Raw genomic sequence first — 72,089 nt, 5'->3', positions numbered from 1 at the left:
AATATTATAGATCTAATATTCTTTGCAAAAAGGCTCAGATGTTTTACGCTCACGTAGCACCACATGATGTGATTCGTGCCTTTCAGGTGCTAGTTTCGTAAAATTTTCTAAAATAATGTCTGATAGGTATTAATTTTGTTCGAGTGATATTTGTGTAAAAAGTCAACTTTTTTTATTTTTTTTGTGTAAAAACTTTCTACATTAAAATCTTTGAATATGCTTTTGTAAATCATTTTATAACTCAACAAATTTTGGTTTTTGCATGAAATAATACAATTATGTTTACTAATTACCACTTGACACTTTCTGCATTAATGAAATATATATATGAGATATAATTAAAATTAATCATTTATTCTTATATTATTCAAATTAATTAAGAAAAATTATTATAAAATGTGTTAGGATCGAGTCATTCATTTTCCGAACAACTTCCCAGTGGGTCACCCATCATTGGATTACTCTAGTTCAAGCACGCTTAATTACAAAGTTTCGAAGCGAATGATCACCATTCCTTTTTAAAACCAATTGGTGATAAGTAGGTGGACTATTTTAACCGCATATCTTTGTAGCGAGTGATCACTGGTTTTCCCCCAAGCCAAGGTAGATTCTTGTGGGGCACCCCCATAGTTCACCACGACATTGCAGAGCCTCACATCTATAGAGTGCTGCGGGCGAGCCTAGGGGCTTCGCAAGGCATACATGGGCCTCGGCAGGTTGGGTTGTCAAGCACCTGATATCGCGCCCATACACGATAGAATCCCTAAGGGTGATCGCTGGACCCCATAACCCAATAATCACCCCCTAGTGACACTTGAGGGATTTAAACCTACAACATGTTCTGATACCAGTTGTTAGGATCGAGTCATTCATTTTCTGAATAACTTCCTAGTGGGTCACCCATCATTGGATTACTCTAGTTCAAGCACGCTTAACTACAAAGTTCTGAAGCGAATGATCATCATTCCTTCTTAAAACTAATTGGTGATAAGTAGGTAGACTATTTTAACCTCATATCTTTATAGCAGGTGATCACTGATTTTCCCCCAAGTCAAGGTGGATTCTTGTGGGACACCCCCCACAATTCACCACAGCATTTCAGAGCCCCGCATTTATAGCGTGCTGCGGGCGGGCATAGGGGCTTCGCAAGGCACACGTGGGCCTCGGCAGGTTGGGCTGTCAAGCACCTGATATCGCGCCCATATACGATAGAATCCCTAAGGGTGATCGCTGGACCCCATAACCCAACAAAATGTTTGTAAAAGAAAATTATAAATACATATATGAAAATCTAAAGATTTTTCTTTGTTTTGTGTTACTCCCTAAACTTGTAACAAAATTTAATAAAAAAAAAAGAAGGTAAAGCTAAAAAATATCACTTATATATTTAAAATATTCTTTTTAATATTAATTTTAAAAAATATAAAATAAATGTTAAATTCTAATTTTATTAAAAATGAATACACATTATTAACTGTTGTTAAAAAACAATAATTAATGAATAATAATTCATTTGATCCCTCAATTGTAATTAAAATTTTATTTTTATATTTTTTTATATTTTTAAACAATTAATTTTAAAAGTTAATAATTTTTTCAAAAAAATATATGAAATTTATAATTTTTTTAAATTATAAAATATTTCTTATTATTATCATCATCATCATTTTGAAAAACAAATACTGTTATAAATTTTTTATAAAATCATTCATATTTTAAATTAATTAACCTTAAAGTTTTCCTAAACTAGACTATACGTATAGATTTTGAAAGGATCAAAAAAACATTAGAAAGTGACAAGTGATAATTGGTAGGCATAATTGTATTGTGTAATTTTATGCAAAAACCAAAATTTGTCGAGTTATAAAATAATTTATAAAAGCATATTTAAAGATTTTCCACACACACAAAATAAGAAAGAAAGTTGACATTTTTACATAAATACCACCCTAATAGAAATTAATTACCTATCAGGAACTGTTTTAAATTTTTTTACAGATCTAACACTCATCCTATCATCCACGCCTTACTGACGTGGCGCCATATCAGCATAAGAAAAGAATATTTCTTCAAAGGATACTAGATCCGTAATATTTTCTCTAACGATGTCTAACACGTAAATAAAACAAATTCTGTGATTTTTCAGTAAATACGCCATTATAATATTTATGAATTTTTTATAATATTATATTTAGGATTTTATTTGTAAGTAAAAAAATATGTTAAAATTCATTGTCAAATAGTTAAAAGTGTTTAAAACATATATTATTATTTGTAAGCACCCTAAATTAATAAAATAATAATATTACATATTGTATTCATAAATAAAAATATTTTAAATTCTTTTAAAGTAACATTCAATTTTTTTATTTATATATAAATTTGTTATGAATTATAGAAGATAATGAAAAATAAACTAACATAAATCAAAAGAAAAAAAATCAGATTTTACGTGAAAATAGTTCATCAAAAATATCACAGGATAGAGGAGACGTAATTCACTATATAAAAAAATAAGGTACGAAAGAGTTATGAAATCATAAAAAAACTAGAGAACCCTCCACTGGGAAGTTCTGTTGTGCGACGATTAAAAATGGTTAAAAAATGACGTGATCGGTTAAATAAGTGATCAGTTAAAATTTTGATCGATAATGTTATATCATTTAACCGGAAATATTATCAAGTACAATAACATATTAGGTAGCGTTTATATAATGTAATAGATAGCGCTTATATAATGTAATAGGCATTTAACCGGAAATATTATCAAGTACAATAACATATTAGGTAGCTCTTATATAATGTAATAGGTAGCGCCGCTTATATTGACCTATTTTCGAAGTAAACCGGTATATTTATAATGGTAACATTGCAAATTTACATATTACATTATTATTATCGGTTACGATGTTTTTTAGATCGAAACAATTTTAAATGTATCGACACTTTATGCTTGCACCTGGTTGGGCATTTATAATTCATTTTGGAAAAAAGTATCAACACAAACTAACAACGTGTCGATACATTATTTAGACCTATTCTCTCATAAAACCAGTATATTTATACATGTTACATTGAAAATTTACCTATTACATTATACTTATGGGTTTCGATGTTTCCGGGATCGATACTTTTTATAAATGTATCGATACTTTATGGTTACACCCTTTTTGGTATTCATTCTGGACCAAAAGTATCGACACAAATTTATCAAGTGTCGACACGTTATGCGTGCACCTCGTTTGTGCATTCATCCTGGACAATAAGTATCGACACAAATTACACAAGTGTCGATACATTATGTTGACCTGTTTTCTAATTAACCGGTATATTTTTACCGGTTACATTGTTAATTTACCTATTACATTATAATTATTTGTTTTGATGTTTTTTGGGTCGATACTTGTATAAAATGTATCGACACATATTTAGGTAGTTATTGTACATACCTAAATATGTACTGCGAATTTAATGTTGTACCCACCCTTTAACTACCACTACCAATACCACATCCTATTGAAAGCAACATGACTGAAACATGTTCAATGAACCTTTGCTTACATCTCCATCAACTCCGGGACCACTGAACTTGCACAACAAAATTTTTGCCATGGATCATACTGATGCAGACAATGTTAAGTCAACCGAGGAATGCCATGAAGTACATAATGTTGATGAATCTGACAGATTGGTTGGTCAGCTCTTCTGTTCACGTGATCAAGCTTGGTACTTTTACAAGGGATTCGCACGCGAACATGAGTTTAGTGCACGTAAGGGAACAACACGGCTTGACGTGGAAGGGAATGTGAAGACACAAGAATTTTGTTGTTCCAAAGAAGGGTTTCGAGCATCAAAAGTCAATACTGTTAATCGTCAATGTGCTCATACGCCAGTCAAAAGAACAGGATGTAAGGCTAGTGTCGTAGTTACAGCAACAAATACAAATGATCAATGGGTTATAAGTAAGTCTTATCAGGAACATAATCATGCATTGTGCACACCTGCTATGACACCATTTATGCGTTCTAATAGAGCTGTAAGTAAGGCTGATATCGATGAGGCAACAACATTGAAAGAGGTCGGTATTGGCACGTCACAAGTAATGAACTATTTAACGCAGCAGGCAGGGGGCTATCATAATGTTGGATTTACACATAAAGACCTCTACAATGCACTTCAAAGAGGTAAAGCAAAGGAAATCGTCGATGGGGATGTGAATGCGCTTATTACCTACTTTGATTATAAGAAACATGATGATCCCGAGTTTTTTATGACATACTCGGTAGACGAATCAGGGACATTGTATAATCTTATTTGGTCAGATTCTACATCGAGATCGGATTACATAAGCTTCGGTGATGTAATTGCATTCGACATAACGTACAAAGATAATTTGTATGGTCGACCAATTATGCATATTGTCGGTGTCAATCATCACCATAACACAATTGTGTTTGCCACTGCCATAATCGCTGACGAGACGTCTCAATCTTTCGAGTGGGTTCTACATAATTTTTTAAAAGCCATGATGAATAAATCACCTATTTCAGTTATCACCGATGGGGATAGGGTAATGCAGAGGGCTATCAAATCTGTTATCCCTTATACTAAGCACATATTATGTTCTTGGCATCTTTCTCGCAATGCACAAGCTAATATTGGTGACCCAAAATTTACAGCAGCATTCTCAAAATACATGGCTTCCTGGTGGACAACCGAGGAATTTGATAGTCAATGGCGTTCGGTTGTTTCAGAATTCAACGTTGAAAAGTATCCATGGGTGATTGAGAAGGGAAATACACGTCACTTATGGGCACAAGCATATCTAACCGGTCATTTCTTTGCCAATATTCGCTCAAAACAAAGATGCGAGTCTATGAATACTTCACTAGCGATTGCACTGAAACACAAGAAGATATATTTAGATGTTGCTCGTGCAATTGAAGATGGAATTAGTAGAATGCATATGAACGAGTTGAAAGTGGATTACTTAAGTTCCCATACGAAGCCCTTCCAGATCACAAAATTGTTCGACCTTGAAAGCCATGCTGCTGCGATTTTTACCTGCGATTATTTTCGTGCGTTCCAAGATGAACTTCTACGGGAGACATTGTACCAGATTGAGGCAAAGATTCAGTCCTTATCAGATGAATGTCAACATTATATTTTGTCAAAGTACAAAGAAAAAAATAGGAAATTTGAAATTAGTTTTGATTCTCGTACGAAAACCCTAATTTGCTCCTGCAAAAAATTCAAGACCGTTGGACTTCCGTGTCGCCATCAACTTCACATTTTGAAGCACTTGGATTACACATATTTTCCCGGGACTTTGATTCAAAGTAGGTGGACTAATGATGCGAAGGCTTCTGCACCCAGTTATATTGACTTGAATGTGTCTCCATAAGTGATGCAAATGGCACGGTTCGCTGCTCTACATTCAACGTCAAGTAGGTTATGCTACATTGCATCAAAGATAGACGAGGCTTTCAAAACCACAAGAGATGAGATGAAAAGACTAATAGAAGAATTAGAAAACTCATTTGGTTTGAATGATTCAGTCAACCAGAGCATTGTAGTAAACAACGTTCGTGACCTTCAATGAAAACAATGCAAGCGAAAAGAAGTATCGAAGAAAAAGGTCGAGAAGATAATTAAGCAATGTGGGTACTGCAACGGTGAGGGACATAACAAACTAACATGTCCTCAAGTCAAACTCAGTTTGAGTATAATATAAATTATACAAAATTAACCCTATATTTACAAAATTTACTCTCTTAATCTATTTTTATTGTGTATTACGAGACCGTTTAACATTTCATCCGCATCATCACATAAATGCCAAACTATCTGTAGAGTATAGTCTCTTGCAATCATGGTCGGAATCAGTTTTGTAACTGGGATTATCCAGGTTAATCATGTTGACAGCATAGCCAATAAAACCTGGGGTTTTTCAACAAAGTGTCGATACATGTTGTATACCTATTCTCTCATAAAACCGGTATAATTATATCAGTTACATTGTAAATTTACCTATTACATTATAATTATGAGTTTTGATGTTTTTGGGATCGACACTTTTTGAAAATGTATCGACACTTTATGCGTTCACCCTTTTTGGCATCCATTATGGACAAAAATTATCGACACAATATTAATAAGCGTCGATACATATTATAGACATATTCTCTCATAAAACCGGTATATGTATACCGGTTATATTACAAAAAGACCCATTACATTATAATTATGAGTTTCGATGTTTTTGGAATCGACACTTTTAATAAATGTATCGACACTTTATGCGTGTAACCCTTTTGGATCGACACTCTATGAAAATGTATCGACACTTTGTAGGTTCCCCCCTTTATGGCATCCGTTCTGGACAAAAAGTATCGACACAATACTAATAAGTGTCGATAAATGTTGTAGACATATTTTTCATAAATCCGGTATATTTATATCGGTTATATTGAAAAATTACCCATTACATTATAATTATGAGTTTCGATGTTTTTTGGGTCGTTACTTTTTATATATGGATCGGCATTTTATGGGAAACTTTAAGTTTGGATACATTATAGAAAATGATTATAAATATACCGATATTTCTAAGTATGAAAATTTTGTTGTAGAGATCATAGAAAACATTTCTTTAATAATGTGTTTCGATACATTTGCACGCAGATGTAAAATACATTAATAACTAGTATTGATATTTCAACAATCCTCAAATGTATCTGTATACAGAGAAGCAAATATGGAATAATTAATGAAAATATACACACAATATAATCAAACCAAAAGATACATACACAACAATGTTCAAATAATGTACCGAAAACGAAATTAATCAGATGAAAAAGGGTTATTTCTAACGAAGTCCGGAACATTTGGTGCCTTCAACAAATTTTCCAAATACTCTCGTATGTTTCCGCCTTTTTCTGAGGACATACATAAATAATTTCAATTATCAAACTAATGAGGTGCAATTTTACTAACAATAAACTAAATTCGCATAAACATGAATAAATTTGTGTCATACCTAGAGCACTGTCGTTTGAATGGGAAGCAGCGTCAAAGGTATGTGGACATATGTAATTGTATTTCTATATAAACACATAAATTGTTAAAATAATCAATGTATGAACACTTGTTTAACTGGAAAAACATATTGCATAAATGCAACTTACCGGATTATAAATCATTTTTCCGCTGAATCAAAACAAAAGTGTAGTTAGCTCGATAAAATCAGGACACGCCTTCCAAACATCATTGAGATCTTTACAGTAGGTAACATTATAGTATGTTTTGCATTTTGCTTGATCCTGTTCACAAACAGTCGAACATAAATATGTAGGAATCGTAGACAAAGAAAAGTCAGCAAACTGTAATGACATTCATCTTACCCAAACGAATAGAAAATGCTCAGAAAATAAAGGTAGTTTCTCATATACACGGTCGACGTTATGCCTGAGATTGTAATCAAGTTTGAATGTTAACATTCAATTGTATATTAACGATTTTGGCTACAATAATTCATTTTCTCAACAGTTCTAACCTCATCTTGGAAGACCAAATGGCAACAACAAAATTGTCTACACAAAATTGCATAAATTCAAATAATCCTGCTCTGAGGACAACATCTACAACATGAAGAAAATGAGATTAAAGTTCTACGCTTATATGTTAAAATAATGGATACAAAAGAACATAATTAAAACCTGCAGGCAGTCTTGGGATGTAGGCAAGGACACCATTGAGATCAAAAATTAAAAGTTTTCTTGAAGGCGGCGTTGCAGACACGATATACTTGTTTGGATCATCATCATCATCGTCATCTGCATCGTCATCTTCATCGTCATCTTCATTGACCGCTTGGTTGTCCACATCTATTAAAAGAAAATAAAATACATTTCAGAACGTGTAAATGTTTAGAATCATAAATAATGAATTACCTAACTCGTTTGATGTCATTGACGTAATTCGTCATGAAACATGGCGACTTCATCGCGCAATGATGAAATATCAGCTCGCATTCTACTCACAAGGGAATCAATATACTCCCAACAATTGACCATGTATTCCATCACGGTCTTAATTGTGACATCCTCTCCAACTGGAGCTTCTTCAATCATTGCGTCTCCAATTGGTTGCTCGTCTTCATGGCCAATGGGGTCCATTTCCTCCCTCTCTTCATCTAATCCGACCTCCTTGACACACTTCCAACCGAGTTTTTCAACAAAATCATATCCCATTTTTTTAATAAATAACATGTCAATCTTGCGGGTTAATCGAACAGAGGCGTCATGCGAAAAATCAACTTTTTTCTTCTTCAACAGATGGGTGATGATACATCCATATGGTAGTGAAGTTGAAATTGTTGCTTCCTTTGTGACCATATATACAATTGTATTAAATATCAGTTTAGCAATGTTTGGAGCCGTTTTGCATTTGGATTTATACTTTGCTATCCACCAATAATCGATGTCTTGAAGTGTTGAATGTTTTCCCCCACTAGGCCGGATATACCATGTGAGCATTTTGTGAAACACTCTCGACTCTACATCTAGGTGAATTGGGCTATTTCTAGCAACCCATTGTATTGTAGTATCTAAATTATTTTCATCTGAATCCCCTTTATTCTCGACACCTAGACCCTCCGCAATAGTTTCCGGAGATATATATATTTCCTTCCCCATGACATGGGTATTAATTCCTATTATATTAGTCTTATTAGGCTCGTGCTGTAAGGAAGCATTGTTGTAGAAGACTCTAACTAGGTTGGGGTAATATTTTGGTTCTACACCAAGGAATTCAAGCCAACCCCAAGATATAAATATGGATTTAAAACTAAATGCATATTTATCATCAAACAAGAAACCCATGTCAATGACATGTTCGAGACGAATCTTCCTTACTTTAAAACTCGTCTGCCATCTTTGTTTCTCCATATCGAATCTAAAGTTCAGAGTTTCGAAGGACTTGATTTCCTCAGAAGAATCGTTTGTTTGAGAAGGAGGTTGTGGTTGAGAAGAACAGGGTTGAGAAGAGCTTTGAAAAAGACCGCGCTTCTGACACTGACGTTTTGGAGCATTTTGGGTGTGGATGTTATTATAATGGAACACAAACACATTTAGGAAAAAAATCCAATATACAAATCAATCAAACCCATAAAATATCGATAAATTTACCTGAATATATGATCGTCACTATTATGATAATGTTAGTATTCGTCGGAGAGGAAGAGTTCAGAAGCCTTTAGGTTTAGGGTTTGTTTATCGATTTTAGAGTTTGTATCGAATAAATAATGAAGGTGGAAAACACGCGATATTTAAATTAGTATCGACACAAAATTAAAAACGTGTCAATACATGTTGTAGACCTATTCTCTCATAAAACTGGTATATTTATACCGGTTACATTGAAAATTTATCTATTACATTATAATTATGGTTTCGATGTTTTAGGGATCGACACTTTTTGAAAATATATCAACACTTTATGCGTTCACCCTTTTTGGAATCCATTCTAAACCAAAAGTATCGACACAAAATTAAAAAGTATCGATACATGTTGTAGACCTATTCTCTCATAAAACCAGTATATTTATACCGGTTACATTGTAAATTTACCTATTACATTATACTTATGGATGCATATGTTTCTGGGATCGACACTTTTTGAAAATGTATCGACACTTTATGCGTTCACCCTTTTTGGCATCTATTATGGACTAAAAGTATCGACACAAAATTAAAAAGTGTCGATACATGTTGTAGACCTATTCTCTCATAAAATCGGTATATTTATACCGGTTATATTGTAAATTTACCTATTACATTATACTTATGGATGCATATGTTTCTGGGATCGACCCTTTTTGAAAATGTATCGACACTTTATGTGTTCACCCTTTTTAGCATCCATTATGGACCAAAAGTATCGACACAAAATTAAAAAAGTGTCAATACATGTTGTAGACCTATTCTCTTATAAAACCGGTATATTTATACCAGTTACATTGTAAATTTACCTATTACATTATACTTAAGGATGCATATGTTTCTGGGATCGATAAATTTTACCTATTACTTTTGGAAACTTAATGTTTGGGAATCATACTGGACAAAATGTTGGAAACAAATCAATGTTTATTAATTTTTCAGTAAAAAGTCTATTTTTACCAACTACATTATCAATTTACCTTTTACAACAATCTCCATATATCGTACGTATGAACATGACTCTTAATGTGTATAAGAAAATATACAACAACCTACTGCTAACTTTTCTCATCTCATACATAATTACATTCACATACAAAATTATAAATCTTATAAAAAATTAACCATACAATTACATCATTGCATCCTTTTGTTATTGTAGTGTCTCATGACAGCTTTTGTTATCTACTATCTTCGTTGATTTTGATTGTGGCTTACGAGATCGTTTAATATTCGCGATCGATCCCACTCTCCAACAACCTATATTCAAATTGTCAGAATATTAAGTATTGTAAACCACAACATTCAATCTACGACTTTTAATAATTTTACCACAAACGAATTTTGAATTCCACTTACAAAATCACCAGTTGCCCCTGTAGAACCGATCGATTCCATCCACATCATCACATACATGCCGCAATCATATCTGTTGCAAAATTTGAAAACCACACATGTCAATTATGAATCCTTCATAAATTAAGCTTTCTATTTATGATAACATCTCATACCCATTCAATTGCTTATTCTTCTTATGCTCCATAAATTTGAAATTTTTCAAGGTGAACTTTCCTAGAGATCCACAGTATTCAACCCAAATTCGTTTCTTATTATAAAAATCTAATATTTTAATCTGCATTAAAAAAAAGAAGTTATGATCCAAAAAAATTATGCATTATAATTTACATAATGTCCTTTCATACATACATACATGCATACATACATACCAATCTCTTAGCATCCTTCACTCTCTGTTTAGCTGCTTCAAATGTAAACATACTATCATATATTTTTGCAACACGATTTACCATATCCAACACCAACAGATAGCAATGTGAATTATGGTAGTTTATTGTGATCATGATCTGCAACAAATTTCACACCCAATTTGACAAAATTCAATATTCTATATCTGAAAATATCATTTGCAATTGGTATGGTATCTTACCTTCTCACAGTCGGTGAATTTCACATAATTATCCAATATAAGACCCCAAAAGGTAGCAATACTCTCAACACTTTCTTTGTTGTTGGCATCCAACGCCTTTTGCGGCAATTACGCAACAAACATTATTAATTTACCTTCTATAACACTACTTTTCAACATTTATTAATTTAACTCACCGCTAAGAGGTATGGAAGGTAGTTAATCCTCCGGAGTGACTTTTGAGAATCGTAGCATACTGTCCAGGCGAGCAAATTAATAACCTAATAAAATTAATTACACAATCAGAACATATTCAATAAGTTTTAACATTTTCTACTTTCTACTTACCACACCGCCAACCCATTCCGTAGGCTTCAAAGTTACAACGTCGTATACACTAGCAAATTGATTTCCCATTGAGATTACAGAATATCTGTATGAATCATTAGGATTAATATGTTGTCATGAAATATTTAAATATCACTCACAAAGTAATATATTTCACATACCCCGATTCTAACTCACTATTCCATAAATAATCATAAATTGCAGCTTCGATGTCATCAATTCCGCTTGGAATATCCGCTTTTTCAACCTACAATTTTGCATACAAATTTTTGTCACAACAACATGGTAAAGATCAAATTAAGTTTTCTTTTTATTCAACTTACCTTCTGCTTCTTCTTCTGGGGTGCAGGACATTCCAAATCCAAATATGTTGCTATAGCACTCTCCGGTGTATAAATGACATCGACTTCCTTCCTCCTCATTTCTTCCATCTTTTCTTCTTCCTCCTCCCTCTTTTCTTCTTCATATTTTTTCAGTCCATCGTATTTTTGCTCTACATAGCTCTTCATCTCTTTTATTTCACCCTTCAATTGATCTCCTTCATCCAAGCATTGATCAACCACCCCCTTCACCCCCGTAAGTTCACTCCTCAATTCTACAACCTCCTTCACCACTCCATCAAATTTTTCACCTGTCACCATCTTAAGATCACCCCTTAACACCTCAACTTCTTTCACCACTTCACCCCTCAACACCTCTACTTCTTTCACCACTCCATATATTTTTCCTTCCACTTCCCCCTTATGCCTCTTAAGTGTATCTTTAACTCACTCAAGTTTCTCTTCGACTCTCTCAAGTTTCTCTTCGACTCTTGTTTGTCTTTGCATGATATCAAATTGGATTTTTTTGATATCAGCCAATTCAGACATCAAAATGTCGAAGTTACTCTATTTTTCCTCACTGCCATCCCCTAATACAACTATCTCTTCTTTCTTCTCCACTGCCTCCTCTACCTCCTTGCCAATAACCTTCAAAATTAAATTACAATATTAAGACATTGATTATATTCTTAATATTATTTAATTATTTAGTTACATTTATTACCCTTTCGTGCTTCCTCGGTCTATCCAACTTCAACTTCGCCATCACTCTAACCACCTTCTCCTTCCCCCATGCACGGATGCGTGCCACTCCGGTTCTTTCATAAGCCGGCACTGCCTCACAGCCTGACCAAAAATCGAACAGTGCAACCTGTATTTATAATAAAATTTATAATTTTATATAATAACTATACTATCATTTTATAAAAAAAAAACAAAAAAGTTCTTCAAGTCATTTACCTCTAAGATTGTTATACACCCTTTGAGGTATCTCTGACTGCCCTTTTTAAAGGTGATTATTGATTCAATCAATCTCGAATGGATATATTCATCCCAATTGAATTCACCCTTCAAGCCTTCATCGCAAATGAGCTTCATATAGTCCTTGTTCGTGGACGTATCACCCATTGGACAAAGAAAGATACCGACAAGGTACAATAGAACTCTGGCCTTCAGCTCATCCCCCCGTAAGATCCACTTTTTATTTCCTCTTCAAGTTCAACATATGTCACATTCTGCTTCAAACCATATTTGGAGGCAAGTGATTTCTAATTCTTACTCTTACAGACTTCTACAACATTTTTGCCTTCATTTTCTACCCCCAATCAAATATGTCACATTCTGCTTCAAACCATATTTGGAGGCAAGTGATTTCTAATTCTTACTCTTACAGACTTCTACAACATTTTTGCCTTCATTTTCTACCCCCAATACGGTTGCAGCATATGGGATCCCGAGAGGAAATGAAAAATCACCATACTTAGCAATACATTATTTGACATCAAATTGCGCCATCAAGGATCGACACAATTCCGTCCGAATAGGTTGATCCCTTACTCTTACCAATGATCCAAACCCTATTTCTCCCAGCACATTCAACTGACCCTTCTCCTTAAGGTGTTTAACTAATGAATTCACCCTTTTAATGCTGCACCTTGTCGACACTTCCTATATTTTTTTAACAATATATAATGTTATAGTTCTTATATATTTTGTATCAATGTATTTACAAGTTTAATGAATACCTTATTTGCATGTGCTTTCCTCCGTTCTTTGTATTCTTTACTATCATTCCTTGACTGTGTGATGTAAGGTTCCTTTTCAGCATCACTTATCGAATTCCATTTGGACCTTACATCTTTTGTTACCTAATATTAAGCATAAACGTTTCTTAATCAATACATTAACACTAAATAATATTCAATGTCAATTTCATTTTACATACCAAACCGCTCTGTGTGCCATCTTCCTTCATCCTTTTATATTTGGCCATACTGTCAACATTTAAAATTTGTCATCAATTTAAAGTTCTTAAATACTTTAATTCAATTACCATTTCAACAATAATAACAAAAAGACATTGATACTTACTAGAAGTACATATATCCACCCTTTGGTTGCTTTCGAGTCTCGGCCTCAATTTCAAAGTCATCTGCGCCACCAATAATTTTTCCACCCATTGACTCCATTTTTCTTTCATATATCAGTTTACACAAATCAAATCAAATACTTGTTACATAAACTTTATTCAATATACAAATATAGATAACTACTCTTGTGGTAAAACGGTTTTCTTCAAAAGAATTTGAATGGCCACTACAAAATGTGTCGGCACATTTATACAACCTATAATATCATTTTCTACCTATAATATTTAATAAAAGTATCGGCATTTATATTTTACCTTGAATATCACTTTCTACCTGTAATCGGTATCAAATGCTTCTTTACTCCAAAACCCCAAACAACACATAAAAATCCTATTTGTAATTATTGTAATAATAAAAAACTAGGGTTTCGACAACATATTTTTCGATTCGACTGCAGCAACGACAAACAAACTTCGCTTTAGAAACGCCTTCTGAAATGCAACAACAATTACGCTTTGATTTCAAAAACTCGTCCGTTCTATCTATTTTCAGAGGATATTTAGCTATGTCCTTTATATTTTCATCGGATATGTTATTTATATTTAATCGATACAATTACCAAAGTGTCGATACTTTTATGTCAGGTGTCAATACTTACGATAGGATAATTACCTATTTCTTTAAAATTATCGATAATTTATTACATATACTTATTAAAGTATCGATACTTTCAATATATCCGGTAGCGCTTTACCGGTTTTATCATTTTGATAACGGTTTTATCATATTTTTACCCGTTATATCGTTGTGGATCGATACATTTTTATAAAGTATCGACACTTTATAGGCGCTAAAACTGCTTCTCTTTTAAATTCACAAAGTGTCGATACTTATATTAAAGTATCGACACTTTAAATATATCCGGTAGGGCTTTACCGGTATTGTCTTTTCGTGACCGGTTTTGTCATATTTTTACCTGTTATATTGATATGGATCGATACATTTTTAATTTGGATCGACACAAACCGATAAGTTAAGTTTTTCGGTTGCCAAATTTTTTTAATATTCTTCATGATTTAGACCTACTACATTATTATTACTCAACATTTCCGGTAGTGCTAAATCGAATTTGTTAAATATCTTTTAATATATCCGATAACGCCATATATTAGCCGTATATTAACCCGTCTTTCCTGAGACAATCCCCCCTCGACTCGATCTAGTTAAAAATTAAGTCGGAGGTGTCATATTGATTGATTGAAACTTAGTCAGACTCGAATTAGAATTAAATTAAAGAATCAAACATCCAAATAGTTGCCAATCATCAAATTTAGGGATTAAATTATCAAACATATCAGCCAAGAGGGTTCAATTATAAATCAAATAATCAAAGGGGTCTAAATACAATCTCATACATTTTAAGTACTAAATTATGAATTAAACACATAGGGAAGAATTTAAACACAATCTCACATATTGGCCAAGATGTGTTAAACACATGTTATTTTAAAATTATGAATTTAAACAAATAAATATTGAATATTTCAAGCCCACCCAAAACGGAAAAGAAAATAAGAAAACCTTGAAATTATTACGTGTGTCATCAATAAAAATATTAATATCTTAAAAACAAACAAATAATGAATATTTAAACAAAGAATGTGATATCCTTTGGTTACTTATTCATATTATAATCCTAAAATTAGGTGTGCTTATCGAGCGAGTCGATCACAAGTTGGGTTGTGCTCGACTCGTGCTCGTTAAAAAATTTTGTTGCTCGACTTGACTCGTTGCTCGTTAAACTCGTTAAAATTTTGTTCGACTTGTGCTCATTAAAAACCTTGTTGCTCATTAAGCTCGATGCTCATTGCTCGCCTTCTTTTTTGTTAAGCTCATAAAACTTTTTACCTTATTTTCTTAACTATAACTAAAATCTACTAATACTATATAGAACTTAATATAAACATAAATTAATAAATAAAAATAAAAAATTATCAAAAGAATGTATGAAGTAATTTTAAAGTCTAAACTTCAAAATAACAATCCACAAATACATTAAAATAATAATAAGGTTCGATTTTTGTGTGTATGAAATAATTTTTTAAGATGACTACTAAAAAATTATATTAAAAAATTAATGAGCTACTCGCAAACTTATTAAGTCGAGTTGGATTTTGCTCGGCTCAACTCCACTCGTTAAGGTCTCGAGTCGAGTCAAATCAAATTTTTACCATACTTTGATCGAATCTATTCGAACTGCTCACGAGATCCCAAACTCATTACATCTCATTAATCAACCCTACCCAAAACCGATAAAGAAATAAAAAAATTTCTTTGACTCTTTATATAAAAATATAGAAATACAAATTAGAAAAGGATATGGTTAGTGACTACAATTACAAAGACTCCCTCTTTGTTACGGTATTCTTTAGCCATTAATTGGCCTTGTAAACGATCGCCCCCTCAACCCCCCCCCCCCCCCCGGCTGTCTATCTGGTTTTTCCAAGTCTGGTGCATTTTGGTTCTGCTTCTTCCACAAGGCCTACAATTCTGCAAACAAAACACAGACACAGGTAATCATTCTGGGTTTTATTCTCTCTGCTAAATGATAGCCTCAATCACTTCTCATTCGCCATGTTTCTTCTGTCAGCTAAGCTTTTTTACACCATTATCCATGCAAACACCAAAGCTTCTACCTTTTGTTGGAAGCTCCCTTTCCCCTCTTCCACAAGCTTTCAACTCTGCTTAATCTCTACATTATTTCTTATTTTTTTTATTTAACAACATAGTGAATTTGGGTTTTGTTCCTTCTATTTTTGTTTTACTTCGATCTATATTATTCTTTTTACTGTTCTCGATTCTGTTTTGTTCCCCATTTCACTGTTCCTTTCCCTTTTCTCTGTCAAAAATCTCATGTTTTTTTTTCTGGGAAACCTAAAACCAGATTCTTCTTCTTTTTCTCCCCAAAGTTTCCAACTTTTGTTCAAACTTCATTAAGCATAGTTCTTTTTGGTCTTGTTTGTGTAAACTTTCCATTGATGCAATATATTTGGATCTGATGTGCAAATTTTCCATTGATCTCTCTTTTGAGCTTTGTTTCTGAGCAAACAAGGTAAAGCTTTGTTCTTGTTTCCCGGTTTATTCTATTCTGATGTCACTTGGAAAGATAATTTATATGCATTTTTGCTCAATTTTCTACATTTTTTTTACATGAGACCCCTATATATAATTAAAACTATGTAATAAAAAAATCAATTAACAAATATATTGCTTTTTTTTTTCTTTCAGCTGGTTTTGTCAACCATCAATGGATTTCGTACGACCAAGTGTTAAAAGATTCCCAGTTTTATTACATTGATGTGTAAATGGCCTGTGTGGTCTGATTTTTGGAGGAATCTTTGGTGTTATAGTATTTGGTCCTTTTTAACTTCGTCGAATTATCATCTTTCGGAGTTGACGAAATGGGGGGTTGTGTCTCCACAAGTAGCCCGAGTAATTGCAGCACCAGGAGCCGGGGGGAAGTGGATTCTCCGACGTGTTTCGATGTCGGATGTTGCGGGTCGAAGAGTACTATGAGAACGTTCTCGGATCATGTCATCGGATTGCAGCATTTACCCTCGGTCCCCAACAGGATTTTCACAAATGGGAAGAGTAGCAGTTCCTGCATATTCACTCAGCAAGGTCGCAAGGGAATAAACCAGGATGCCATGATTGTATGGGAAGTAAGTTTTTCGATATCGCTTCAATTCTGGTAATCGTTTATGTTTTCAGGTGAACCGTGATAAACTCGAAATTTTCCTATAGGATTTCATGGCAGAAGATGCGATTTTTTGTGGTGTATTTGATGGCCACGGCCCGTACGGTCATCTTGTTGCTCGCAAAGTGAGAGACGCCCTTCCCCTTAAGTTGCTGTCCTCCTTGCATTCTTGTCAGTTAAGGCAGAATGGGACAGGGCAGACATGTTTCAAAGGGAGTTCGAAGAAGAAACTGGGAAGTGGGGATTCAGAGAAGGATGTCTCGGCCGAGGAGAGATTAACGTCTTTATGGAGGGAAGCATTCATGAAGTCATACAAGGCCATGGATAAAGAGCTAAGGTCCCATTCTAATTTGGACTGCTTCTGCAGTGGTAGCACTGCAGTTAGTATAGTGAAACAGGTTAATGAACACAAGCCCTGCTTGCATCTTTTCATCTTTGCTTTCATCCATAACTCATTTGGATTGATTTATACGACTTCAGGGCTCCAATCTTTTCATGGGATACATCGGGGATTCTCGAGCGATAATGGGATCAAAAGACAGCAGCGGTTCTATGGCGGCGGTCCAATTGACAATTGATCTCAAGCCTGATTTACCAAGTAGAACATCCCAGACCATTTTATTTTCTCTTGTTGGAATCTGCTTGAATGGGATGTAAATAACATTGAGATTATGCGACAGGGGAAGCTGAGAGGATTAAAAAGTGCAAAGGAAGGGTGTTTGCATTGCAAGACGAACCTGAAGTATGTCGAGTATGGTTGCCATTTGATGATGCACCAGGGCTAGCAATGGCTCGAGCTTTCGGAGATTTCTGTCTGAAGGAATATGGTGTCATATCCATGCCCGAATTTTCCCATATCTTACTCACGGAAAGAGATCAATTTATCGTCTTAGCCTCCGATGGGGTAATTTTTTTCATATCCGAATCGCTAAACACTTAGTCTACCTGCATTGTTTATGATTTTATGTGTCATTTAAATTGTTATCACAGGTATGGGATGTGTTGAGCAATGAAGAGGTAGTTGAGATTGTATCATCGGCTACGTCCCGGTCGTCTGCTGCCAGGATCTTGGTAGATTCGGCTGCACGTGAATGGAAACTTAAGTACCCTACTTCAAAGATGGATGATTGTGCAGTCGTTTGCTTATTTTTGGACGGAAAAATGGACTCGGAATCAGACTACGAGGAACAGGGCTTTTCTTCTGCAACCCTTCAGAGTTATCATTCCGGTAATGCAGGTGAATCCGATGATGGTGGAAACAAGTCGGAGCCTTCATTGCAGAGGAATTGTACTGTTAGATCATCGGAAGAAAGCGGGAGTTTCAGAAACGGAAGGCTACGTCCGGAGGAATCGGAAGGGAGTGGGAATATGGCTGAAGGTGAAGATCAAAACTGGTCAGGTTTGGAAGGTGTTACTCGAGTGAACTCGCTCATACAACTTCCTAGATTTTCCGAGGAAAGGCCAAACCAATAGATTTTGTATCTAGGTATAAAGCAACTTTTAGTCCTTGAATTTGTTAACCTTTTCAATTTAGTCATTGAGTTTTTTTTTCTATATTAATCTCAGAACATATTCAAAAAGTAATTGATTTAGGTATAAAGCAACTTTCGAATATTCAATAAATAATTTTATCCAAGTCAAAAAGTAATACTCATGCAATAAACATAATAAAATTCAAAAATAAATTTTAAATTTTGATTTATAAATTACAAAAATTATACAGATCTCATTTATTAATATTTATACAATAAACTAGATTTATATTTTTTCATCATTAATATCCATGGAAATAGGTTCATGAAGTCAAATAGCTTTGCCATATTTCATCCACAAATAAGAAATGGATAATAAAGAAGAAGGATCTAAAATGATTTTGGTCATTTGAAATGGCCACCATCACTGTGAATAGGTCTGTAAACAAATCGGACGAACATGAATGAGGGTATGTTCATGTTTGTTCGTTTAGTTTTAACCGAACAAACAAATGAACACAAACTAAATCAACGAACATAACTGTAACACCCCAACCCATATCCGACCCGAATACGAGTCTGAGTTATCACATTGACTTTTAAAAACGATATTCTTACAAAATATCAAAACATTTGAACTCTCTTTAAGAAAATACGATAATATATTGTTGAATCATGTTTGTTACAACCAATTTAAGAAAATGTACGTTTTATGAACAGTAAAATACGGTATGAACAGTGAACAGTATCGTATGAACAATACCATAGACAGTACCCTCCTACAGTGAACATTAATAAAACAATACCATGAACAGTACCCTGCTACAGTCCCAAAATGCAAAATTTTCCAGATTGCAAACAAGGAATCGATTCCCTGCTACAGTACTACTACAATACTTCCGTAAAACGTACATAAAACTCGTAAAAATTTAACCGTTCATTACTATACATTTATATTTACATAAATACGTTAAAAACATTAGAAAAGTCGATCAGAGCGTTCATACTAATAACTTATTACATGCCAACACACTTTATATCACAAAATACATACTTTGTTATTTACTTCTGATTTAATCTTCTAGTAATGGTGTTGTCTTTGCCACACCTATTTTTGCTCTTCTTGTTTCTTGGTACCTACGTGTAAATCACTTACACGCTAAGTCATAGACTTAGTGAGGCATAAACATAATAATGATGCATTTCTCATAAATATAAATATAAATATGCAATCTATGAATGCAATCATTTCACATATGATTTCCGTATACATGATAACAACATAATAACATATATACCATGTAACACCCCCAACCCGTATCTAACCCGAATCCGAGTCCGATGTGTCACATTACCTTTTCAAAACATTTACTTGTATAAAATAGTGAGTAATTTAAAATTTTTATCCATATAACTTATTCAAAACATTTAAAGAACTATTCAGAGCTTATACAATATATCATTTTGAATACATGCCAACTAGAACTTCATATATTAAAATACATATTATTCACCTTTCTTCTGATCTGACATTTGGTAAGAAGAACTGACCTGTCTTGCTCCACATTGCTCTTTACTCTTCTCGAAACCTACGTATAAATCACTTACACGCTAAGTCTATGACTTAGTGAGGCAATAAACATATAATGTAAACATTTACTAGTGATCATTTCTTACAACTCGTATACTTTTATATGTAACAAATACATACATACATACATACATGTCATTATCATTCATATCTCTTATCTCCTGTTCCTATGATCTTTTATGTCCATATTATATATATGATAGACTTGTTATTATATCATCATGTCAATCAATTATACTCATTCACATATACTTTAACATGTACTCGCGTATGCAATATAACACATATATATATCCTGTCATGTAAAGCATTATCCTATTATAAAACACATAAACACAAGCAAATGTATCATCATCTTCATTCTTATCATTATCATTGATTCTTTTTATCATATGATCTTAGAATTACCATTTGTACAATCATATATCTTATAACATATACAATAATCACTAACACACATATATCATGTCATATAATTAATATCCCAAAACATATCTTGTATTCAATATTATCTCTTATTAGCCCATGTACACATGTGAGAACTGTAGATACGTGAGTCTATTGAGGTTGTGCACCACTATGCTGTCACCACACCTCGTATAAATATCCCGAATGACCTATCCAGAGGTCATAAAGATCCTCGGTAACTATCCAGAGGTCATAAAGATCCTCGGTAACTATCCAGAGGCCATAAAGATCCTCGGTAACTGTCCATAGGTCCCGAAGAACCTAGGTAAACTGTTCATATGTTCCTTAGAACATAGGTAAACCCTCGACTCTTGGCATGCCAACTATACCTCTAGCTCTCAATATACATAACATGGGCATTTTCACTTATACACTTTCATTGCTCTTATGATCACATATTACTTTTCTTCTGTCACATATCACATGTGCATATAGTCACACATAGTTTACTTTCATGTAATTCACATGTTCACATATCTCTTTTCATATTCTCATAGGATCACATAGCTCATATCACTTTCTCTTGTCATTACATAAGTCATTATTATTTACATAGTTTATGTTCATATAACTTATATCACGGAGTCACATCATCACATAAATCATATCCTAGAAAGGAACATAACAATACATATTCACATACTAAAGGCTGCCAACTATACCTATTTTCATGCATTCATAAAATCAGAACATGGAAATAGACTCATCGTAAGTCAAATTTCCATATAATCGTATACTATAATCATATGCACTCACCTGAGCCTCACTAAGTTCCAATCCACTTTTATGATTTCCTTTCTTTCGATCGAATCTTGACTTGATAATCGTTCCGGAACTTGTTCGTGCTCGATATCTATATAATCATACATTGACACATATCAGTATCCAATTGATATATTCTAATCTATCATTTCTTAGACCAAAAGAAATGTCTATTTCAATTTCCCCTTGAAGTGCATCGATGCATTCTACAGTGCATCGATCCATTCTTTAACTTGTGTATCGATGCACTACCTATGCATCGATACACAAATTACCTTCGATGTTTTCATTTTAAAGGGATGCATCGATGCACTCCTTATGCATCGATGCACCATTTGCATTCGATGTTTCTTCTTTAAAGAGTGCATCGATGCACATTCAATGTGCATGAATGTGCATCGATACACCTTGCCCAAAATTTGCATTTTAAGCCCAAAAATCCATTTAATTCAACTCAAATGCTTCATATTTCATCCCTTTTCATATTCCTAACTTACATATACATATTTGCACTCATTTCTACTCAATAATCACTTCTTTAACCTCCATATCCTATTCTCCTTAAGAAATTTAAGAATCATACCCAAATTTTAGCATGTTACAAATCTAATTCTAACACTTCATATATGTTAATTAGATTGATGACAAGTCAAATTCACTCTAAAACCTCATTAAAGAACCCTATTTCAAGATTTCACTTATTCTTCTCTTTTCTTTAATCCCCTCTATTCTCTTCATCTTATTGTTTCAAGATAAATTAAGCTATTCTTATGCTTAATTATCACCTAATAATCAAAACTCAACCTTAAATTTCAGTTAATAATCAACAACAAAGAAATATTACCTTTGCTTGAGCTCTCACTTGGAGGAGGAAGAAGAAGGGAGAATAGTTCTGGAGAAATCTTTCCTTTCTACGTGGTTCCCTTATCTTATAAAGATAAATAAAAATCTTCCTTGTCAAATGACCATTTTGCCCTTTAATTCCTTTAATAATTACTAGCAAATTTTAGGAAATATTTCCAAATAAATCATTGAACTATTCAATTCTTCTACTTTAGTCACCAAATTATGAAACTTTACAATTTAGTCACTAACCCCAAGTTTGAGATATTACAAATCTTCCCTCCTTTAAAGAAAATTCATCCTCGAATTTTCATTGCACATACCAATAAGAACATACCTTCTAATGTTCTCAGGTTGTCTCCTTTACTTAACATTTCCTTCTTGTAGTTCTTCAAATTCCTTTTTCCTTTATACATTCATCTACTGTCACTTATCATATACACAGTAACCAATAACCTCAATCCATTCATGTATTTTCTCTCATTTAATTCTGTATTTCCTTTTACTCCTTCACAATTCGAAATATCCTTGTAACATAGATCATATATTTTCTTCAGTCTTTCATACGCTTTTCATATCACTTAGACTTATCCCTGATTACCGATCTTTATCATATCTTCGTAACTTTGATAATTCATTTCATTTCTACATATCCTCTTCCTTGACCATCTCTTGTACTGAAAATTTCTTCCTTAATCTTATACAACCACTTATTCCTTTACATCATATCTATATGATCAGAATACACAACCAAATCCAGATTCATCATACTTAATTAACTTAACCTTATATCTTTTCCAAATTTTACAACTCCATCACCTTTACCATGATCCAAATATAAAACTATATCTAATACATTTTCATCACGACATCTTGTTAGCTCACGCTAACTCTTTCCTTCTATAGTACAAACCCTTATCATATCCACACTCTTGTTTATACACCATACTATTTCTTTGTTTCAAATCCATAACTCTGATTTCATTCCTTTTATAAACGTATCACTGATGCACTTATTATTGAGCTCTTCAACAATTCTAACCATATCATTTGACCTTTTAACATTCTTATGGTGACATTTGTCCACCATACTCTAGCTTTCTCTCATAATAACGAAACTTCTCAATTTAACTTCTCCACTTTGGAGAAATAATAACCATCTAACATTATCTTCATATCATTTATTCAAAGGTCTGTAACAACAAAACCTTTCTCAAATTCACCCTTGAACTCAGGTGCTCTTAACTCTTTTAACTATTTATACTCATTCATTCTACATCATGAAATATTCTCTAATCTTATACAGGCATTCCCTGAGGTTTTCGCTCTTCTCCTTATCTGGCCAGGGCAGGTGAATGTTATTACCTTTAGGTTTATTGCCTTGTGCGTCACTTTGGAAGCTCTCATATATTCATGTGCTCATATCATTTCACATATACACTTTTATATCACATAAACACTTTTATATCACATAAACATATATCTTCTTATCTCATAGCTTATTATTATATCATTCACATACTTCAATATCATTGGACTTATTTTACTTTATTACATAATCACTTATCTTATATAACATAACAATTTAACTCTATTAACAAGACATCACACTCCTTACCCTATCAGATCAGAAAATTTTCCACTTTGTGTTGGCATGTATACTTTTTAAAACACTTTTGACTTCATTTTAGCCTAGAATCGGCTAAACCATAGCTCTGATACCATTAAATGTAACACCCCCAACCCGTATCCGACCCGGATCCGAGTCCGAGGTGTCACATTGACCTTTTCAAAACATTTACTTGTATAAAATAGTGAGTAATTTAAAACTTTTATCCATATAACTTATTCAGAACATTTAAAAGAACTATTCAGAGCTTATACAATATATCATTTTGAATACATTCTAGCTAGAACTTCAAATATTAAAACACATATTATTCACCTTTCTTCTGATCTGACCTTTGGTAAGGAGAACTGACCTGTCTTGCTCCACATTGCTCTTTACTCTTCTCGAAACCTACGTGTAAATCACTTACACGCTAAGTGTATGACTTAGTGAGGCAATAAACATATAATGTAAACATTTACTAGTGATCATTTCTTACAACTCATATACTTTTATATGTAACAAATACATGCATACATACATGTCATTATCATTCATATCTCTTATCTCTTGTTCCTATGATCTTTTATGGCCATATTATATATATGATAGACTTGTTATTATATCATCATGTCAATCAATTATACTTATTCACATATACTTTAACATGTACTCGCGTATGCAATATAACACATATATATATCCTGTCATGTAAAGCATATATCCTATTATAAAACACATACACACAAGCAACTGTATCATCATCTTCATTCTTATCATTATCATTGATTCCTTTTATCATATGATCTTAGAATTACCATTTGTACAATCATATATCTTATAACATATACAATAATCACTAACACACATATATCATGTCATATAATTCATATCCCAAAACATACATTGTATTCAATATTATCTCTTATTAGCCCATATACACATGTGAGAACTGTAGATACGTGAGTCTATTGAGGTTGTGCACCACTATGCTGTCACCACAGCTCATATAAATGTCCCGAAAGACCTATCCAGAGGTCATAAAGATCCTCGGTAACTATCCAGAGGTCATAAAGATCCTCGGTAACTATCCAGAGATCATAAAGATCCTTGGTAACTGTCCATAGGTCCCGAAGAACCTAGGTAAACTGTCCATATATTCCTTAGAACATAGGTAAACCCTCGACTCTTGGCATGCCAGCTATACCTCTAGCTCTTAATATACATAACATGGGCATTTTCACTTATACACTTTCATTGCTCTTATGATCACATATTACTTTTCTTCTGTCACATATCACATGCGCATATAGTCACTTATACACTTTCATTGCTCTTATGATCACATATTACTTTTCTTCTGTCACATATCACATGTGCATATAGTCACATAGTTTACTTTCATGTAATTCACATGTTCACATATCTCTTTTTATATTCTCATAGAATCACATAGCTCATATCACTTTCTCTTGTCATTACATAAGTCATTATTATTTACATAGTTTATGTTCATATAACTTTTATCACGGAGTCACATCATCACATAAATCATATCATAGAAAGGAACATAACAATACATATTCACATACTAAAGGTTGCCAACTATACCTATTTTCATATAACTTATAAGTCATAACAATACATAAGTCATTATTATTTACATAGTTTATGTTCATATAACTTATATCACGGAGTCACATCATCACATAAATCATATCATAGAAAGGAACATAACAATACATATTCACATACTAAAGGTTGCCAACTATACCTATTTTCTTGCATTCATAAAATCAGAACATGGAAATAGACTCATCGCAAGTCAAATTTTCATATAATCATATACTATAATCATATGCACTCACCTGAGCCTCACTAAGTTCCAATCCACTTTTATGATTTCCTTTCTTTCGATCGAATCTTGACTTGATAATCGTTCTAGAATTTGTTCGTGCTCGATATCTATATAATCATACATTGACACATATCAGTATCCAATTGATATATTCTAATCTATCATTTCTTAGACTAAAAGAAAAACTACAATACGTTTTCTAAATTGAAATGGGGAAATGAGTATTCAATAAAAGGAAGGAAAGAGTGACCTAATTGGCAGAAACTGGAAGGAAAATCAGAAGAAATGCAGTATCTTAAGGAGAATGGAAGCGAGGAAACCGAAGAAGATGAGGAGGAAAAGATCGTCCACCATTACGAAAAACTTTGTTGAACCATGATTTCTTCTCCGTTGCTTATTCATCTTTGATTTCGATTCATCTAATTCTTCCGGATTCGCCATTGAGCTGATGGAGGATCTTCGAATTTCATTGACACTAAATTTAGGGATTTGGGCTTTCTTTTGTGTGCGTTCTTACTGGTTTAATCTAAATTTTAAAGTCGGTTTTAATTCACGTGGACTGGTAGTTGTAATTTTAACTACGAGTATGTTTCATTTTGATCACTCAATTCTACGACGTTACAAACCGATCATCCAACTAATAAATTTGTTTTTTATTCATCTGTTGTTAACTTCGGTATAAAAAGATTACATATTATATCAATTCAGTCCTAATTTTAAAATATTTAGTTTGTAATCTTTACGCATTATATTAATTTTATTTTAATATTATAAAATTTAACCCACAATCTTTAATTTTATTTCATTATGATCAATGTCGTTAACTTTCATTTAGAAAATAGGTTTATACCAAAATAAGTATCTAAATTATACCTTTTTTTTCTAAATAGATGTCTAACCTTTTTTTTGATTCATCAAGGTGCCTAACGTCACAAACATTACCCATTTAGGTGTTCGGACCATCAACGACGTCAGTTTCTCTCGTTAAGTGACACATGTCACAACCTGGTGATTTTGAAATTTATTTTTTAAATCAAATATTAAAAATATTATGATATTTATAAAAAATAGGTTTAAATGTATCTTTGGCCCCTTAAGTTTCTAAAAAAACTAATGTGACCCCTATCGTTTTTTTTTTGATTAATGTGAACCTTCAACTCGAAAAAAGAACCCAATGTGACCCTTTAACCAACGTTTTCCGTCATTGACCAAATTCCATTAATTCCTGCTGTTATAAATTGGGTAAATTACACCATTCATGACTCAAGTATTTTCTTCTCTTCTATTTTGATCATTAAACTCTAAAAGTTTTCAATTTCAGAAATCCTAGAAACTCAGGGACTAAGTCTACAGTTAAACCATTTTACCTCCATTTCTCTAGCTTCTTCGCTCTCCTCCGCACCACGGCACATATGTTTTCCGATGTTTCCTTGGTGCTCCTGGACATGACAAAACTGCCGGAATCTTGTTTTCTTCCGATGTCGCTCGACGGAGAGGACACGCCCAAACGACGTCGTTTTACAACCGTTCGTCCTCCGCCTTACGCGATGCATGTACCCGCGCTCGCACCGTAGCCTACCCTCCCCGGCACCAATTCAAAGCGTTGGAGCTATGCATAAGCGTGTCACTCGACCGGGTCCCCTCGGGTCAACACAGCAACAACCCGCCCGTTTCCAACTCGTTCATGGCGGCTATAAAGCGGTCTCAGGCGAACCAGAGGAGACAACGCCGGAGAATTTCCACGTTTACCGCGACATCTCGAATCAAAACAATTACAATATCTCGTCCGTCAAAGTCGAGCTCCAACACTTGATCTTGTCGATCCTCGATGACCCGGTTATCAGTCGGGTTTCACTTCCTATCCCGAAGAAGGAAACAGTAAGCGAATAGGGGAATGTTTGGTTTTTGGGATCTGCAAAAACTTACCAGACATATTTGAAGTTCACATGTGTCGTGGTGAGGAGGGGAGGTAAGCTAGAGAAATGGGGTAAAATGGTTTAACGACAGACTTAGTCCCTGAGTCTTTAGAATTTCTGAAATTAAAATTTTTTAGAGTTTAGTGACCAAAATAGAAGAGAATAAAATAGTTGAGTGATGAATGGTATAATTTACCCAATTTATAACAGCAGGAATTAACAGAATTTTGTTCAATGACGGAAACATTAGTCAAAGGGCCACATTGGGTTCCTTTTTTGATAGGGACCACATTGTTTTTTTTTTAAACTTAATGGGCCAAAGATACATCTAAGCCTAAAAAACACTAAATTTTCTTATATTATGAAACAACCCTAAAATCTTAAATCCTAACCTTAATCTACTGTCGTCCCCCTTTATGGCCACGACCACCGGCATCGACACTGTCATAATCCCTACCATCCTCCTACTCATACGTCGTCGTAGTTTTCGTTGATTGGCTGTCGAAATAGCGTGTGATCGCGGTTTTTATAATAGGGTTCGTGGGGTATAAAAAGTTGATTCGTTGTCGATCAGTCACGATTTCATGGGGGTTTTGGTCACTAGATGGAGGGGAGGTCGGGTGGAGTTTCGTTGATGGCAAAAGGTGGCAGTCGGTGTGTGTTTAGGGTTTGAAATAAAGGTAAGTTTTGGGTTTATTTCAGGTAAGTTTTGGGTTTATTTCAAATTGTGTGTTTTTTATATATATATATATTATATATATAATATAATTATATATATATATATATATATATAATATATATATATATATATATATATAATATATATATATATATATATTATTTTAAAATAAAAATTTTAAAATTACCAAGCTGTGACAAGTGTTACTTAACGGAGGAATTAACACCGTTGACAGTCCAAACAACTAAATGGGTAACTTTTGTAATATTAGGCACCGGGATTAATCAAAAAATAATTTAAGCACATATTTAAGAAAAGAATTATAGTTTGAGCACTTATTTTAGTATTAAGCCTAAAAATATTGACATATCACGTTAAAACTTTTTCCCCAAAAAAATCCATAACGTTCTAAATTGACAGTGAACGTAAAAGCACAATTTTTTATGAATAAAGGGGTTATCGGCCAATTCTGAAAGTTTCGTCTAATCAAAAGATTAACATATTTTGGTTTTAAGAGGATCTTATAGTTAGCAATGACAAAATTTTAATTTTAATATTTAGTTTCTATTAGCTCGTCGTCTTATTCCATCGTCACTTCAGTCATTGCTAGATGGTTTTTCTCATGGAAAATATCACATAATTTCTCTTTTCTTTTCTTTTTTCTTTGATTAAAACCAATTAGATAACCTTCTGATCTCCTCAAATCGTAATCAAAATTAAATTGTTAAAACTTTTTGATTCATTACTATTAATTATCAGATCAACCTGAAATCAAACTATATTAATTTTCTGACCAAATATATCCTTTCAACTATTGGGATTGAGAATCCATCTAATGGTCTCATTAGTCAAAATGAGTGTTGTTCTCTCTAGAGGTTTGATGTTCTAGCAGCTACGTGTACAATATGTATGTACGTTGTCAATGATTAAGAAATAAAACTCATTTTTAAGAAGACTTTAACGTGTCACACCAACATTTCTTAATTGCTGAATAGTGATCTTCTATTTGCCTCTCCCTCTACATTTTCTCTACAGCCAAACAAACAAACACCATTCATACCAGAAATCAACTACATCCACCCGTTGCTATTCTCTCTCTATTTTCTCCAATTCCATCTTTTCTTTCCTTTTTTTTTTCCGTCAACACAAATTTTTTTCACCAAATCTTCTCTTCCTCAGCGTCTCCATTTCGCATTCTTCTAGTGTTTGGAAGTTCCTTTTTCGTCATTCAATGAGTCACGTCGATACCAACCCTTTTGCCGAGGAAGAGGTCAATCCTTTCGCCGTAAGTTCATTTCCTCCTCCTATCAGACTTTCCATCCTTTTTTCTTCAGATTTGATCGTCAGGTTTTGTCTGATTTAGGTGACTCATTGATTAAGTATCTTGATCTGTTTCATTTCAGCTGCCAGTTGGAATTATTTACGTTAGAATTAATCTATTTCGAGATAGGATTTGTTGTTTTCAATAATGTAGCTCTTCTTCTCCTTCATTGAACATAGAAGGAACGACTTGGAAGAAACTTATAATGTCATTTCTGAAAGGTTTTGTTTGATTTTGGTGACTCATTTGACTAATATCTTGATCGGTTTCATTTCAGGTGGCAGTTGGAATTATTTACGTTAGAATTAATCGATTTCGAGATAGAATTTCTTGTTTTCAATAATGTAGCTCTTCTTCTCCTTCATTGAGCATAGAAGCAACGATTTGGAAGAAACTAATAATGTCATTTTTGAAAGATTTACTTTTCAAACGTAGACAATATGATGTGGTGTGGCAATGGCATGTTGACTTTGTCTTAGAAGGACAAGATAAATTAATTTGTTTCTGTTACATAAAGATGATATTCATGGTATATGACATTTATTTGGTGACTGTTGTTTGCTTGTTTCTCGTTATGTTACACCTAATGGAAATTCTGTCACTGTATATCGTTAAAAATTACAACTAGTGATTTAATAAATACAAGATGAAGATTTATGTTCCTTATTATCAATTTTGCTTATAAACGACATGTCTGTTCCCATTTTATTTATTTCAGGATCCATCAGTTAAGAAAGGATCAGGCAGTGGCGGCAGCAGAGGTTCCTTATTTTCTACAGTGAGTTTTTCCCTTATTGTTGTCTTGTTTCCTATACCTGTATAATGTTTCTTACTGGATTTTCAATTGTCGAGAACATCAAACAATGGTGGCATATAGAGAGTGGTTAACGTTGGACTTTTGTGTATGTGTTTGTTGCAACGACTAGCTAATGTCAATCATTGATTTTTTCTCATGATGGTCATGCTTTGACTTTGGCTCTAATGATTGGTAGTGGCACTGGAATTTAAGCAGTTAGAGTGCTATCAAACTGATGACTGATTGTCATTATGCTGAAGGTTCCAGAAAAGTTTTATGCTAACGAACGTGAACATGGAAATGCCTTACTTTTTAATGGTCTCTATAGTGTACCAGAATCCTTTTCATGGATGAATTCATAGCACTTCCAAGCAACTGCTTTTTATCTTGCTGGATTTCAATAAATTCCTTTCTTTCCCACTTCTCGGTATCTCACTTATGATGTAAAATAAGATAGATCCAAGAAAGGTGCCACGTAAAAGGAAAAATTACCCAGACCGAGAAAGAATGCACACTAACCTCTAGGGGAGCAATTATGGATGGATAAGCTTGCTTTCTCCCTAAGACAGGAGACATGGCTTGAAAGTCATGTATATCCTGATTGTAGGTTCAGTTTTCTGCATTGTTTTCATTTTATCCCCAATTCTTATCGGGACGCATTTTCTCATTAGCTTACCCTCGATTGCTTTGTGGAACTTTTATGGATGGAATGCTTGTAAACAATGTAACTGTTTCTGATGTGAATGGTTTATTTTCCTGTTTTGCATTTTGTGTCATGTTTATGTGTTGTGCTTGCGTATGCATGCTTATTAATCCTCTGTAAGGGCTTACGATATTGATTGTGTTTCTTTAATTATAATACCAAATATTAGTCAAGGCCTTCACCCCTTCCTCCTGAATCATATGAGAGTGGTGCAACGATAGATATTCCTCTTGATACTCATTCTACCAAGGTATCCTAAAACTTTCCAGATATTTGATGGGTTAATATCATGTTTCTAAAGCCTTCTTTTGATATTTTCCGTCTTATAAACTTTAGGATGTCAAAGCAAAGGAGAAAGAGCTTAAAGAAAAAGAGGCTGAACTGAAAAGGCGAGAGCAGGTAATTTCTGTTGTCTGCTTGAAATTGAGCAAGGCTAGCTGATGAAATCTAAATCTGGTGCTTCCGAATAATTATTTGTGGCATTTGGTATCAACATTAATATGTTACTCCTTTCATAATGCAGCTACGGTTATACGCATTTGTGAAGTACTTACTTTTTTTTTAAGGAATTTGTGAAGTACTTACAAATAATGCTAACTTGGCTCAAAAAGCCATAGTTTTTGTGTTTTTGAATCTCAATTTCTGAATCATATTTTAGTTTAATTCCAATCTTTCTGTCTGAATGCCTGTATAATATCTTATGTTCTTGACTTATCAGTTGTTTCCCTTTTCATTGTGAAAATACTAAATTATGCAAAGACTTGATCCTAAATGTAAATTTGAATTTCATATGAAAGTAGTGTTGTTTGAGGGTGGTTTTGCAACTCTTGTTGTTTTCAGAATAATTTGTTTTCATACTAAATGAGTGTTATCTTTGTATCATGCAGGAGTTGAAAAGGAGGGAGGAAGCAATAGAACGAGGTTGGTTTTTTTTTAACGCTTGACGATTTTGTGCATTACCAATTTTAGTCACATATATGCTTTGCCTTTGTCTTGGCAGCTGGAATAGTGATAGAGGTGAAAAATTGGCCAGCATTTTGTCCCATTATCCATAATGACATCGCAAATGAAATACCAACCCACCTACAACCAACCATATATGTTGCTTTCGCAACTTTGATAGGTGAGTTAAAGTTCAGGGTTTTTCTTTTAAAAGAAATTAGAGGTTTCAATCAATATTACTATTAGTTGTTAGAATCAGTAGGTTAAATTGTTTATTAGAATTTAGAGAAAAAAAACGGAGCCTAAAATAAAAATTCTTGACCAACAATATTACCGTTTTTGTTTAATAAGATGCTAAAGTGAATGATTGACTAATTCTATTTTAGAAATTATCACTGGAAATATTTTGATATTACGGGTTCTTATTTCTCAACGACGTCTCATGATCAAGACAATTAGCATGAAATGTTCATTTCTTGAAAAAAAATGTTTGAATTGCCGATTTGTAATACGGACATGACAGGCTTGGTTATCTGCCTTCTGTACAATATAGCAGCTGCTACTGTAGCGTGGATCAAGGGATATGGTGAGTTTTGAAAATTACTAAGCATAGCCCTTAATCATTAGTATTTAATTGCCATTTTGGCATCTTTTATCAGTTTAAAATTTTATTATATTTTGTCCTAGGTTTAATAATTTGGCTTCTTTCCGTCATATATACCTTAACCGGCATCCCTGGAGGCTTTTACTTGTGGTATAGTCCTCTTTATAAGGCTGCAAGGTACTACTTTTAGATTGTTACTCATTTTGGTTTTTTGCTTACTACAGTTGTATGTATCCAATTATCAATAGTTATTAAAATTGTTCTTTCTTTGACTCCTAGTGTTGTGAGCAAATTGGAGATTTGGATCCATTTCTCACAATACTAAGATATCTGTTCTACCTCTTCCGCAAGGCCTTTAGAGTTTCATATTGTCCGGACAACTATAATCCCTTAATTTGACACCTATCAATCTTATCATCAGCTAAATCTATTAACACACCATACCGACGTACAAATATCAATCATCACAATCATCATGTAAAATTGAAAAAGGGGACTCTCTCTCTCTCTCTCTCTCTCCCTGCCTCTTTCACGGTTCATCATCTTATTCGGATCATATACTCTCTACCTCCTTCAAAAAACCACTATTTGTAATTCTCCATCCAAACCAAAAATAATAAACCGCTAAACATCACCGCAACTCCATTTCTCCAATCAACAATACCCTATGAGAATTCTTGTAACTGCAAGTTGAAAGATAACTATGAGAATAATTTATAAATGCCGCCTGTAATCATTCACTTAGATGTAATGTCCGTATTCCTTTTACAGGACTGACAGTGCGTTGTGGTTTGGATCGTTTTTCCTGGGTTACTCTGTAAGCTCATTGCTTTCTCATTTTAATTGTTGAATATTCATCCAATATATGTTGCAAAACTCCTCATTTAAGACTCTCCTCCTCCTCTTTGCAGCTCCATATGCTATTTTGCGTTCTTGCTGCAATTGCTCCTGAATTCTTTTTCAGGGAAGGGTCCATAACGTGAGTTTTGCTTTTGTTTCTTCTTCTCTTGATTCCATTAACACTCATGTTAGGAAACATCTTTAATCTTGTTATTCCGTTCCTCTAGGATACTCTATAGCTGAGGTCTTAATGGTGAAATTCTTTGTGCAGAGGTATTTTGGCTGCATTGGATCTTTTTACACACAATCATGCATTGGGGGTAAGTTCATGGGTTCTTTAGCTAAATAATGCATGCCATGGTCGAGTTTCAATAACGTTATTGCCTTTGGGTATTTGAGAATGCTTCGACACTAGCCAGGCTTGGTTTCAACTTGCAGATAATATACTTCGTGGGTTTTGGATTATTTCTCTGTGAATCACTTGTGAGCATCTGGGTTTTTCAGGTCCCCTGATCCCTCTTTTTATGATACCTTTCACTTTTATTACCAGCTTTTCATTTCAATTAGTACCCGTCTCAAATATAGATACAAATATAATTTGGGTAAATTACCCTATGGTCACTAAAATATCAGTATTATTTTATTTTGACTACTTGACTTTCAATTTAATTTCAATCAAGCCGTAGTTAAACAAATTTATATAATAACATATTTGGTTCTCATTATTTACGTATTTGATTAATAAATTATGAACAAATAAGTAATAATGACCTTATACGTTGTTATAAAAATTTACTTAACCACTATGTCAACAATTCTGTAAACAATTAATGGCCGGTTACTTGATTGAAATCAAGTTGAAAGTTTAGTGACCTATTTTTATTTATTTTTTGAATTTGGTTTCATCTAAGCCCTCATTGATCTTCTGGTTTGAATTTGCAGCAAGTATTCATGTATTTCCGAGGCAGTGGTAAAGCTGCAGAGATGAAGCGTGAGGCTGCAAGACGAACCATGATGTCAGCTCTATGAGACGACGGAGAGGTGTATTGAAATATGGTCAGTGCAATTATTTTATTTTTATTTCCACTTACCCCATAGGTGGCTTAGCTAACCATAGTGTCATTTTGCGCAAACTCAAAATGATTTTTGTAAGGGCATCCTAATAATTTTGATTTTTAACATAGCCCTAATAATTTTGATTTCTTTTAACATAGTCCTAATAATTTTGATTTGGGTTATACATTTGTTGTATTTGCATATCACTGGGTACAGTGTATTCATTATCAATTTATACAACTTAGAGCAAAATATTAAATTATATGACTTATCCATGCTGTTTAGTTTGTAAGCTGATAATTTTTAATGTCGCGTATTTGATTTTAGGGTAAAGCACATATTTAGTACCTAAACTATCACTTATGTTCCATTTTAGTATCTAAACTTTCATTCTTCTTAAAATCATACCTATTGTTTACTTCTTGTTTCGTTTTAGTACCTTGTGTTAAAATTTAGGTACTAAAATGGAACAAAAAGTTAACAGCGGGTACTAAAATGAAATAAAAAGTTAATGTCGGCTACTAAAATGAAACAAAAAAAAATAGGTATGGTTTTGAAAAAACTGAAAGTTTAGGTATTAAAACAAAATAAAAGTGATAGATTAGGTACTAAAAAATAATTTTCCCATTGATTTTATTTTATTTGACGTGTCACTGATACATTTTATTTAGATGTAATTGATATTAAATTCATTAGCCCATAAATACTTTTCTAAATTCAGCCAAACCATTTCAAAATTATAACAGAAGAAACATGATGCTAGAAGCACAATGGCAACTTTTTATCATCAAGACATGCTTAAATTGCATATAAAGCATGAACTAAATGATTTTATTCATTAAAAAAATAGTTGTTAATTTTAGAGGTTTTAAATATTTACACGTTGATTATTAAATGATTAAAATATTATTTTATAAATAAATATGAACAATACATTTCCCTCCCTCTCCAACAGAAGCATATAAATAATCAATTCAATATTTTTTGATATATCAAAATTTTTAGGGTGTTACAATTTTTACGAGTTTACACATATAAATTATCTTTAAAACTTGTTTTATTATTTTATTCATCCAATATTAACATGATATAAAAATAATTAAAAATAAAAAAACATGTGAAAATTAATTTGTAAAACATTATAGAATTGATTAAATGTTTCAAGAAAGTAAAATGCAAATTATTCAATATGTTTTACTATAAACAAAAGAAATAACATGAATGACAAAATAAAATTAATAATACAAATTTAATTCTCAAACGATTACAAAAGAGAATTTGAATAAATATATTAGTAATATAAATTTAAAACAAAACAGTTTAATAAACTTCTAAATTTTATCTATGATGAAATCAATTTATTACTAATAAATCATGGGTTAACTACACGGTTGATCATTTATCTTTGAGTATTATTCACTTTTGGTCAGTGATTTCAAAATACATAAGATATGACTACTTACGTTTTTATTTAAACAAGATTTGGTCACCCCGAGCTAACTTCCATTAACAACAGTTAAATATTTTGATATATTTACACATTTGATTCCTATTTTTTTTTTTTACATATTCTCTCAATTTAGTCATACTTTTAATAAATTAAAGTAAACTATATATTTTTAAATGAAAATGAAAATAAAATATTTTTAAATTAAGTTAATAGTACAATATATTTAATAAGTTAATATAAAAATATTTTAAGTTACTATATAGAAAATTATATTATATATAATTTGGGTCACAGGTACCCGATTCATAATTTTTTTTATTTTTTCTTTAAATTATATTATTTTTTAAAAATAAGTTATGTAAAAAAAATTCTAAAATTTAAAAGTCTATAATATATATAATCCACATATAAATTTAAAAAAAATCAAATTAAATAATTGAAATAAAATTTATTAAAATTTAAAATAATTAAATAAAACTAAATTTTAAATGTTTTGAAGTTAAAATAAATATTTTTAAAAAATAATTTAGAACGTTAATGTGAAACAATTTAAGAAATTAAGAATTTAGAACGTTTTGGTGTCAAAATTTAAGAAATTAGATTTTATAATATTAGAGTGAAATAATTTGAGGATTATGAATAAAAAGTTTAATATAAAATAAAAATAAAAATAAAAAAATTATAATAAATCGGGTATCGGGTCGAAGGGTAACCGATTAACCAACATTTTGTGACCTATGTTCGACCCAGAAATTTGGTCGGGTACCCGACCCGAAAAATCATGTATTTTTATTATAAATACAATATATTTTTTAATTGGGTCAGCGAGTCGACAGGTTAGCTCAATCTGGTCAAATTTTTGAACAATCTTAGTGGCATGACATGTGTTATCACTCGATTGAAGGATTAAATTTATTTTAATTTATTAAAAAGTATCACTAAATTGAAAAAATATATAACAACATGGACCAAAGGTATGATTATATCAAAATATTTAATTTCTATTAACGGAAGTTAACTTAGGGTGACCATATCTTAATTAAATAAAAAAGAAAGTGACCATATCTTAATTAAATAAAATAAAAGCAAAACAAAAATGAATATATCTTATGTTTTTTTTAAAATCAATGACCAAAAGTAGACAAAACACAAAAATAAATTTCCATCCACGTAGTTAACACAAAAATTATTGAATATTAAATTTAAGAAAACCATAAATATTTAATTGGGTCAACGAGTCGACGGGTCAACTCAATCGGGTCGAGTATTTTTGAACAATCTTAGTGGCATGACATGTGATATCATTCGATGAAGGATTAAATTTATTTTAATTTATTAAGAGTATTACTAAATTAAGAGAATATGTAATAATAGGGATCAAATGTGTAATTATATCAAAAATATTTAACTGCGAAAGTTAACTCGGGGTGATCACATCTTAATTAAATAAAAAAATAACCATATCTTAATTAAATAAAAACAAAAGTGATCGTATTTTTTTTAAATCAGTGACCAAAAGTGGACAAAACACAAAGAACAAGTTACCATCTATGTAGTTAACCCATAAATTATTGAATATTAAATTTAAGAAAACCATAAATATTTTGCAAGCTAACACCAATGCCAACATCACCAGAAAAAATCACAATAACTTCCAAATCCAATACTCTTGAAAGGCCGAACAAATGTAAATAAACAGTGCTAAGAACCAGAATTATCAGAAAACTTGACTCGTTGGAGCTCTTTCAACTTCCCAAACTAAAAAGATTTAGCCGTGGAATTAATATTTCAATTGAATTTCCCTCTCTAAGAAAACTGTAGATAGGGTCATGTCCTGCTTTCAAGACACTGCATTGTGATAGTACAAATATTGCTGTAAAGAGCAGTGGCAACATCTCATTTGATCAGTCACAATATCTCTTCAATGAGAAGGTATGTATTAATCTTCAGTTTTTAGTTAAATTTATTTTATGATAAGAAATCCAATTTTCTTAACCAGAATTTCTTTGTGTTATGTTTTCTTTTCTCTTTTATGTTAATATATATTAAGTAATACATTGAAATGAATTATTCATGCACCCATGTAGGTGATATTTCCTGTGCTAGAGGAAGTGGTTATTTCATTCATGCACAACTTGGAAAAGCTATGGCCCATCCAACTTGTTCAGTATTCCTTTTTCAAATTAACTTCCTTTAGCTTGATGGATTGTCCTAAGCTATTGAACCTTTTTCCGTCGAGTATGTTGATGAGACTTCATGAGCTTAACCGACTGAAGATATTTGATTGTACATCACTGGAATATATAATATTTGATTCCCTACCCAAGAAAAAGGGAACAACAGTACTATGCAATTATTTTCTCCAAAATTCAGTTAATCGAATGTTATTTCATTTAAATTTCCATGCATGACATCCTTAACTCTTATAAGACTGCCAAATCTAAGGAGTATCTATCATAAAATGCTTATTATAAATTGGACTTCGTTGGAGAAGATGAGAGTTGATAGATGTTACAAAGTGGAGATATTGTTTGCTTCAGAAGAAACAAGTGGAAAGAGCAGTCAACAACCCCTGTTTTGGGTGAATCAGGTATATTCATCCTAATTCCTACACTATTTATTCCTTTTTATAATCTGTTATTAAAGTCCAAAACCCTACAAAACCACTAAAAGCCTCAAACCCTAAATCATCACAGAGAAGGAAAACCCCAAAGCAATACAATGCTTCAGAGTTGCAGTTCAGGAGAATTGAGCCGTGAAAGTTTCCCGCCTCACATATTGGTTTTGCCAAGTAAGTTTTCTCGCCTCCATTTTCCTTGCGTAGCTAGAGCTTTTTCTGGGTTTAATCACACCGACCGGAGATTTTCTGAAAACCCATTTTTCCTTGAACAAGGCCTGAGTACAAGCGTTAACTTATATTCCCAGAAGCAGAATTCAATAGAATCCAGGCTTTTCCTAGAGTTTAAGCTACAGTGTAACTCTAAAACCCTGTCTTCGCTTGCTAGAAGTTCTTCAAGTGGTGTTAAAAAGAATAGGTACGGAGGTGTTTTGCCTTCGATTCTTAGGTTTTTGGAGTCCGAAAATGATTTAGAGAAAACCCTTTCTTCGGCTTGTGAGAATTTGAATCCAAAAGAACAGACCGTGATTCTCAAAGAACAGAGTAATTGCGAGACGAGTTTTTCAAATCGTTGAAAGACTATGAGCCGAATGTAATTCATTATAATATCGTGCTTCGAGCACTGGGGAGGGCTCAAAAATGGGATGAGTTGAGGCTTTGTTGGATTGAAATGGCGAAAAATGGTGTCTTGCCGACGAACAATACTTATGGTATGCTTGTTGATGTTTATGGGAAGGCTGGTATGGTGAAAGAAGCACTTCTTTGGATGAAGCATATGAGACTTAGAGGACTTTACCCTGACGAAGTGACGATGAATACGGTTGTTAAGGTTTTGAAGGATGCTGGGGATTTTGATAGAGCAGATAGGTTTTATAAGGACTGGTGCACTGGGAGGGTGGAGTTGAATGATCTGGAGTTGGATTCGATGATTGATTTCGACGATGGGTCTGGTTCAGCCATTAGTTTTAAGCATTTTCTATCGACTGAGCTTTTCAGGACAGGTGGTAGGATTCCTGTTTCGGAAAGTTTAGGTTCATCAGATACAGAAAGTTCTATGAGAAAGCCACAGCTAACGTCAACATACAATACTCTGATTGATTTGTATGGAAAAGCTGGTCACCTCAAATATGCAGCTGATGTGTTCTCTGAAATGTTGAAATCCAGTGTCGCGATGGATACCATCACCTTTAACACGATGATCTTTACTTGTGGAAGTCATGGCCACTTTTCGGAGGCAGAATCCTTGCTTACTAAGATGGAAGAAAGGGGAATAGCTCCAGATACGAAGACTTATAACATCTTCTTGTCTTTATATGCCAGTGCTGGTAATATTGACGCAGCCCTCGAATATTATAGGAAAATCAGAAAAGTAGGTCTTTTCCCCGATATTGTAACTCACAGAGCTGTTCTTCATATATTGTGCAAGAGGAATATGGTTCAAGAAGTGGAGACTGTGATTGAAGAAATGGAGAAATCGGGTATTCACGTCGATGAGCAATCTCTTCCTGTTCTTATGAAAATGTATTTTGCCGAAGGGTTGCTTGACCAGGCGAAGACTCTTTTTGAAAAGTTTCTTTTGGGTTATGAACTTTCATCCAAGACAAGTGCAGCAATTATAGATGCTTATGCGGAAAGGGGGCTTTTGGCTGAAGCTGAGGCTGTATTTTATAAAAAAAGAGATTATCCGAGGCAGAAGAGAGGTGTTGTTGAGTATAATGTCATGATCAAAGCCTATGGCAAAGCGGAACTTTACAATAAAGCTTTTTCTCTCTTCAAGAGCATGAGGAATCACGGGATTTGGCCTGACGAATGCAGTTATAATTCCCTTATTCAAATGTTTTCTGGAGGTGATTTAGCCGATCATGCGAGAGACCTTTTAAGTGAAATGCGAGCAGCGGGATTAAAACCGAAGTGTCAAACCTTTTCCTCTCTTATTGCTTGCTATGCCCGTCTTGGCAAGCTTTCTGATGCCATTGATATGTACGAAGAAATGATCAGTGCAGGGGTGAAGTCCAATGAAGTTGTTTTTGGGTCCTTAATCAATGGATTTGCTGAGAGCGGTAGTGTTGAAGAAGCTCTTCGATACTATCGCATGATGGAAGAATCTGGAATACCAGCAAACAAGATAGTACTAACATCGCTGATTAAAGCTTATACCAAGGTCGGTTGTTTGGAAGGTGCACAGCGTGTGTATGAAAAGATTAAGGAACTGGATGGTGGTCCAGACAACGTTGCATCAAATAGTATTTTAAATCTTTATGCCGATCTCGGGATGGTATCTGAAGCCAGATGTGTTTTCGACAGTTTGAAAGAAAATGGAGGCGCGGATGGGTTTTCATTTGCAACGATGATGTATCTGTACAAAAGCATGGGTATGCTTGATGAAGCTATTGATGTTGCAGATGAGATGAAAGAATCTGGTTTGTTAAGGGACTGTTCTTCATACAATAAGGTAATTGCATGCTATGTTCGGAATGGTCAGTTACGTGGGTGTGGTGAATTGTTGAATGAGATGGTTAACCGAAAGATTTTACCCGACACCGGAACCTTTAACGTACTGGTCACTGCACTGAAGAAGGGAGGGATTCCAATCGATGCTGTAACCCAGCTAGAGTCGTCATACCTGGAAGGGAAACCTTATGCAAGACAAGCTATTATCATTACTGTTTTCTCTTTAGTAGGTTTACATGCTTATGCACTCGAATCTTGTGATGCCATCATAAAAGCCGAAATATGTCTCGAGTCTTTCGTGTACAATGCGATGATTTATGCTTATGTGTCATCGGGGCAGATTGACAAGGCATTGAACATATTCATGAAAATGAAGGATGAGAGCCTGGAGCCTGACGTTGTTACCTATATAAATCTTGTGAGTTGTTATGGGAAAGCTGGCATGCTTGAAGGTGTGAAGAGAATATACAGCCAACTAAAGTATGGAGAGATCGAGCCGAATGAATCCTTGTTTAAGGCTGTCATAGATGCTTACAGAGCAGCTAACAAGCCAGACCTAGTTGAATTAGTTAACCAAGAGATGAAATTTGCATTCGAAGGACGAGATAATTCGGAATCTGAGGTTGAAGATGAAAGTGAAGACATTACTCTTGACCTTTAGAATTATCCTGAGAGCCCGGGGCTGATTGAAAAAACACTGTATGTTGTCTAGATTCTTAGACTCTGCTTGGTATACAGGGAAAAGATGGAGTATAGAAAATTTGTTAATCAAATGGTTGATATTCGTAATCGCTAGCATCGGAGTAACAGATTTCCCGTACTCTTTTTCCGTCTTCATATGAAGAATAGTCTGAGAATCGAATCTCTGAAGACTATTGAAATGTATGGTAGAATAGAACTCTCTGATAAGGCATATACTGTAGAGGGAGCAATGTAAATGGTAGAATTTAGAAGCGATCGAAGAATGCACAATGTAGATACCGGCTTCAATCTATACCAAAATTATCATGTTCTTGTTAGTTGGACGTAGTCGGTTCATATGTGCAGATTGCAATATCATTTTGATTTGAACATAATGTAAAAGATAATAATTTAAACTTTAAAACACTAATTTTTCAAAATTGATTGATTACAACGATAAAATTTTATTCTATGGTACTTTTTGGACATTCTATTTCTTTAGAATAGTCTGAGTGATTACAAGATAGTATTAGGTAATTAACTATTGATAACGCATACACACCCCGTAAAAATAACTATTTGAATCGGAAATCTTTAGAAAAAACATCATTTTCTTTTACTACTAAGATCGTTTAATAGGTTTAAGCATTAATTGAGTCTTAGCATAATTATCGTCTCCTAAAGACCGCGAGTTTGAATGCATTTAAACATAATTAACTCTAATTTAAGAGACTAGTTTAAGTACTTAATAAAAAAAACAAAACAATGCAATAAACATCACAAGCTTCATCACATGAACAAAATGGCTTGAAATGCCAGAAAGATTGTTGAATTCCACGAACGCATAGTTCGTTATTTTCAAACTCATCAGACGAATTTAGTCTTTATATATAACCAGTCACATCCTATGACAACAAACTAGGTAGAACTGATCTCCAAGTTTACTCCATCGTCATAAACGAAACGGTGAACAGGAAAACCGAAGAATTTGCCAACAAAATGAAGCAAAAACATCCAAGGGCATGAACGTTCCGGACGCACATTATAACTCGAAATATCGTAAAAAATATAAAAATAAAATAAAAGCCCCAACCTCTTTAGTGTGTCGTTTCCACAGCATTCTGCAACAAAACATAAATGGTTATAATGAACGGCACACAATGGTAATAATACAACCAAGTCCATGTTAAGTAGAATCTGATTTTATACTTGGCCATTCCATCATGCTTTTAGAAAAGATCAAACAACCCCATTTTCAATTCCTTGTTAGATGCTTGTTGGTATGAAAAGAGGGAGCCGATATCTCTCCACGACACTCGCTGATTATTGAAAATGGTTCAGCATAGTGCAAGAGTAAAGATTTTGTTTGGTTCATTTTGTCAAACAATTTAAAAACTCATAAAGCATAAACAAATACACTTTTTGAGGTCATAGAATGGTTCAGTTTGTCAACTATATGTTGGATGCAAGTATTTTAGGGAAGTCACACATATATGCTCATTGCTTTATTGAACATGCAGTTGCATATTTTACAAACAAATAAAACCAAGAAAGTATGCATTAACCAAAATTCTATAACATGGTAAAAGCTTGTTCCATATGCAAATTATATAAAATTTGTTTTTCTTAATGTTGATATAAAATTAAAATTAAGAGAAATAAATTCGATCTAATGACAAGCAAAGTTCAGAGTATATGAAAGTACCTCTTCCTTCTCGCCTTTAGTGAAGAACTTGTATCCACTAAAGAAAAGAAGACCCCATCCAGTTAAAGAGACTATAACGAACTATACAACCGTACAAAAAATTGTCAATACAGTTTCGATTTCCCTAAATATGCTATCTCATCAAAATGCAGTACACTGGTTCAGAAAGACAAACAACGACGAAGTACGGTAGTTATGTTGCATGACGGCCTAACCTAAGGTTAATTTGCGGCGGATTTTAACTTAAAATGTTATATGGCTACTATAAAAAGTTACACATCTGAAAACAATTTCGGTTACAATTTTACGTGAGTTTCTTGACAGTAGCTTTTTAAGTTGCAACCAGAATAATTATTCAATTTACACGATTTGTGACGGAGAACATAATATTTTTTTCAACCTAAATCGTTACCCAGTTTAGTCTAAAGAGTTGGCTGCTTTTTTTTAGCCTTATATTAACCGATTGTTTCTATATAACAAAATATTAAGGGGAAGATATCAGATTGTATGCAGGAATAAGACAGCTACTCAACAAAATCTTAGCTCCAAATTAAAAAAAAAAATCCAATTCCCCAATCTGAAAATCAAAAAGAACCTTTGAGCTAGGTTATTTTAAAATGCATTTAAAGTAAACAAACTGACATGTTCTTTCCATTTAGCTGGATTCATTGGATCTTGCTAAAAATTAACCTTCAAAGGTCCATGGTGATCTGCAACAGAAAACTTCTAAGATCCTTTAGTTTCAAATTTCAACAACGATCTAAGATAAAACGAGATTACATCCGATTACAAAATATGAAATTTAAAATAGCAAATAAAAAGGGTAAATGGAGAATAGTAGAATACCTGCTGCGCCGGTAAGACCACGGCGAGGGATGAGAGAAGCGGCTCGAGGCGGAGCCGGTTTCCGAGCTAGAGCGGCTGCTCTACGAGCTGCAACTGCCGCCAAAGTAGCCATTTGTAGTTTTTTCTTTGAAGAGGAAGCGAGCGCAAGAGAATCGATGATGTTTTCCACAAGGGAAATGTGAAAGATGATTAAAATGATTTACAAAATGATTATTTAACTTTAGTCCATATGTTATAAAAATGAATATTATAATCCTTTTACTATGCTTAAAGTTTGTCTCCATTTATTACAAAAAAAGGAGACGTTCTAGTCGCCTTTATATTGAAAATTTCTAAAATATTTAAGTCATAATTAGGTGGTTTAAATATTTTTGATTTTTTTTTAAAACAATTAGTGAAAACTATGTATTTAGTACTTAAATTATCAGTTTTGATATGTTTTAATACTTAAACTTTCAATTTTTTTCGAAACCAAACTTAATGTTTAGTTTTTGTTTCATTTTAATACATGCTATTAAAATTTAAGGTAAAAGGGTACATGTCTCCCTTGAACTTAAAAAAAAAACAATGTGGCTGTCCACTTTTTTTTGCGCCCAATATGGCCCTCAAAGTAAAAAAAAACTCAATGTGGTCGTTTGACTAACGTTTTTTGTCGTTGACTAACGACTCCGTTATTTTGTGCTAACATGACACGTTAAACATACAAACATCCTATTTTTCTCTCAATTTGGCCTTCCAACTCAAGAAAATAACTCAATAAGGTCATTTTCTCTTCTATTTTGGTCACTAAATTTTAAAAGTTTTCAATTTAATCACTCAACTTTTGAATTGCTCTTGTTTTAGTCATCATGCTTTATTTTATTAATATTTATGTATGGTGTGACATTTATATATGATGTGGTATTTTTTCGTTTCAACCAAAGATTTCTTTTTTTCTTTTTTCCTTTCATTACCAGATTTAGTGAACCCATATTGAACTTGGAAAAAAATTAAAAAAAAATTGGGGATAAGGAAGAAAAAATGAAATGAGAGGATAAAGGAGGAGAGTGGGGATTTGGAAATATATAAAGGAGAGGGAATATTTTTTAATTTAATTATAATTTTAGGAATTTTTTTTGTTTTAATATAATTTTAAAATTTTAATTTAATTAAAATTATTTTAATCATATATTAATAAAATAAAAATAATAAATTTCACATTATATATAAATATTAATAAAATAAATCATGATGATTAAAATATGATTAATTCAAAAGTTGAGTGATTAAATTTGAAAATTTTTAAAGTTTAGTGACCAAAGTATAAGAGAAAAAATAGAAGGGTCAGATTGAGTTATTTTCTTGAGTTGGAGGGCCAGATTGAGAGGAAAAAAATAGGATGTTCGCCTATTTAACGTGTCACTTCAGCATAAAATAACGGAACCATTGGTCAACAATGAAAAACGTTGGTCAAATGACCACGTTGAATTTTTTTTACTTGAAGGGCCACATTGGGTGCAAAAAAGGTGGAGGGCCACATTGTTTTTTTTTTAAAAAGTTTGAGAGCTTCAGGTACCCATTTGCCAAAATTTAACATGTAACACCCCCAACCCGTATCCGACCCGAATACGAGTCCGAGATGTCACATGGACTTTTTGGAACAATATTCTTGTAAGATAACAAAACATTTGAACTTATAATAAGAAAATATAATAAAATACTATTAAATTATGCTTTATTATAAATATTTGAAAAAATACGTATTTACAAACAGTAATATACGGTATGAACAATACCGTGACCAGTACCATGAACAGAGAAAATTTTCGAATATAGATTGTGTATCGATGCACTGCAACAGTAACTTCGGTAAAATACTTATAAATTCATAAAAATCCAAGTTTTCGTTTGTATAAAATTACCATGTACATATACACATTTAAAACATTACAAAACTTATTAAAACATATCGAATTCAAATATTTATTTACATGCCAACCACTATCCTTATTACAAAATACATACTATACATTTCTTTTCTGATCTGATCGTTGGAAAGGAGAAACTGACCTGTCTTGCATAACTTTTACCAATCTTCCTCTTCTCGGAACCTACGCGTGAAACAATCACACGCTAAATCTTTGACTTAGTGAGGTATATAAAACATATAATAGAAATCATAGAACATTTCACATAACATAATGCATACCTGTATATATACCATCATTATCATAATCTCTATTTATCATATGATTTTGTACTTATCATTTTTGTATATCATATAATACACCTAACATCATGTAATTCCTATAATACATTTCATATCACCACAAGCATATACATCTCATATATGGTATTTGTTATTGTCTCTTTATTGATCCATTTTTACATGTCCCTAATTCTTTTTATCATATAAGCATATACTAAACATTTTTGTACACATCATGGTTCACATATATCCTTTCACAACATAACACACATAGTGTCATACCAATTAATTTATTTACTCTCTTTAAAGCCCTTGTATTAGCCCATGTATACTTTTGAGAACTTAAGGTATGTGAGTATATTGAGGTTGTGCACCACTATGCTGTCACCACAGCTCATATAAATGTCCCGAAGGACCTATCCAGAGGTCATAAAGAACCTCGACAACTGTCTATAGGTCCCGAAGAACCTAGGTAAACTTTCCATATGTTCTTTAGAACATAGGTATACTGTCCATATGTCCCGAAAGACATAGGTAATTTTGTCCATATGTTCCGTAGAACATAGGTAAACCCTCGACTCTTGGCATACCAACTATACATGTAGCTCTCATATCACATAACATGGGCATTATCATTTATAACATTTCATATCACTTGTTCTTTCTCTGCTGTCACATACCACATGTATGTGTAACCATATATTTCATATCATATCACATGTATCACGTATTGCATATTCATATGTCACATAGTTCATATCAATTTGCATGGAATCACGTAGGTTGTTTCATATGGCTTATATAATTTCTCATTTGTTTATATACATATGTCATATCTTATTCACATATGTTCATATATACATCACATAACACATAGAATAACATATAAACTTATAAATAAATCATTTCCATGTGATTTACTTATCTCATAACTTCATATAGTCACATATCACTTATCACATGGTTTATATCTTATGATCGTGTAATCATACCAAACATATTCACACATACATGTATTCACATAAATCACATATAGAAATGCACTTACTCCATAGACATATGCACGTATTCATTTTATTGCTTTTATGATCACATATAATAACATGTACCTATTTTCATGTACTCATGCACATATAAGAATTCCATCAATTATATAACATTTTAGGAGTTACTTCTTACCATAGTAACTCCGTCACTGGCTCATCACAAGCTAATATATGTTCAATAACATACATATAATTAAATTGAACTCACCTTAGCCTTGCTGAACTTGTTTAGGCTCAATATATTTACAAGCTTGGCTCTCTCTTTCTCTCGTACATGAAAAAGAAGAAGAAGATGAAGTGGAGAAAATATCTCCTCATCCTTATCCCCACATGCCTATATATCATTTTATTATCATTTCTAAGTCAAATGACCATTTTGCCCTTTAATTCTTTTAATAATTACTAATAACTTTCAGGAAATATCTCCACAAAAATCATTGAACTATTCAACTATTCTACTTTAATCACCAAATTATGAAATTTTACAATTTGGTCACTAACCTGTAGTTTGGGATGTTACAAATCTCCCCTCCTTTTAAGAAAATTCGTCCTCGAATTTTCATTGCACACATTGACAAGAACATATCTTCTAATGTTCTCATGTTGTTTCATTTATTTAATATTTCCTTCTTTTAGTTCTTCAACTAATTTTTTCCCTTTATTCATTCATCTACTGTCGCTTATCATATAAACAGTAACCAATAACCTCATTCATTTCTTTCTTTTCTCTTCTGTGATTCTGCATTTTCCTTTGATATTTCTAAAATTCATATAATGTTACTCATCACGTAGACAATAACATCCATTCTCATCACTCCATATCCTAAATCAATCTATTTCTTCATTAATCTCTAATTACTTATCACAATATCAAACTTTTATTCCATTATCATTTGACCAAAACACGACTTTAAATCTTCTTCAATTGTGATTAAACATATACTTTATGGAGTCAAACAATATTTTCACATCACCTTGCACACTTTTCGTATTTCTATATCGAATTTATCATTTACACTTCCATATAACATCTATCATACTTACCCCTTTAATTTCATTTTTCATTTAATTTCCTTATCCCTTTACTCATTCACAAATCAAAATCTTCTTGTAATATATATCATATCTTTTCTTCAGGCTCCCTTTAAAACCTGTAAATACTCTTCTCATTGCCTTCATCATATCTATATGATCCAAATACATAACCATATTCAAATCCATATCATACTTGATTAACTCACTTTATCTTTTTTTCCAATCTTATAACTCTATCACCTTTACTCTACGACTAGTCAATAACAACTGTTCAATCTAGGACACAAGCCCTAATTAACCAATCACATACATCCGACCTTTCATCATTTCTTAATCATTGTCTGTACTTTAATACACATGATCTTTTCATATTACTTTATACTTCTCTGTCAATCCTTACTTTCCCTCAAACATAAGAATCCCTATTTCCTTCAATATATCACATTCATATGATCAACACATTTTTTCATCATGTAATCTTGTTAACCGACGCTAACTCTTTCTTCTAGAGTACAAACTCTTATCATATCCACACTCTTTCTTATACACAGTACTACCCATTTGTTTAAAATTTATAACTATGATTTTATTCATCTTATAAACGTAACACTGATGCACTTATTCTCGAACTATTCTACAAACAATAACCATGTCATTTGATCTTTTAACATTCTTATGGTGACATTTGTCTACTATATTCTAGCTTGTCCACGTAGTCAAAAAGCTACTCAATTTAATTTCTCCACTTTGGAGAAATGAACACCTTCTAGCATTATCTTCATATCATTTATCCAAAGGTCTGTAACAACAAAACCTTTCTCAAATTTTACCCTTGAACTCGGGTGCTCTTAACCTTTTTAACTATTTCGATACATTCATTCTATGAGTTAACGAAGTATACAATTGAAAACACATCGGAATATCATTCAACATCATAAATCATTCTCTAATCTTATACATGCACTCCCTGAGGTGTTCGCTCTTCTCCCTGTCTGGCTAGGGCAGGTGAATTGCTATTGCCTTCAGGTTTATCGCCTTCCGCTTCACTTTGGAAGCTCTCATGTATTCATGTGCTCATATCATTTCATCTATCACATATCACGTGTGCATATGATCATACAATTCATATCATATAACATTTGTCATTTGCATATGTTCACATATCATCTATCATATCATATAAACATATATATCTCATAAATCATCCTCAGGTATTCACTTATCTTAAATAACATAACAATTTAACTCTATTAACAAGACAACACACTCCTTACCCTATCAGATAAAAAAATTTCCACTTTGTGTTGGCATGTATATTTTTTAAAACACTTTTGACTTTATTTTTAGCTTAGAATCAGCTAAACCGTAGCTCTGATACCATTAAATGTAACACCCCAACCCGTATCCAACTCGAATACGAGTCTGAGATGTCACATTGACTTTTTGGAATAATATTCTTGTAAGATAGCAAAACATTTGAACTTATAATAAGAAAATACAATAAAATACTATTAAATTATGCTTCATTATAAAAATTTGAAAAAAATACGTATTTGCAAACATTACTATACGATATGAACAGTACCGTGAACAATACCATGAACAGTGAAAAAATTCGAATATAAATTGTGTATTGATGCACTGCTACAGTAACTTCAGCAAAATACATATAAATTCATAAAAATCCAAGTTTTCGTTTATATAAAATTACCATGTACATATACACATTTAAAACATTACAAAACTCATTAAAACATATCAAATTCAAATATTTATTTATATGTCAACCACTATCCTTATTACAAAATACATACTATACATTTCTTTTTTTGATCTGATCATTGGAAAGGAGAAACTGACCTGTCTTGCATAACTTTTACCAACCTTCCTCTTCTCGGAACCTACGCGTGAAATAATCACACACTAAGTCGTTGACTTAGTGAGGCATATAAAACATATAATAGAAATCATAGAATATTTCATATAACAGAATGCATACTTGTACATATACCATCATTATCATAATCTCTATTTATCATATGATTTTGTACTTATCATTTTTGTATATCACATAATACACCTAACATCATGTAATTCCTATAATACATTTCATATCACCACAAACATATACATCTCATATATGGTATTTGTTATTGTCTCTTTATTAATCCATTTTCACATGTCCCTAATTCTTTTTATCATATAAGCATGTACTAAACATTTCTATACACATCATGGATCACATATATCCTTTGACAACATAACACACATAGTGTCATACCAATTAATTTATTTACTCTCTTTAAAGCTCTTGTATTAGCCCATGTATACTTTTGAGAACTTAAGGTATGTGAGTATATTGAAGTTGTGCACCACTATGTTGTCACCACAGCTCGTATAAATGTCCTGAAGGATCTATCCAGAGGTCATAAAAAACCTCGACAACTGTCCATAGGTCCCGAAGAACCTAGGTAAACTGTCAATATGTTCCTTAGAACATAGGTATACTGTCCATATATCTCGAAAGACATAGGTAATTCTGTCCATATGTTCCGTAGAACATAGGTAAACCCTCGACTCTTGGCATGCCAACTATACCCCTAGCTCTCATATCACATAACATGGGCATTATCATTTATAACATTTAATATCACTTGTTCTTTCTCTTCTGTCACATACCACATGTATGTGTAACCATATATTTCATATCATATCACATGTATCACGTATTGCATATTCATATGTCACATAGTTCATATCAATTTGCATGGAATCACGTAGGTTATTCCATATGGCTTATATCATTTCTCCTTTTTCATATACATATGTCATATCTTATTCACATATGTTCATATATACATCGCATAACACATAAAATAACATATAAACTTATACATAAATCATTTCCGTGTGATTCACATGTCACCTATCTCATTGCTTATATCTCTTAGGCACTTAATCACTTGTCTCTTAACTTCATATAGTCACATATCACTTATCACATGCTTTATATCTTATGATCATGTAATCATACCAAACATATTCACACATACATGTATTCACATAAATCACATATATAAATGCACTTACTCCATAGACATATGCATGGATTCATTTTATTGCTCTTATGATCACATATAATAACATATATCTATTTTCATGTACTCATGCACATATAAGAATTCCATCAATTATATAACATTTTAGGAGTCACTTCTTACCATAGTAACTCCGTCACTGGCTCATCACAAGCCAATGTATGTTCAATAACATACATACAATTAAATTGCACTCACCTTAGCCTTGCTTTGATTCGATCCTAATTCTTTGATTGTTCCAGAACTTGTTTAGGCTCAATATCTTTGCAAGCTTGGCTCTCTCTTTCTCTCGTACATGAAGAAGAAGAAGAAGATGAAGTGGAGAAAATATCTCCTCATCCTTATCCCCACATGCCTATATATCATTTTATTATCATTTTCAAGTCAAATGACCATTTTGCCCTTTAATTCTTTTAATAATTACTAATAACTTTCAGGAAATATCTCCACATAAATCATTGAACTATTCAACTATTATACTTTAATCACCAAATTCTAAAATTTTACAATTTGGTCACTAACTCGTAGTTTGGGATGTTACATAACAAAACTTTTTCATGTGACATTTTTTCATGGGTAGATTACATCATTTATCCTTAACTATTTTCTTACTCATATTTTGATCATTAAATTTAAAAAAAATTCAATTTAAATACTCAACTTTCAAATTGCTAAAATTTTATTCACTCTAATTTATATTATTAATAATATTTTTCGACATGATATTTTTTATATTTTATTAATATATAATTAAAATAAAAAATTTAAATTTGAAAGTTAGAGTGATTAAATTAGGAGTAATTTGAAAGTTAAATAATTAAATTAAAAAAGTTAAACTTCAATGACCGAAATAGGAGTGAGAAGATAATTAAGGAATGAATGATACAATTTACCCATAAAAAGTATCGAAATCGACCAAAACTGATAATTTAAATACTAAACGCATAATTTACCTAAAAATTTAATGTACATTCTTTGGATTAACATTTTAGTAGTTTTATGTTTTTAATTCATAATTATAATGTTATTGTAAGGGAATATGTTAAAATAAAATTTGATTTTATATTTAAATTTTATAATTGTTTAAACATTTTATTTAGATATTTACATACAAATATTTTGAGAGATTAATTTGTTTGATTTTAAAATTGAGAAAGACTTAAAAAAATGTTTAAACCAAAGTATTTAAAGTCAACTACATAATTTTAGCATTTTAAATAAAAAAATGTTAATTTTTAAATATACGAAGATTAAAATATTTTTATAATAAAAATTAAAAATGAACTTTTAGATGTAATATAAGGTATAAAACATATTTTTCTGTAATATAAAAATAAAATAAAATAAAATTTTAAATATAATGTAAAAACTTCTAAGTTAATCCTCAGTTCTAGTAGATGAGAATCTTTGAATGCGTAATTATATGTGTGTTTTCATTTTCGTAATCATATTTAAAGTTCTGTCCGCCGGTGAAATGAAAAGGAAAAAATATATATAAAAACGCCGTTGCCGGGGATCGAACCCGGGTCACCCGCGTGACAGGCGGGTATACTCACCACTATACTACAACGACTTCGATGCTCTCTATTGAAATTGTTTTAAATTTAACTATAATTTATATGTAACTTTTTTTGACCAGACAAATACTACTGATTAATATCGTAAACTTTTTCTATCATTCCAACGTAAGAATGAGGCTGTAAATGGAACTCGGGAATTAAGGGCATGAAAAGTGCTTGCTGAAGTAAAGCTCTCTGCACATTTTCAACAATCCATGAACAAAAACAATAACAAACAAAGACTTATTGATCCATACATACTGTCACCCATTCCCTCTATGCAGTAAAATGTTACAACATTACTTAGAAGCAAAGATATGCAGCATAGGACTACTACAATAGGAGCGGAGGTCGATTCAAATTCAGATTCAGATTCAATGCAGATTACGACATATAAGTTCTACAACGAAGCAAATCAAAATTGTTGTCTCAATGATCTTTTAACTAGTTCGATATCGATGAACAGTCTATGCTACAACAGACTAAGTTGGAATGAATTAAATACCATTTTACAACCAGTAGTCACGCTTGACCTCTTTAAAATTATACAAGCATACTCGACCTTGAAGCTTCTAAGACAGAGTTAAATATCAATGAAAATTGCACAGTTGCAAGAGGGTGGGAATAATAGACGTACTTCTTGTTGAAAGTAAACAAAACATGGGCGGTTAAATGGTCATGGGCGGCTAAATGGTCATATTTAGGTAGCCAACTTTTGTTGAATTTTTGGATGGTAAGACTATGCAATTAGTCATTGTACTTTAGGGTATTTACAAGATTAGTCCTTAGGTTTCAACTATAAATACCCTAGCTCATTTAGCTTCAAAACCATCCCAAAACATTCTAGCTTTCTTCCAATACTAGAGAGAATTTAGAGAGTTTCTTGAGAGTTGTTTTATTCTTTTTATCAAGAGAGAATTATCATTGTTTTCTCTTTGGTAGATCGAGAGAGGTTGTAATTCCTATTTTCTCATAGTGAAATTCTTCTACCGTTGCCCGTGGTTTTTACCCTATATTATTTAGGGGTTTTCCACGTAAATTTTGTGTCTTATTTATCTTAATTTTTATTTTCTCAAATTATCAGTTGCGATTTTTCTCTATCCGATAGCCATCTTCCGCAACAATTGGTATCAAAGCCAGATTAGAGTGTGTAATATCTGCTTATTGTCTTTGTGGTTGCCACCAAAAGGTGGATCCTCCAACATAAGAAAGTAAGAAGTTATTACCCATTCTTTGAAGGTTCCAGAGAACTATTCACGATAGTGAAATAGTGGGAGCTATCCGTAAAAGAAGCTATGATAATGAAATTTGATATTGAAAAATTCAATGGGAGAAATTTCTCCTTGTGGAAATTAAAGATGAAGGCCATCCTGAGGAAAGACGGTTGTCTAGCAGCTATCAGTGAAAGGCCGGTGGATTTCATAGATGACAACAAATTGATCGAAATGGACGGGAATGCTATGGCAAACTTTCATCTAGCATTAGCAGATGAAGTATTGTCAAGCATCGAGGAAAAGAAGACAGCTAAGGAGATATGGGATCATCTCACCAAACTGTACAAGGCCACATCGCTGCACAATAAAATTTTTCTTAAGAGGAAATTGTACACTCTCCGTATGCCAGAATCTATTTCAGTGACGGAGCACTTAAATACACTGAACACTTTATTTTCTCAGCTTACATCCTTAAGCTGCAAAATAGGAGAACAATAACGTGATGAACTTCTACTTCAAAGTCTACTGGATTCGTATAATCAACTCATCATCAACTTGACAAACAGTAATGTCACCAGTCTAGTCTTCGATGGCGTTGCAGCTGCTGTTCTCCAAGAAGAAAATCGGCACAAGAACAAGGAAGACAGACAAGTAAATCTGCAACAAGAAGAATCGTTAACAACGATGACAACAATGAGAGGGAGATCAACAGAACGTGGCCAAAGCAGCAGTCACAAACATGGTAGATCGAAGTCGAGAAGCAAGAAGAATTTAAAGTGCTACAACTGTGGAAAGAAGGGTCACTTGAAGAAGGATTATTGGAGTCTAAATAAAAACTCCAATCCACAAGGCAATACCGCAAACACTTCAGATGATGGAGACGCTCTATGCTGTGAAGCGTCAACCACCGTGGAAGGCAGAAAAAGATTTGCAGATATATGGCTCATTGATTCAGGAGCAACATATCACATGACCTCAAGAAGAGAATGGTTCCATCATTATGAACCTGTCTCAGGAGAATCTGTGTATAGTTGCAATGATCATGCTTTAGAGATCGTTGGCGTTAGAACCATCAAATTGAAGATTTATGATGGAACAATTAAAGTTGTTCGAGATGTGCAACACGTGAAAGGCCTGAAGAAAAATTTATTATCCTACGGATTGTTGGATAATAATGCAAGCAAGATTGAAACACGAAAAGGAATCATGAAGATGTTCCGTGGAGCGCTTGTGGTGCTGAAAGGTGAAAAGATAGCAGCAAACTTGTACATGCTGAAGGGAGAGACTTTGCTAGAAGCAGAAGCCTCTGTTGCCTCATGTAGTTCAGATTCTGCAATGTTATGGCATCAGAAACTTGGACACATGTCAGAACAAGGAATGAAAGTCCTTGTGGAGCAAAAACTACTTCCAGGCTTAACGAAGGTATCACTTACTTTGTGTGAGCATTGCATAACAAGTAAGCAGCACCGGTTGAAATTCAACACATCAAATTCTAGAGGCAAAAGTGTTCTAGAATTGGTTCACTCTGACGTATGGCAAGCACCAGTTACATCCCTAGGTGGAGCAAAATACTTTGTCTCATTTATTGATGACTACTCTAGGAGATGTTGGGTGTATCCTATCAAGAAGAAGTCAGACGTGTTTTCAACTTTAAAAAACTTCAAGGCGCAGGTGGAACTTGATTCTGGAAATAAGATTAAGTGTTTCAGAATAGATAATGGAGGAGAATACACAAGAGAAGAATTTGATGACTTTTACAGGAAATAAGGCATCAAAAGACAGTTCACAGTGGCGAACACTCCTCAACAAAATGGAGTGGCAGAGCGGATGAACAGAACCTTATTAGAAAGAACAAGAGCAATGTTGAGGGATGCATGCCTAGAAAAATCATTCTGGGCAGAAGCAGTCAATACTGCCTGTTATTTGGTGAATCGAGCTCTATCAACTGCAATAGAGATGAAGACACCAATGGAGATGTGGAATGGAAAACCAGCTGATTATTCAAACCTCCATATATTTGGAAGTATAGTGTACGTGATGTACAACTCCCAATAAATTTCAAAGTTGGATCCAAAATCCAGGAAATGCAAATTATTGGGGTATGCTGATGGAGTAAAGGGGTATCGCTTGTGGGATCCCACTGCCCGCAAAGTGATCATTAGTAGAGATGTTATCTTTGTAGAAGATAAACTACAAAGAAAAGAAGACGATGATAGCGCTGAAAAGTCAGAGACTACTCAGATACATGTGGAAAAAGAATTTGAAGAAGGAGATTCTTCTGAAGCAGAACCAGCACATGATGAACAAGAACCAGAGAGTTCTGAAGCTCCAACAACTCGTCAATCAGATCGTGTGAGAAGACGTCTCAATTGACACTCAGATTATGTTATAGAAGGTAATATTGCATATTGCCTTTTAACAGAGGACGGTGAGCCATCAACATACCAGGAGGTAATAAACAGCTCAGATGCTTCACTGTGGATGATGGCGATGCAAGAAGAAATCGAAGCCCTTCATAAAAAATAATACATGGGACCTTGTGTCACTACCACAAGGAAGGAAGCCAATTGGTAACAAATGGGTCTTCAAAATCAAGAGAAATGATGACAATCAAGTTGAGAGGTATCGTGCAAGACTGGTGGTCAAAGGATATGCTCAAAAAGAAGATATTGATTTCAATGAAATATTTTCTCATGTGGTTCGACTAACAACAGTTCGAGTAGTGTTGGCAATGTGTGCTACATTGGACTTACATCTAGAGCAGCTAGATGTTAAAACAGCTTTTCTTCATGGAAATCTTGAAGAAGAAATTTATATGCTCCAGCCTGAAGGTTTTGAAGAAAAAGAAAAGAAGAACTTGGTTTGCAGGTTGAACAAATCTCTGTATGGTCTAAAGCAGGCGCCGAGGTGTTGGTATAAGAGATTTGATTCTTTCATTATGTGCATTGGATACAACAGACTTAATGCAGACCCTTGTGCTTATTTCAAGAGGTCTGGTGATAACGATTTTGTTATTTTGCTGTTGTATGTGGATGACATGTTGGTTGCAGGACCCAACAAAGATCATATTGAAGAATTGAAGGCACAACTGGCTAGGAAATTTGAAATGAAGGACTTGGGATCAGCAAACAAGATTCTAGGGATGCAAATTCACCGAGACAGAAGTAATAGGAAGATTTGGCTTTCACAAAAGAATTATTTGAAGAAGATCTTCTCACGATTCAGCATGCAAGATTGTAAGCCAATTTCTACTCCTCTTCTTATTAACTTCAAATTATCCTCGAGTATGAGTCCTAGCAGTGAAAAAGAGAGGATGGAGATGTCTCGAGTACCGTATGCATCAGCAGTGGGAAGTTTAATGTTCGCTATGATATGCACAAGACCAGACATTGCACAAGCAGTGGGAGTGGTTAGTCAGTACATGGCGAATCCAGGAAAAGAGCATTGGAATACAGTAAAGTGGATCTTGAGATACATCAAAGGAACCTCAAATGTTGCATTATGTTACGGAGGATCAAACTTACTAATCAATGGGTATGTAGATTATGACTATGCAGGGGATTTAGATAAAAGAAAATCTACTACAGGATATGTGTTCAAATTTGCTGGTGGTGCTGTAAGCTGGGTTTCAAAATTGCAGTCAGTTGTGGCTACGTCCACAACAGAGACAGAATATGTAGCAACTACACAAGCTAGTAAAGAAGCAATTTGGTTGAAGATGCTATTGGAGGAGCTTGGGCACAATCAAGAGTATGTCTCTCTGTTTTGTGACAGTCAAAGCGCCTTGCATCTAGCAAGGAATCCAGCATTTCATTCAAGGATAAAGCACATACGAGTTCAGTACCATTTCATTCGTGAAAAGGTTGAAGAAGGGACAGTAGATATGCAGAAGATTCATACCAAAAATAACATAGCAGATTTCATGACGAAGGCGATCAACGCTGATAAATTTACCTGGTGTCGATCCTCTTGTGGCCTGACGGAAACATAAGCAACATGATGGTACAAGGTAGAAAGAATAGTGTGAAGATATGATTGTTCCAATCAAATCTTCAAGTGGGAGATTGTTGAAAGTAAACAAAACATGGGCGGTTAAATGGTCATGGGCGGCTAAATGGTCATATTTAGGTAGCCAACTTTTGTTGAATTTTTGGATGGTAAAACTATGAAATTAGTCATTGTACTTTAGGGTATTTACAAGATTAGTCCTTAGGTTTCAACTATAAATACCCTAGCTCATTTAACTTCAAAACCATCCCAAAACATTATAGCTTTCTTCCAATACTAGAGAGAATTTAGAGAGTTTCTTGATAGTTGTTTTCTCATTTTTATCAAGAGAGAATTATCATTGTTTTCTCTTTGATAGATCGAGAGAGGTTGTAATTCCTATTTTCTCATAGTGAAATTCTTCTACCGTTGCCCGTGGTTTTTACCCTATATTATTTAGGGGTTTTCCACGTAAATTTTGTGTATTCTTTATCTTAATTTTTTATTTTCTCAAATTATCAGTTGCGATTTTGCTCTATCCGATAGTCGTCTTCTGCAACACTTCTCCCAAAGGGGCTTGTATTTCTCTATCCCGATTTTCAACCACGGCTTTGAATTTCCGTTGAAGTGTAAAACGACCCCTTTCTCTATCAACAGGGGATTGACGTTTGTATAGCCTAGCCCCAGTCCATGCCACGACAAGTCCAATGCTTCTGTCAGTCCATAGAATGTCGGCAGTCCTGGTGGCAGTGTCCCGAGTTTCCACAACGTCCGGTCCACATTCCATTCTTTCCAATAGTGATAGATGCCATTCACATTCCTCTTCCTCCACTCAACCAAATCGAAATTGTCCATCCCAAATTGCCAACCACATGCATCGGGGTCGAAATGTGCCCTTATAAGAGGGTGAGAGTAATTCAAGTACTTGTGATATCTATGAAATGTCTCCATGCATGTCTCAACTGCTCCATTATCATTGCCATTCAAATCAATGGAAAACAGACCAGACAGATCCTTCTGAACCACAATGTCATCATCAAGAAATACCACCTTCTTTAGTGCCGGATAAACTTCAGGAATATAAAACCTCAAATGATTAAGCATAGACAGGTACTTGGGATTTCTGAACTTGATCGGAGTCCGGCCATCGTCATTATGGCCAGAAAAATAATAACCGAGTCTCTGAATCTTGCAGTTGCTTTAGAACCGGAACATGAGAAGCATTCAACCACTTGAAGTCCTCTAGCTTCTGACCCTCAACAGTCACTCTCCGAAAAGTGTTCAAGGTGAACCAGGCCTTCATCCCGGCATAGTTTATTTCATCAGTTACAAGATGAAAGACAATCTTCTCCGGGTTTTGGAATTTAAAGCTGTCGAGTTAACCACCACGGAACTTGCAAGAATGTTATCAGAGAAGATACAGAAATGATACAAATCGTTGTCTTTAAATTTCGCATCCAATTGCCTTTTTTCCCTGAGTTTCCTTTGTAATTTTGGGTTTCCAAACCATTCCTTAGTCAACCTAACACCGAGACAGTACAGACTTTTGGGTACTTCTTCAGCGGCTATTTGTCCATACTTCGAACTTTTATCGCTTGCTGAACTCACCTGTTCTTCAAGAGTTTGGATTTTGGCTCTCAATCTCATGAGCATTGATGCATTGTCATAGTGGAGTTGTTGGGCTTGGAAGAGCAGAAGCGCCATGTTACGAATTGCAATCTCCGATTCTCCAACAGTCAATGGTGTTCGCCTAGTTGCAGCACTTGAAAGAAGGGCCTGTGAATTACGGATCTGAGCACTTAATTCCCAAGCAAATTGGAGATTGTTGCTTTCTTTTGCTATGATTAACATTTCATCGGTGATCAAGCCTTCTGTAATTCTGTCATGCCGATTAGGTTTCTGCAAATACGGAACACAAACACGTCAATTCGAGAACTACACAGAGATAAAAGATTAACAGTTAATGGTTGGATAGAGGGGAACAAAAGAGAACTTCTTCTTTTCAGCCCTATGACGATGAATGGACGTAGTGCCACTCAAGAACAGAAGCATCCTAACAGTTGTATCTAGTCATATGATAAATTTCCATTCAGAATGTATGCCAAATTGCTGCAACTATTCCGTGTCTTAAAACCACTTCATTAATTTCTTCTAATAAGTTCAAGCATCGTAATGCTTACATTGTTTTTTCTACAGGATAAGACCTATCTCAAAATTATTGCTTTACATCAACATGGATTCCGTAGTTCTACTTCCATAAAATACCATGCTTCTTGAATGTAATATACACTCCCGGTCTCATGGTGACCCATATAGTACAAGGCAAATGAAAGCATAACAGAAAGCACAGCTTTGTGATCGGTTATCCAATTTTTCTCTTTCTCCGATTAAATATCAATTCAATTCCCTAAATGTTATGACGTACGGTATGGTTCTTAAGTACCTATTTCTCCTATTTCTATCCTATGGCTTCAAAAGATACCTAAAGCTACCAACCTTTACAGGATCAGTAATACTTTTCATACAGAAGTATGATCTTGAATATGCCGACTTAGCATCTACAAAAGGAGATAAGACCATTTTGATGGCGTAGAAGAGAAGTAACACGTGCACCAGGGAAATTTACCGCAGGATCCTACGCTGCTGGGAGTGCAGTGCCCTCAACCGAGGGTACTTTATAGATGAAATTGTTCCAGCTAGAGGAAAGGGACTTCATTCATCGTAGGGAAAGGTACGTCATTCATCAACGAAACGAGTACTTAATTCAACGAGGCCTAATTCTATGAGTAAAACCCCTGTGAGACTATATTGATGGGGGAATCCCCGTGAACTGTTCAAGAGCTATACCAGAGTCATCGGAAACGAATCAATGGGTTCAGTCTTCCTCAGAGCTTCTCGATTCATGCTTAGATCACCCAAGGAAAGTGGATCGCGGTTTGAAAGCTCAAGCGACAGGGAAAGCGAAGGCATAGAAGGTAGACACCAACTTACGAGGAAGTTATTAAATAAAAAGTAACCGAAAATGTGGAGGGAGGTTGTCAAGTCGAATGCGAGTGGTTCTGATATGGTAGTTTTTCAACAGACTCATTTTGGAACTGGATCCATGAGATCCGTTGGATATGGATATGGATCTTGATTTTCTAAACCTATAGATTCGGAGCGGGTATGGATTCAATATGTGAAAATGGGTTTGGATCTGGGTGTAACTGGATCCGATCCAAATCCGACTCGTTGTCATCCTTAATGATCACTTTATTATTCATATGTTCAAAACTCATATTTTTTATTAAAAAATTAGAGGTTGTATGAGCTAGATGTAAACCTGTTGATTGAGATATGATAAAATATAGTCCTAGAATCGTTTAAGTTATATTTTGTGAAACGACTCTCCGTTTACATTATGACATCGGACTAGTGTTGAAATATTATAAATATAGCACCCCCAACCCGTACCCGACCCGGATACGAGTCCGAGATGTCACATTGACTTTTTAAAATAATATTCTTACAAAATAACATAACATTTGGACTTATATTAAGAAAATACAATAATATACTGTTAAATTATGTTTCGTTGTAACAAATTTAAGGCAAAAATATTTTTTTATGAATTATATTGTACTGTATGAATAGTATCAATAATGTGCAAATAGTACCGATACTGTGCGAACAGTAATGAACAATACCGATGCATAAAAATTTCCAGAATGCTACATGGGTATCAATACCCTGCTACAGTGTACCGATACATTGCTATAGTAATTCTAGCCAATATATATAAAACTCATAAAAATTTAACCTTTTATCACTATAAAGTTATTATTTACATATATACGTTTAAAACATTACAAAACTCAATCATATGATTTTACAAAACGATTAGAACATATCGGATTCAAACATTTATTTACATGCCAACCACAATTAGTATTACAAAATACAGACTATTCATTTCTTTTCTGATATGATATTTGGAAATGAGAAACTAACATGTCTTGCATAACTTTTATCAATCTTCCTCTTCTCGAAACCTACGTGTGAAACAATCACATGCTAAATCATTGACTTAGTGAGACATAAATAAAATTATGATATAGCTGTAATTTCTACAATGCATGAACACTTAATACTACCATATCATACCAAAGCATATATTCTTCCCTGTAACATATACACACATGCACATATCATGTAACATAACATCATACGTATATACATACTTAATCACATTATTAACATGCTTATCATTTATGCACGATATATATCACAGATACCATTTCACGAAGGAACACATATAATATCATATCAAGTTCTTTATTATCTTTAAAGCCCATGTATACTGTTGAGAACTTAAGGTATGTGAGTACATAGAGGTTGTGCACTATGCTATCACCACATCTCGTATAAATGTCCCGATAGACCAGTCCATATATTCCGAAGAACATAGGTAAACAATCCATATGTCCCAAAGAACATAGGTAAACAGTCCATATGCCCCGAAGAACATAGGTAAATAGTCCATATGTCTCGAAAGACATAGGTAACCCTCGACTCTTGGCATGCCAACTATACCCCTAGCTCTCATATAACATAACATGGGCACTATCATTATGATTCATATCATTGCACTTATGATCACATATTTCTTCTTTTCTGTCACATACCACATGTATGTGTAACCATCAATCTCATATCATATAACATGTATCGCATATTGTATATTCATGTAGATCATGTTACATTCTCATATGGTCACATAGATCATATCACATAGCTGATATCTTGTTCTCATATCTTCACATAAATCTTATATAATATTCTCATGTAATCACATATGTCATTTATACCAGTTCACATGAGTTATCACTCAAACATGTATTCACATAAATCATGTAACATATACAATAACAAATAACACATATACTCATATTCAATTACTCATGCACACATAAGAATCACATAACATTTTAGAAGTTACTTCTTATCATAGTAACTCTATCATTGGCTTATCGCAAGCCAATGCTTGATTAATATCATAAGTACAAATTAAATTGCACTCAACTTGACCTCACTTAATTCCCAATCCACCTTTATGATTATAATCTCTTTGGATCAATCCTAACTTGACAGTTGTTCCGGAACTTGCTCACACTCAATGTCTAAATAACTATACAATTTAAAGTAATTATTAGATATCTACACCTTGTAAATTTTATGCTAATAACTTAAACAAATTTAATAGACCCATATTCACTTTTTCCTTTAGGTGGTATCGATACACTCTTTAAGGTATCGATACCTTTATTACATTTTGGGATTTTTCGTTCAAGAGGGTATCAGTACACATACATAGGGTACCAATATACTTTGCCCAAAATAGGCTTTTTCACCCGAAAATTCTTCATTTTCAGCTTAAATTCTTCATGTTTCATTTCCCTTTCTATTCTTAACTCAAGTATATATACTTAAACTAATTTCTACTCATTCAATACATCCATAACCTCAAAATTCCATCTTTCATATGGAAATCCATAATCATACCAAATTTTCAAGATTCTCTAAATCCAATTCTATCACTTCATATCTCTTAATTAAGTTGATGACAAGTCAAATTTAGTTTCAAATTCAACTTATTAACTCTTTTCCAAAAAATCACTTAAAAACCCATTTGCTTTAATCTTTTATAACTTCTTAATCTTTTGATTTTAAGACAACTTAAGCTTTCCTTAAGCTTAAGTATTACCTAAGGATCAAAACCCAAACTTAAAATCAACAAACAATCAAGTAATCAGAAAACTCACCTTTGCTCCCTTGGGTTCACGGTGGAGAAGAAGAAAGCAAGAAGAAGAAGAGAGTTTTCCAGATAACTCCCCCTATGTGTTTCTCTTCTATTAAAGGAAAAAATATCTTTCATAACAAATGGCCAATTTGCCCTTTACTTCATTTAATAATTACTAACAATAATTCATAAACTATTTTCAAATAAGTCATTGAACTATTCAACTATTCCACTTTAATTACCAAATTCTAAATTTTTACAATTTAGTCACTAACCCGTAGTTTGGGATGTTACAATGAAAGTATATTAATCATTTGCATAACTTACCTTAGCTTAATAAAAAAACACTCAAGTGAAACTATAATTTTTTACTGAAACATTAGTGATCATTGTAGTTTACCTATTCATTTAAATAAGAGAAATAGTTATTTGATACATAAATTATATCTTATTTTTTCAATATGATTTATATAATTTTTATTCTCAATTTCATAAATGTGACTTTTTTAATAAATAAATAAATAAATGTGATTTCATTTCATTACTAATTTTATTTATTGTCAAACTCATCTAAGTGATTTTTTTGAAAAGCGAACTCAATAAAAACCCCTTTTAAAGCATACAACGGAAAAAAAGTACCCACGAAATGTATTAACCAGGATCAATGTCGCATGTTGCAGTAGAGACAATAATTTCAGGGACAAACCGAGTCAAAGAACAACACAGTGCCCATGAGGTTAACTCATGGGCCACCTGGTTACAAATAGGCAAAATAAAAATAACTGAAAAAAGATGCATTGTTCTGCAAAATGGATCAAGCTTCACCCAAAAGAAATCCTAGGGTGAAAAAAATATGCCACATCATAAGACAGCTTATTAGCCCCCATTGCGAAATCGGTCTCAAATATAATTTGGTGCCAATTGTTCTCTTGAGCAAACTGTAAACCATAGTCCTAACATGGATCTCTGCAAAACTTGCTTAAGTACAAATGGATGGTGATAAAGTCATACTTCACAACGGTAACTTAGCGGAATCCCGGGCTATAACACCAATGGTTGCCAACCTTCGCTAAGGGTCGAATGCCCCATCAACGTTAATTTTGACATAACCTGGAGAGGGGGGAAGCCATCGATCACTGAATCCTTGCATCAAGTGCACTGGGCTGGGAGACACGCAAAACATTCACCTATTGCTTGCTTCTTGGCCGCTAAGAACTCCCTGTGCAACGTCCGAGCATTAAGAACTAGGACCCATGGAGGTTGAGTTTTGTCGCCATGGATCTTTGTATTATGGCCATTTCAGATATTCCAAAGGAGAATTATGAACCCTGTAAAACCTTCCATATCAAGTGCAGATATCACAGCTTCCAACCAGAGTAAAGGAGTAGCAGTTTAACTAGATAGGACCGTACCTTGAAAGCCAACCAACACAAGCGATAATTGAGCAATCATCAAGTGATTTTAGTGGTATAAAAGAGTGTTATTTTCCTTAAAGGTTTTGAGTTGAAGCTTACTGAGTTGACACCCCAAAAGTTTTTAAAATTTCTTTTTTTTCACATAAATTATATATATATAATAGAAGAAAAATGAAACTACTTTTAAAAAGATTGACACCCTTAAAAAAAGAAATTGATCCCATCTTTAAAAAATATTCAACAAAAAAGAAAATTAAAACTCAATTTTCCCGCTTAAAAAGAAAATCTTCACATACCTTTTAAATTTGACATCTCAAAATAAAGTTTTTTTAGCTCCACCCGTGGTTTGAGTTGTGTGTATGTAGAATTTATGTTCATCGTCAATAGATTAAGACATTTCTAAATAGATATTGTCCCTTATAATTATCGAACCTGTTAAAAAAAAGGCTTATATTCAACGTCGTCACTAATGTTATGCTATCTGCTTCGCAAATTATGACTGTTGCAATTGAGGCGTTAAAAGATTAACTTTATCCAAGTTTATATGAACCTTGTACCAGGAAAACCATGTCTATAAGAGAAGCCTTATCATGACTAAAGTGTTGGATATATAATTGGATCAATATTGATTCCGATTGTCTTGAAATAATTAATATACCAAACAATGATTATGATTTAATTTCTGAGTTCAATTCATTGGTTAATGATTGTTTAAAGTTGAAATCGATGTTTCACATGTGTCCTTATAATAAACTTATCCAATGATAAATAAAACAACTCATATGTGTCCTTATCATATATATTTTTTAATAGTTTGGAGTAATCGTAAAATAATTGTTTGAATCCGATACTTTTGAAAAGAATAATATTTTTTTAACCATGGAATTGTGTTTAACAGTTCTTACTGTAAATTTCTTAATCGCCGTGGATGGGAATGAAATCCGGTGTAAATGGTAAACCTTCGACTGTTAGCTTGATCCAAAAAAACAAGCAAAATGCGACAACTAAACTGTTGGAAATGTCGCCAATAAATCATCTTTTTCCTCGAGTACTGCTATGGATATATTAACCCCCTAAATTCCAACCTCATACAACCCGCAATCAAGCACAAGATACTTGGTAATCTTCACCTGCTGCAACCCCAAAGTCGACTTGCAAACAAAGCAAAAACCTTCGTCAAACCCTATATATTCAGCACCATCTTTCAAACTCGAATCATCCCATCCTCCACATCAAACAATTCCCCAGTTTTCAAGCATGGCTTTGAACGTTTTCATTTCCCTTCTGTTTTCTTCACTTCCCATACTCCAAATCGCCCTAGCCGGTGATCCTGATATTCTCACTGATTTTATAGTACCTGAAAACCAGAACACAGTTGATGGAAACTTCTTCACCTACACAGGGATGCGAGTCATTGTAAACGAAACCAGCTTCCCTGCGAATTTCACAGTGCTGAAAGCTACCATGGAGGAGTTCCCTGCTCTAAATGGCCAGAGTGTCTCCTATGCTCTTCTTCAATTCCCTGCAAGCTCCGTTAATCCGCCCCACACTCATCCTCGTTCCGCCGAGCTGCTTTTCCTCGCCGATGGGAACCTCGAAGTCGGTTTCGTCGACACGACGAACAAGCTTTTCACTCAGAGTTTACAATCGGGCGACATGTTTATCTTCCCGAAAGGATTGGTACACTATCAGTACAATGCCGATACTAACCATCCGGCTATTGCGATTTCTGCGTTCGGAAGTGCAAATGCAGGAACTGTGTCGATTCCGAAAACGCTTTTCGCCACCGACATCGATGATGACATATTGGCTAAATCATTCAAGACTGATGTTTCTACCATTCAAGCTCTCAAAGCTGGTCTTGCATCCAGGTAGAGGTAATTTTTAAGGAGAAAGCTATGATTTTTCTTCTTCTTCTTTTTTTTTGGCTTCTTTGTTGTGATTTTGCATTGAAGCAGTTTACCATCTTGATCTCTTGATTGGAGGATTATGGTTTCCGTTTTGAATTAAATTGGACGTCTCCTGTATTTTGTGTAATAAAATCTGTGACAAATAATATTGAAGCTGCAAATCCTCCATTCTTATTTCACATTTTGATTATGAGAAACCTATCATATAATTATAACAAGGGTAAACTATGCATTTAGTACCTAAACCATCAGTTTTTGTCCATTTTAGTACCTAAACTTTCAATTTTTTTAAAACTATACATAATGTTTAGTTTTGTTTCATAGTACCCCTTTAAAAACTTAACGGTAAGTTTTGAAAAAATTTGAAAGTTCAGATACTAAAACATACCAAAGTTGATAGTTTAAGTACTAAACGCAAGTTTTTAACGACGGAATACTAAATAAAATAAAAACTATCGTTATGTATGATTTTGAAAAAATTAAAAATTTAGGTATTAAAATGGATCAAAACTGAAATTTAGGTACTAAATGCGTAGTTTACCCTTAAAACAATAGAAATGAACGTAAGATTTTACGTTGATTAGCAGAAGAATTATAAAATTTTAAGAGATAAACGTAAAAAAATTTAGAGATTGTCGTAAAGTATTTTTTGACGAACGAATAAGTTTTTGATGAAATCCTCGAATTTACGACTTATTTGGAAAAATTGAATTTTTGTGTTTAGTTCGACTAAATTGATTTGGAGTAGCCATCAACCTTTGTGTTAGGTAGGTTAAACACCTAAAAATGTCTTTTAAACAATTTTAAGAAAAATCATTTTTAAGGCAAAAAACTGGTCTGCACTTGTCAAAGATTCATTTTAGGTTCGAGAGTCGATTACGCATGGGGAAGGGTTAGCACCCCACAACGCCCAAAAATTGGTACCTAATCGTTTGTATGTTGTCGTGGTGGAAATTAAAAAACCGAATCAATATTTAAAGTGTGATCCTTTTATTGAATATTAATTAACATTTTTTGAATTAATTATTAGGGAACATTCCTTAATTTAAAAAGAAATCACAAGATTTACACATCATCCAATGAAAATGCTATCTCATCTATTTCTTCTTTATACAAGAAATGTACCCCTCCTCAAAGTTATAAATAAGCGCAAATCGAATGTAAATTGAATATTAGTAATATCATAAAATAACTTACTATTTTTAGAAACATGCATTGCATCATTTGAATTAAAATAAAAATGAATTAATTATCATTTTATAAAAATAAACTCGACTTATTTTAAGTTCATTTTTCGTTCGAATATTGTATCAAATCGAACCACTTCGATCCAACAATGCTTTTCACGCATATTCTACGATGAAATGTTATTGAAAATATTCAAATAAAATATTAAAATATATTGTCTAGTGGAAATTTTATAAATTAATATAAAATAAATGAGATAAGATAAAATATAGTACTATCACATATATACAAGGTTGAGAATATTAGATAAATATATACATATATATCTAAAACATGATATATATATATATATATATATATAGATATAAACAACACTAACAAATATAAAATGTCCATGCATGGTAAATATGAAAGGAAACAAAACCTACCTATGCAAGAATTAAATTATAGGGACTGAAATAAAATACAATCAATTCGAAAATAATAAAAAAAATCAATAAGTGATTTAATCAAAATAAAATGAAACAATATCAAATTCGAATATAAAAACAAACATGAGATCCTAATGCAATAAATGATAAAATCAGTAGCTAAATCAACAAAATGCAAAAAGTCACCAAAATACATAAAATAGAAGAACAATAGCCAAATCAAAACTAAACAGTAACCAAAATGCATAAATTGAAAGTATCTCATCAAATTCAAAAATAAATAAAGATAATAGAACTAATTAGTGACTAAAATGTAATAACATAAAATTCAGTGATCAATTTCAAACAAATGAAAAAATAAAACAGTGACTAAATTTAAATAAAATGAAAGCAGAGTATCGAAATCAATGAAATTGAAAAGAGCGCACTTGATGACTAAAATGCAAAAACTTGGCAAAGCTTGGGGAACTAAAACAAGATTTATCATTTTTTTAAAACCTTAATAATCACCTAACAAAATAAGAATGGGAAAAAGGCACAACAGGACGTGCAAATTTGAAATAAAACCAAAATGGCCTAAACCAGTGACCAAGATACAAATACATTCCTAAATTAGAGGAGCCTAAGAGTAATTTTCCCAAAACTTAAAAAATCTAAATATACAAAAAAACTAAAAATCTAAATATAAAAACTAAACCCACGCCCCTCGCCCTCCCCCTCCCCCTTCTTTATCTACTATCTTCTCTTCACCAAATGCGGCCGAAAAGGCCAAACTCCAAACCCCCATCACCGACCAACGCCTTGGTGGCCAAACTAACCTCTGATCTAGGTCGAACCACGACCTTAAGGACACAAGGCTAAATTTCCTCCTCTCTTATCTAAACTCCTCGGCCGAAACCCCCTAAAACAGCTATGAGTCGGCGATAAGCGCTCCCCGACCACAACCGATGACTCTAGCTCGACCAACGACCAACCTTGAGACCGGTGACCACACAACAAAGGTAAAAGCTACTGTCTCACACATTCAATTCGGAAAAAAAAAAAACGAAAAGGAAGAAAGAAAGAAAAAAATGTAAAAGATGAGACAAAAATGGCTCACTGCTTCGTATTTCCTTTGATTTAAAAAAAATACCCTCTTTGTTGTATTCATTTTTTGAAGTAAATCATCGGGGGGAGCCCCTCTGTTACACGTTCTTTCCTTGGGTTTTATAATAACCCTTTTACATTTGTAAAAATAAATAAAAACTATTGCTGACGTTGTTTGCTGCCGTGGTTGTTGATGAAGTGAGGCTGCTGGAAGAGGTGGCATAGAGTGTTGGAGATGGCTGTAATGATTTTGTCCTCGAGTTTGGAAAAAAATTTAATGTCTATAGCTGTCTTCATTGTCCATTGTCGTATGACGATAATGAGACAAAGAATAAAGACACTATTTTTGTCCTGCCATGAAATCCAACTCACTTTTGGAAGTTGAATTCATCGTCTCAGGATGAAATGGTTGAACATGATATTATTCATTCGTGTTGAGGACGTCTTGGTCATATCTTAATAGTTTATTCTCTCGAGAAAACTAAAAATGACATTGTTCCTTCACTTTGATGACATATGGTCATACTTTGACGGTTTGATTCGACATGGTTCTTTTTTAGTGAGGAAAACTAGTCGTTCTTGAAGGATTGTGAATCTGAGACAATGTTGTTTTTTCTTGCTGAGAAAGTCTAATTGTCTGAAGATAGTTTGACTTTGAAAAAGACATTTCTCCTTCATGTTGAGGAGAGCTAATCGTTGCTTTGTGTCAAATCTAATGATGACATTGCTTATTCTCGTTGAGGAGATCTAGTCATAGTTGTCAATGATTGACTTGAAATGAAAACTTCTTCTTCAACATGGATGTGTGAAATGAAATTCTCTGCTAACTTTTCGAATTCCTATAAAATATTTGACATTTAAGTGAAACAAATGAGTGGAAATAAATTTGTTTCAAGAGAAACTATTTTAGATGAGATAATTTTTTTTTCTGAGTGAAACAATTTCAAAATTTTCGTTTTAAGGGAAAACTATCTCAAGCAAGACGAAATTTGTTTTTAGGAAAACTATATAAAGTGAGATCAATTTTGTTTAAAGTGAAACAATTTTAAAATTTGGCTTCAAAGAAAACTGTTTCAAGTGAGATGAAACTTTATTTCAAGAGAAACAATCTTAAAAGTTTATGTTTTAAGAGAAATTATCTCAAGCGAGACAAAACTTTGTCATGCTTATGCCAAAAGTCGCCACAGAAAGAATACTGTTGTTCGCTTAAATATCCAAGTGAGGAGTGGTGTTTTGATCAATTGCTATTACGCGAGGGAACGGTTGAATTTTATCGA

The 72,089-nt window shown here is 33.3% G+C and overlaps 4 protein-coding genes, 1 long non-coding RNA gene, 1 other non-coding gene and 1 pseudogene across 6 annotated transcripts; 4 read left to right on the top strand and 3 right to left on the bottom strand.

Moving 5' to 3' along the window:
* The first annotated feature begins 16,392 nt into the window (after positions 1–16,392).
* Positions 16,393–19,165, top strand: LOC120142624 (probable protein phosphatase 2C 52). Its single transcript, XM_039157162.1, has 6 exons — positions 16,393–16,482; positions 17,198–17,631; positions 17,714–18,064; positions 18,147–18,264; positions 18,347–18,570; positions 18,657–19,165. Exons 2-6 carry the CDS (start codon positions 17,371–17,373, stop codon positions 19,137–19,139), a joined length of 1,437 nt encoding a protein of 478 aa, XP_039013093.1. The 5' UTR covers positions 16,393–16,482; positions 17,198–17,370; the 3' UTR covers positions 19,140–19,165.
* Positions 19,166–31,048: 11,883 nt separating this feature from the next.
* On the top strand, positions 31,049–34,411 carry LOC120142876 (secretory carrier-associated membrane protein 1-like). Its single transcript, XM_039157354.1, has 12 exons — positions 31,049–31,087; positions 31,242–31,310; positions 31,589–31,720; positions 31,854–31,934; positions 32,021–32,083; positions 32,572–32,605; positions 32,685–32,807; positions 33,150–33,212; positions 33,314–33,407; positions 34,002–34,047; positions 34,142–34,209; positions 34,342–34,411. Exons 1-12 carry the CDS (start codon positions 31,049–31,051, stop codon positions 34,409–34,411), a joined length of 882 nt encoding a protein of 293 aa, XP_039013285.1.
* A 4,867-nt stretch (positions 34,412–39,278) lies between these two features.
* LOC120142925 (pentatricopeptide repeat-containing protein At1g73710-like) lies at positions 39,279–42,397 on the top strand. The gene is given in 2 exon segments (XM_039157388.1): positions 39,279–39,745; positions 39,748–42,397. Coding segments are annotated over 2 exon segments (3,006 nt in total). The 5' UTR covers positions 39,279–39,297; the 3' UTR covers positions 42,306–42,397.
* An 849-nt stretch (positions 42,398–43,246) lies between these two features.
* Positions 43,247–45,054, bottom strand: LOC120142727. Its single transcript, XR_005517878.1, has 4 exons — positions 44,877–45,054; positions 44,673–44,740; positions 44,031–44,111; positions 43,247–43,446 (listed from the first exon to the last, which is right to left on the bottom strand). It is a non-coding gene; the product is annotated as an uncharacterized LOC120142727 (long non-coding RNA).
* Positions 45,055–53,744: 8,690 nt separating this feature from the next.
* Positions 53,745–53,816, bottom strand: TRNAD-GUC. The gene has a single exon. It is a non-coding gene; the product is annotated as a tRNA-Asp (tRNA).
* Positions 53,817–53,889: 73 nt separating this feature from the next.
* Positions 53,890–61,583, bottom strand: LOC120142875 (annotated as a pseudogene).
* A 289-nt stretch (positions 61,584–61,872) lies between these two features.
* Positions 61,873–68,072, top strand: LOC120142874 (germin-like protein 9-3). Its single transcript, XM_039157353.1, has 2 exons — positions 61,873–61,978; positions 67,393–68,072. The coding sequence occupies exons 1-2, from the start codon at positions 61,873–61,875 to the stop codon at positions 68,070–68,072; spliced, it is 786 nt and encodes a 261-aa protein (XP_039013284.1).
* Positions 68,073–72,089: the final 4,017 nt, after the last annotated feature.

This window comes from Hibiscus syriacus, unplaced genomic scaffold (assembly GCF_006381635.1).
Source record: "Hibiscus syriacus cultivar Baekdansim isolate YM2019G1 unplaced genomic scaffold, ASM638163v2 tig00110831_pilon, whole genome shotgun sequence".
Classification (NCBI taxonomy): domain Eukaryota; kingdom Viridiplantae; phylum Streptophyta; class Magnoliopsida; order Malvales; family Malvaceae; genus Hibiscus; species Hibiscus syriacus.
The sequence above is the reverse complement of the archived record's forward strand: the minus strand, read 5'-3'. Positions and strand labels throughout refer to the sequence as shown.

Coding starts and splice junctions, on each gene's coding strand:
- LOC120142624 (XM_039157162.1), top strand. CDS start 17,371: ATGGGGGGTTGTGTCTCCACAAGTAGCCCGAGTAATTGCAGCACCAGG. Junction 17,632..17,713: donor ATGCCATGATTGTATGGGAA/GTAAGTTTTTCG, acceptor ATTTTCCTATAG/GATTTCATGGCAGAAGATGC. Junction 18,065..18,146: donor CAGTTAGTATAGTGAAACAG/GTTAATGAACAC, acceptor ATACGACTTCAG/GGCTCCAATCTTTTCATGGG.
- LOC120142876 (XM_039157354.1), top strand. CDS start 31,049: ATGGTGGCATATAGAGAGTGGTTAACGTTGGACTTTTGT. Junction 31,311..31,588: donor TTTTTAATGGTCTCTATAGT/GTACCAGAATCC, acceptor TCCTGATTGTAG/GTTCAGTTTTCTGCATTGTT. Junction 32,808..33,149: donor TGCTTTCGCAACTTTGATAG/GTGAGTTAAAGT, acceptor CGGACATGACAG/GCTTGGTTATCTGCCTTCTG.
- LOC120142874 (XM_039157353.1), top strand. CDS start 61,873: ATGGGTTCAGTCTTCCTCAGAGCTTCTCGATTCATGCTTAGATCACCC. Junction 61,979..67,392: donor GGAAAGCGAAGGCATAGAAG/GTAGACACCAAC, acceptor CTATATATTCAG/CACCATCTTTCAAACTCGAA.